This window comes from Oryctolagus cuniculus, chromosome 16 (genome assembly GCF_051225735.1).
Source record: "Oryctolagus cuniculus isolate XC-2025 breed Fujian yellow rabbit chromosome 16, ASM5122573v1, whole genome shotgun sequence".
Classification (NCBI taxonomy): Eukaryota; Metazoa; Chordata; class Mammalia; order Lagomorpha; family Leporidae; genus Oryctolagus; species Oryctolagus cuniculus.
Window position 1 is genome coordinate 12,657,613 of NC_142882.1, and position 72,089 is coordinate 12,729,701.

General features: G+C 39.0%; 2 protein-coding genes across 2 annotated transcripts in view; both read right to left on the reverse strand.

The window, feature by feature from the left end:
• Positions 1 to 22,472: 22,472 nt before the first annotated feature.
• On the reverse strand, positions 22,473 to 33,303 carry LOC100349977 (vomeronasal type-2 receptor 116-like). The gene is made up of 3 exons (XM_089315537.1): positions 33,277 to 33,303; positions 26,000 to 26,123; positions 22,473 to 23,386 (listed from the first exon to the last, which is right to left on the reverse strand). The coding sequence occupies exons 1-3, from the start codon at positions 33,301 to 33,303 to the stop codon at positions 22,473 to 22,475; spliced, it is 1,065 nt and encodes a 354-aa protein (XP_089171663.1).
• A 33,085-nt stretch (positions 33,304 to 66,388) lies between these two features.
• LOC149121492 (vomeronasal type-2 receptor 116-like) overlaps positions 66,389 to 72,089 on the reverse strand; it is a 10,106-nt gene continuing 4,405 nt past the window's right edge. The window contains exons 3-5 of the mRNA XM_089315538.1: positions 70,552 to 70,779; positions 70,122 to 70,245; positions 66,389 to 67,302 (exon numbers count right to left, since the gene is read on the reverse strand). Of these exons, the coding sequence (XP_089171664.1) occupies positions 66,389 to 67,302; positions 70,122 to 70,245; positions 70,552 to 70,779 (1,266 nt within the window). The remainder of the gene's footprint in view (positions 67,303 to 70,121; positions 70,246 to 70,551; positions 70,780 to 72,089) is intronic.

Consider the following 72,089-nt stretch of genomic DNA (forward strand, 5'->3'; position numbering starts at 1 on the left):
TATAAAATATTCTAATCAACTAAGTATGAGTTCATGGTCCATTTTTTCTCAGACATTCTAGTTTTCAGAATCATTGCCACATAGAAACCCACATTAAACATATTTTGGATATAGTGGTTCAATAAGAGATAAATGGCAGGGGATGTTAGTTGGTGATGTGTGAAATAAAAGTGATTAAGTACATTTGTAATATTTGGTACATGTTGACAAAGTACACTGATGACCACAGAAGCTCCAAGTTAGCCACCTAGCTAATGATGACATGGCAGGGGTCGGAGGAGACACAGAGATGACCTTAAACTGAAGGTCACATTTTCTGTTGTGAGGGGTTAAGCATTGAAATTCTATCAATGTGGCCAATAATCAAGATGAATGTTTCTACTTTTTCCTTTCAGACTCCTCAATCTGTTTGTAGCCAGAGCTGTGGCCCAGGATTCAGGAAAGTGCCACAGGAAGGAAGACCTGTCTGCTGCTATACTTGCACTTTTTGCACAGACAGAGACATTTCCAATCAGACAGGTAGAAACCGTATCCATTTCTACTGATATCTCCACTGTCATAATTATACTACTCAGCCAAAAAAGGAATGAAATCCTGCCATTTGCAACAACAGTGATGCAACTGGAAGCCATTATGCTCAGTGAAATAATCCAGTCCCCAAAAGATAAATATCATCATATGTTTTCTCTAATATTTAGTAGTTAATATAGACTACAAAAAAGCATTGCTTAAGAATGAAACTGACATCTTAGGATTTCATTATGTTTTTAGCTCTTTTCTATACCCCTGTGGAACAGTGTGCTGTTTCTACATTTTACTTCTTGAATATTATGGCTAATGGTGCATTAAGTCTGTGGTTATAAAGCAATTGAATTTGTATTATTGTAAAAGTTAAAACAAGGAAGGAAGGAAGGAAGGAAGGAAGGAAGGAAGGAAGGAAGGAAGGAAGGAAGGAAGGAGGAGTATTCTGGGAGGGAAGGGAGGAGGGAAGTATGGCTACCATCTTAGAGTTGTTTCTATAAAATATATGAAATCTGTTCTCTTTACATTGATAAAAATTTAAAATAAGAATAAATAACCCAAAGTGAATTGTGATTGGGAATGTGATGGGAGAGAGAGTGGGAGGTGGGGGATGGGAGGGTTGCAGGTGAGAGGGAGGTTATAGGGGGGAAAAGCCACTGTAATCCAAAAGTTGTACTTTGGAAATTTATATTTATTAATTAAAAGTTAAAAAAAACAAAAACAAAAACAAAAAATGAAAAAAAAACAAGAATTTTTGTAATGAGATTGTAGTGAACCATTGCTATGAATACAAACATTCACTTGTTATCTCATACATCCATTTTATGATCGCTATGTCTACCACATTATGAGTAGACTGGTTTCTGGTGGCGCTCATCCTTTTGGGCTTAATTGTGCTATTGATTTGACAAGACATCTTATTTTACCCTCCAATTCTGAGAGAGGCAGTCCTAATCTGAGCTCTTCCAATGGGCTGTGCTTAAATCTAGGCAATACATGTAAAAAGCATCACCACCAAGCTTAGTTATGCTTCCTTAGATGAGCAAATCCATGTATTTTCATGCATAAATGCAATGTACAGGGACGGTGCAAGTTGATACAGAAATGTTTTATTACTCTTGTACCATATTTAGCATTATGCAGTGTGAAATATGAAGACAATATATAATCATAGAGGATGAAGATTGGCATCATTAAAAAGGGTCTTTGCACAAGATAAACATTTAAGGAATTACCTATGAAAGCCAAATATATCAAATTATGTAAAGTAGACATACACTAATTAGAAAATGCTTCCATTATTCAAAATACAGAGCAGATAATACTTTTTAAAAGATTTATTTTATTTATTTGAAAGACAGAGTTACAGGGTCAAGTAGAGACAGAGAAAGAAGTCTTACATCTGCTGGTTCACTCCCCAGATGGCTGCAATGGCCAGAGCTGCACTGACCAGAAGCCAGGGGCCAGGAGTTTCTACCAGGTCTCCCATGGCAGGTGCAGGGGCCCAAGGACTTGGGTCATCTTCTACTGCTACCCCAGACCATAGCAGAGAGCTGGATCAAGGGGCAGCTGGGACTGGAACCGGCACCTGTATGGGGTGCTGGCCAGGGCATTAACTTGCTGAGCCACATCACTGGCCCAAAAATAGTTTTTATTGCTCAAAAATAATAATTCAATGACCATTAATGCAGCAGTAGAAAGCACTTAATTTTTCACACTTCAGAGAAAGAATACATTTATCAGGTGTAAAGATTATAACAAATAATTTATCAGAGTGATGTGCAACACCCGCTAAGTATATGAAACAAGAAACAAAAAAAAATTACCATCATATGGGAATTCGTAGCTCATCACATAGGTGCTTGTGTGTGTCCAGATTGTCTCTGAGACAAAAGCTAGGAGCACCCACTGATTCTAGGAAGAGAGCATTCTCCCTGGATTGGGAATGCAGAGTTACCCTAGTGCATCTTGGTATATGATAGAGGCAGTCTGTTCTCAAAGTGGCAGTGCAAAAGTGACGCCTTTCCTGGACAGAAAAAGGCAGCAATTAAGTATCAATCCTGAGTCTCTCTTTTTCCTCAGATGCAGAGCAGTGCATCCCATGTGCAGATCACGAGTACCCAAACATGGAGAGAAACCACTGCCTCCCCAAGCTGGTGACCTTCTTAGCCTTTGAGGAATCCCTGGGGATGGCTCTGGCCTGCATGGCTCTGTGCTTCTCTGTCCTCACAGCTGCAGTCCTCTGGGTCTTTGTGAAGCACCGAGACACTCCCATCGTCAAGGCCAATAACAGGACCCTCAGCTACATCCTGCTCATCGCCCTCCTCCTGTGCTTCCTCTGCTCCTTACTCTTCCTTGGCCGTCCAAACACAGCCACCTGCCTCCTCCAGCAAATAGCATTGGCCTTGTGTTCACAGTGGCTGTTTCTACTGTGCTGGCCAAACCATCACTGTGCTTCTGGCCTTCAAGCTTACAAAACCTGGAAGAACTATCAGGCGATTGCTGGTATCAGGAGCTTCTAACTCCCTCATTCCCATCTGCTTCCTGATCCAACTGGCTCTCTGTAGCATCTGGTTGGGAATCTCTCCTCCCTTCATTGAGTTAGATACACACTCTGAGCATGGCCATATCATCCTGGTGTGCAACAAGGGCTCGGCCACTGCCTTCTACTGTGTCCCAGGCTACCTGGGTTCCTTGGCCCTGGTGAGCTTCACCTTGGCTTTCCTAGCCAGGAACCTGCCAGACACATTCAATGAAGCCAAGTTCCTGACCTTCAGCATGCTGGTGTTCTGCAGTGTCTGGGTGACCTTCCTGCCTGTCTACCACAGCACCAAGGGGAAGGTCATGTTGGCCGTGGAGGTCTTCTCTATCTTGGCCTCCAGTGCAGGGCTCCTGGGCTGCATCTTCCTCCCCAAGTGCTACATTATTCTCATAAGGCCTGAAAAGAATTCTTTGAAAGACTTAAAGAAAAGAGCAAGTTCTAAGGGATTCTAAAGATTTCCACTTGTTTAGCTGTCACATATTCAGAGTTTAGGACCGATAATCCAGACTGAAGTGGCATTTAAGCTATATGAAGGAAATGAAATTGATTTTTCCTTTAAATATAACTGGTGGGTTGGGTGTTTAGCCTAGTGATCTGAGAGAATGGCATCAGTTTCTGGCTCTGGTTTTTGCTCCTGACCTGGGCTACTGATTCCTAGGGCCCTGGAGGAAGTGGTGAATCTTCATGTAACTTTGTCCTGGCCATCCATGTAAAATTCTTGGGTCTGACTCCCTGTTGTTGGTTGTAGCCTCGACCCAGGAACAAGCACTGGGGTTGAGGAGGTATGAGGCATTGAATAGGATTTCTCTTTGTCTCTATCACTAAACTTCTTTTTCTCTCCCTCTCAGAGTTAGTAATGGAGTTTAGGGAAAAATTTTAAATTGAGTAAAGTAAATCATGGTGTAAATCAAACCTCGGATGTGCATCAAGGCTATAACAGCAATGTTATTTTATATTAAATTGCTATTCCTAAAATTCTGGAGACTGAATTAATTTCTATTTATCAATGTGCAGACAATGTAAGTGTTCTTATTTGCTAAGACATCTAATTAACATGCTTCACGTTCTGTTTGCTCTGGCTATTGATTGTTTAACATATATTTCTTGGCATTGTGATTTAAGTGAGGTTTCTTTCCCAGAAACAGGAGGAGCATGGTCAAGCAGTGTTCCTTGTGGGGATGCCACGTTGTCCAAAAAATCTTAATAAATACTGATTGTTGAGTGGATTTTTGTGTAAGGTGTAAGTTGGGGGACTTGCTTCATGTTTCTGCACATGGAAATCCAGTTTTCCCAGCACCATTTATTGAATAGACTGTCCTTACTCCAGGGATTGGTTTTGGATCCTTGATCAAATATAAGTTGATTGTAGATGTTTGGATTGATTTCTGGTGCTTCTATTCTGTTCCATTGGTCGGTCTATCCATCTGTTTCTGTACCAGTACCATGCTGTTTTGATTACAACTGCCCTGTAGTATGTCCTTATATCTGGTATTGTGATGCCTCTGGATTTGTTTTTATTGTACAAGATTTCTTTAGCTATTCAAGGTCTCCTGTGTCTCCATGTGAATTTCAGCATCATTATTTCCATATCTGAGAAGAATGTCTTTGGTATTTTTATTGGTATCACATTGAATCTATAAATTGCTTTTGGGAAAATGGACATTTTGATGATATTGATTCTTCCAATCCATGAGCATGAAAGATTTTTCCATATTTTGTTAGCCTCCTCTATTTCTTTCCTTAAGATTTTGTAATTCTCATCGTAGAGATCTTTAACATCCTTGGTTAAGTTTATTCCAAGGTATTTTTGTTTTTTGTGCCTATTTTGAATGGGATTAAAGATCTAAATCTACGACCTAAGATCATCAAATTATTAGAGAACATTAGAGAAACCCTGCAAAATATAGGTACCAGAAAAGACTTCTTGGAAAAGACCCTGGAATCACAGGCAGTCAAAGCCAAAATTAACATTTGGGATTACATCAAATTGAGAAGTTTCTGTACTGCAAAAGAAACAGTCAGGAAAGTGAAGAGGCAACTGACAGAATGGGAAAAGATTATTTTCAAACTATGCAACAGATAAAGGGTTAATAACCAGAATCTACAAAGAGATCAAAACAAACAACCCACTTAAGAGATTGGTCAAGGACCTCAATAGACATTTTTCAAAAGAGGAAATCTAAATGGCCAACAAACACAAGAAAAAATATTCAAGATCACTAGAATCAGGGAAATGCAAATCAAAACCACAATGAAGTTTCACCTCACCCCAGTTAGAATGGCTCACATTCAGAAATCTACCAACAACAGATGCTGGTGAGGATGTGGAGAAAAAAGGACACTAACCCACTGTTGGTGAGAATGCAAACTGGTCAAGTCACTGTGGAAGTCAGTCTGGAGATTCCTCAGAAACCTGAATATAACCCTAACATTCAACCCAGCCATCCCACTCCTTGGAATTTACCCAAAGGAAATTAAATTGGCAAAAACAAGACTGTCTGTGCCTCAATGTTTATTGCAGATCAACTCATAATAGCTAAGACTGGAATCAACCCAAAAGCCCATCAACAGTAGACTGGATAAATATATTATGAGACATGTACTCTATAGAATACTATACAGCAGTAATAAAAATGAAATCCCGTCATTTACAACAAAATGGAGGAATCTGGAAATCATCATGCTGAGTGAATTAAGCAAGACCCAAAGGTACAAATATCATATGTTTTCCTTGATTGGTGACAACTAACCGAGCACCAAAAAGGAAACCTGATGAAGTGAAATGGACACTATGAGAAACAGTGACTTGATCAGCCCTTGTCCTGACTGTTGATGTACAATTTAATACTTTAGCCCTTTTCAAATTTTTTGTTCTACTTAATACTATTGGTTGAACTCTGTAATTAACACACAGTTATTCTTATGTGTTGAAATTTAACTGAAAAGTGATCCCTGTTAAATGTAAGAGTGGGAATAAGAGAGGAAAGAGATGTACAATTTGGGACATGCTCAAGCTGACTTGCCCCAAATGGTGGAGTTAGAAACGTGCCAGGGGATTCGAATACAATCCCATCGATGTGGCTTGTGCCAATGCCATGTCACTAGCCCAAGTGATCAATTCCAGGTCACAATTGATCATAATGATAGGTCTAAGAGTCAAAAGGATCACACAAACAAGACTAGTGCCTGCGAATACTAACTGATAGAATAAAAAAGGGAGAGAATGATCCAACATGGGAAGGGGGATACACAGCAGACTCATAGAATGGCAGATGTCCTAAACAGCACTCTGGCCTCAGAATCAGCCCTTAAGGCATTGGGATCTGGCTGAAGAGCCCAGGAGAGTATTTTAGGCATGGAAAGCCAAGACACTCTGGCAAAAAAAATCCCTAAATGAAAGATCTCTGCGAGTGAGATCCCAGTGGAAAGAACAGGTCATCAAAGAAGGAGGTACCTTTCTCTGAAGGGAGGAGAGAACTTCCACTTTGACTATGACCTTGTTGAAATAAGATCGAAGTCGGTGAACTCAAAAGGCTTCCATAGCCTTGGCAACTCATGATTAGAGCCTAGGGAGATTACTGACGCCTTAAACAAGAGTGTCAATTTGTTAAGTCAACAACAGGAGTCACTGTGCACTTACTCCTCTTGTAGGATCTCTGTCCTTAATGTATTGTGCAATGTGAATTAATGTTGTAACTAGTACTCAAACAGTATTTTACACTTTATGTTCTGTCTGGGTGCAAACTGATGAAGTCTTTACTTAATATATACTAAATTGATCTTCTTTACATAAAGATAATTGAAAATGAATCTTGATGTGAATGGAATGGATAGGGAGTGGGAGATGGAGATGCGAGGGTTGCAGGCGGGAGGGAACTATGGGGGGGGGGGGGAAGCCATTGTAATCCATAAACTGTACTTTGGAAATTTGTATTTACTAAATAAAAGTAAAAAAACAAAAACAAAAAAAAAACTGTGATCCTACATGGGGAGTAAATGCACAGTGACCCCTGCTGTTGATTTAACAATTGACACTCTTATTTATGACATCAGTAATCAGTCAAGGCTCTTGTCATGAGTTGCCAAGGCTATGGAAGCCTCTTGTGTTCACAAACTCCTATCTTATTAGGAGAAGGCCATAGTCAAAGTGAAAGTTCTCTCCTCCCTTCAGAGAAAGTTACCTCCTTCTGTAATGGTCCATTCTTTCTGATGGGATCTCGCACACAGACATCTTACATTTAGGTTATTTATTTGGCACTGTGTCTTGGCTTTCCATACCTAAGAAAGTCTCAAGGGCTTTTTCGCCAGAGCCAAATGTCTTAAGGGTTGATTATGAGGACAGAGTGCTGTTTAGAACAGCTGCCATTCTATAAGTCTGCTGTGTATCCTGCTACCCATGTCAGACCATTATCTCCTTTTTAATTCTTCAGTTATTATTAGCATACACTAGTATTGTTTATGCTTTGCTTTTGAGACTTAATACTATCATTATGATCAATTATAACATTAAACTGAACACTTTGACTAATGAGATGGCATTGGTACATGCCACCTTGATGGATTGAATTGGAATCCCTGCACATTTCTAGATCTACCATTAGGGCAAGTCCGAATGAGCAGGTGCCAAAGTGTATATCTCCTCCCACTCTTAGATTTAACAGAGATCACTTTTTCATATATTTAAATGCCTAAGAAAAATTGTGTGTTAATTAAAGTGTTCAACCAATGATATTAAGTAGAACAACAACAACAACAACAACAACAAAAAACACTAAAAGGAATAAAATAGTAAGTTGTTCCTCAACAGTTAGGACAAGGGCTGATCAGGTCATTGTTTTTCATAGTGCCCATTTCGCTTCAACAGGTTTCCTTTTAAGTGCTCATTTAGTTGTCACTGATCAGGGAGAACATATGATATTTGTCCCTTTCAGACTGGCTTATTTCACTCAGCATGTTTTCCAGATCCTTCAATTTGTTGCAAATGACCATATTTCATCTTTTTTACTGCTGCATAATATTCTATAGAGTGCATATCCCAGAATTTCTTTATCTAGTGTTTTGTTGCTGGGCATTTAGGTTGATTCCATGTCTTAGATATTGTGAATTGAGCTGCAATAAACATTGAGGTGCAGACAGCTCTTTTATTTGACAATTTCATTTCCTTTGGGTAAATTCCAAGGAGTGGGATGGGTGGGTATGTGGTAAGGCTATGTTCAGGTTTCTGAGGAATCTCCAAACTGTCTTCCATAGTGGCTTTACCAGTATTCATTCACACCAGCAATGGATTAGTGTGCCTTTTTCCCCACATCTTTGCCAGCATCTGTTGTTATTTGACTTCTGTATGTAAGCCATTCTATCTGGGGTGAGGTGAAAACTCATTGTGGTTTTGATTTGCATTTCCCTGATGGCTAGAGATCTGTTGGCTATTTGGATTATTATTATTATTATGTTATAATAATTATTATAATACCATTATAATTATATTAATTATAATAGTATTATTATAATGTAATTAAAATAATATTTCTTATTATTATCTGTTGGCTATATGGATTTTCTTTTTTTTATTATTATTATTTGACAGATAGTGAGAGAGAGAGAAGGAGAGAAGGATCTTCCTTTCATTGGTTCACCTGTCAAATGCCTATTATGACTGGAACTATGCTGATCCAAAGCTAGTAGCCAGGTGCTTCTTCCTGTCCTCCCATGCAGGTGCAAGGGCCCAACCACTTGGGTCATCCTCCACTGACTTCCCGTACTACAGCAGAGAGATTGGCTGGAAGAGGAGCAACAGGGACTAGAGCCTGATTCCCTTATATAATTCCAGCACCACATGCAGAGGATTAAATAAGTGATCCATGGCACTGGCCCGTGGATTTCCACTTTTGAAAAATATCTATTTAGGTCCTTGGCCCATCTCTTAAGTGGGTTGTTTGGTTTGTAGTTGTGGAGTTTCTTGATCTCTTTGTAGATTCTGGTTTTTAATCCTTTATCAGTTCTATAATTTGCAAATACTTTTTCCCATTCTTTCAGTTGCACTTCACTTTCCTGTTTCTTTTGCAGTACAGAAACTTCTCAATTTGATGTAATCCCAACTGTTAATTCATTCTTTGACTGCCTGTGACTCTGAGGTCTTTTCCAAGAAGTCTTTGCCTGTGCCTATATCTTGCAGGGTTTCTCCAATGTTCTCTAATAATTTGATGGTATCTGGTTGTATACTGAGGTCTTTAATCCATGTTGAGTGGATTTTTATGTAAGGTATAAGGTAGGGGTCTTGTTTCATGCTTCTGCATGTGGAAATGCAGTTTTCCCAGCACCATTTGTTGAATAGGTGTCCTTGCTCCAGGAATTGGTTTTAGATCTTTGTTCAAATATAAGTTGACTGTAGATGTTTGGATTGATTTCTGGTGTTTCTATTCTGTTCCATTGGTCTATCCATCTGTTTCTATACCAGTACCATGCTGTTTTGATTACAACTGCCCTGTAGTATGTCCTGAAATCTGGTATTGTGATACCTCTGGATTTGTTTTTATTGTACAAGATTTCTTTAGCTATTTGAGGTCTCCTGTGTCTCCATATGAATTTCAGCATCATTTTTTCCAGATCTGTGAAGAATGTCTTTGGTATTTTTATTGGTATCACATTGAATCTATAAATTACTTTTGGGAGAATGGACATTTTGGTTATATTGATTCTTTCAATCCATGAGCATGAAAGATTTTTCCATATTTTGGTATCCTCTTCTATTTATTTCTTTACGATTTTGTAATTTTCATCGTAGAGATCTTTAACGTCCTTGGTTAAGTTTATTCGAAGGTATTTGATTGTGTTTGTAGCTATTGTGAATGGGATTGATCTTAGCAGTTCTTTCTCAGTCATGGCATTGCTTGTGTATACAAAGGCTGTTGATTTTTGTGCATTGATTTTATATCCTGCTACTTTGCCAAACTCTTCTATGAGTTCCAATAGTCTCTTAGTAGAGTTCTTTGGATCCCATAAGTAAAGAATCATATTGTCTGCAAAGAGGGATAGTTTGACTTCTTCCTTCCCAATTTGTATCCCTTTAATTTCTTTGTCTTGCCTGATGGCTCTGACTAAAACTTCCAGTACTATGTTGAATAGCAGTGGTGAGAGTGGGCCTTCCCATCTGATGCCAGATCTCAGTGGAAATGCTTCCAACTCTTCCCCATTCAATAGGATGCAGAGTGAAATAAGCCAGTCTGAAAGGGACAAATATAATATGTTCTCCCTGATCAGTGACAACTAACTGATCACTTAAATGGAAACCTGTTGAAGCAAAATGGACACTAAAAGGAACAATGACTTGTTCAGCCCTTGTCCTGGCTGTCAAGGAACAACTTACTATTTTATTCCTTTTAGTGTTTTTTATTTTGTTCTACTTAATACCATTGGTTGAACTCTTTAGTTAACACACAATTATTTTTAGGCATTTAGATTTATGAAAAATGATCCCTGTTAAATGTAAGAGTGGGAATAAGAGAGGGAGGATATGTACAATTTGGCACCTGCTCATTCGGACTTACCCTTAATGGTAGAGCTAGAAACGTCCCAGGGGATTTCAATTCAATCCCATCAAGGTAGAATGTACCAATGCCATCTTACTTGTTAAAGTGATTAATTTAAGTTCATAAACTATCAAAAGTTGGAGTTACATAGAGAGAAAAGGAGAGGCAAAGAGAATCTTCCATCTGCTGGTTCACTCCCCAGATGGCTGCAATGGCTGGAACTATGCTGATCTGAAGCCAGGATCCAGGATCCAGAAGCTTCTTCCGAGTCTCCCATATGGGTGCAGGGGCCCAAGGACTTGGGCCATCTTTTACTGCTTTTCCAGGCCATGTCAGAAGCTGGATCAGAAGTGGAGCAGCTGGGTTTTGAATCGGTGCCAATATGGGATGCCAGCACTGAAGGCTAGGATATTAACCCATTTTGCTGCAGCGCTGGCCCTGATTATCTGTTTAGAGCTACTTTCCACTGACATGGGGTGATGAGGTACACTCTGCCTGCATGGAGTGATGTCTCAAGCCACCTCACTTCTCCTCAGTGGAGAGCCCAGTATATCCTTGTAGCAGCATTTGTTTGACCACCTGGTTGCTGAAGGCCTGGTTAATTCCATTATCACCTCCTGTAAACACTTAAACAGACATGGTAATATAAAAGACAGGGTGAGAAAAGCAACTAATGATCCTAAGAGTGGCATTAAACAAGTAATGAGAGGATCTCATATAAAAGAGGAAATGAGAGTGGTCTCTAGACCCTTGTGAGGACTGTTTGACAGATGTGGTTTAAAGCTGATCCCAGCCAAGTCCAGGAGAAAAGCCACTCATCATTTTTTTTTTTCGGATAGAGGGGTTTGTCTGTAGAGAAATTCTGAACAATTATGCAACATTAATTGGGCTAGAGCACCATAAATACACACAGGTTGGGAGTAGAGGCATTGATGTTAGAGTAGAGGCTATAATTGCAAAGGAACAAGGCCCCAGATGAGCTAGATAGGGTCTAGAACAAAAGACATAGTCATTATTGGAGAACCTAAGAAAGGTGCTTTCAAAGCCACAAATAAGTCCCCCAATTGGGAGGAAAATATAAACTGACAGAAGGGGCCAGATAATAATCTGTTGGGCTTTAATGCCTTGTCAGTTATGTGGCCCAGGCCTATCTATCTCTGCCCAATGGGCACATCCCAAGGGAGGCGTGAACCTCCTTGGGGAAAACACCATGTTGATTTCTATTACCTACCTGGCATGCGAGGAGAGCTGGCCAGGCAAAGGCAGTTGGCAACTCTAACAGGAAATTTACATTTCTGTCTGCACTATTACCGGCAGTACTTGGCCAACCCCTCAGCAGCAGTGGTTACTTTGGAAGCTGGGCTGAGTGAAGGGATTTTCAGCTTAGAGCTAGAAAGATATGTGGCTCTGACCTGGGTGTCTTTCAACTCCAGGACAGTTCCATTTCCGATGATCCACCTCTTTGCTGGCAGAGCTGCCAAGGCTCTTCATAAGCTGACTTTCTGCTGAAGCCCTAGCTTTCCACATTGAAAGCCACTGCAATGGACTGGCCTGTTGGGTCTCTTTGAGGGCAGATCACTGAAGAGAGCCGCTGTTAATAGGCCTGCCACCTATCTTTACATTGTGTCTGATACCTAGCTTTCTTCTGATCCTTGCTTTTTTTTTTTTTTAAACAGACCAGAGGATGCAAGTCAAGGGAGTGCTCAAGTCCCATCCCTAGTCTCCAGTGGCCTAAACTGGAAGTCTATAGTCACTAGCATGTTCTAGTAGTGTTTTTCTGAGGTAGAGAATGCCCATGAGGAAAGCTATGTCATCACTTTAAAACTTTCACTCCCTTTATTTGGTCTGAAGGGGAGGTTTTTCTGTTTACTGTGCCCACGGCAAAGTAAATCTAGCTATGAAATCATAATTTAAGCTGTCCCTTTGCTATACTATTATTACAGAAAATGTTAGCCATCCCTTTTACAAGAACCAAATAAAAAATTTTGAATCTTAGAGAATCTTTTAGCATAGAGTCAGTTTCCACCTTGAAGAGAATAGAAAAATGAGGGAAAAAGCCAGGCTTAGAATAGAGAAATGTGGAAGGAAGTCTTAGATTGCTTTCTGACAGTACCCATATCAAAGGAAAACTTGGCAAGCAATTTCAACCATTAGGAAACATTTGCCAGAAGGTTCACTGCCTTCTATAAATTTTAAAAATGCATGTATTTGGAAACATCTCTTAAATATCTAACATGGGACACATAGCACAAATTTATTTTTAGGTGTTGAAATTTAACTGAAAAGTGATCCCTGTTAAATATAAGAGTGGGAATAAGAGAGGAAAGAGATGTACAATTTGGGACATGCTCAAGCTGACTTGCCCCAAATGGTGGAGTTAGAAACGTGCCGGGGATTCCAATACAATCCCATCAAGGTTGCATATACCAATGCCATCTCACTAGTCCAAGTGATCAATTCCAGGTCACAATTGATCATAATGATAGGTCTAAGAGTCAAAAGGATCACACAAACAAGACTAGTGTCTGTGAATACTAACTGATAGAATAAAAAAGGGAGAGAATGATCCAACATGGGGAGGGGGATACACAGCAGACTCATAGAATGGCAGATGTCCTAAACAGCACTCTGGCCTCAGAATCAGCCCTTAAGGCATTGGGATCTGGCTGAAGAGCCCAGGAGAGTATTTTAGGCATGGAAAGCCAAGACACTCTGGCAAAAAAAAAATCCTTAAATGAAAGATCTCTGTGAGTGAGATCCCAGTGGAAAGGACGGGCCATCAAAGAAGGAGGTACCTTTCTCTGAAGGGAGGAGAGAACTTCCACTTTGACTATGACCCTGTTGGAATAAGATCAAAGTCAGAGAACTCAAGAGGCTTCCATAGCCTTGGAAACTCATGACTAGAGCCTAGGAAAATTTCTGACACCATAAACAAGTGTGTCAAATTGTTAAGTCAACAAGAATCACCGTGTACTTACTCCTCATGTGGGATTTCTGTCCTTAATGTATTGTGCAATGTGAATTAATGCTATAACTAGTACTGAAACAGTATTTTACACTTTATGTTCTGTGTGGGTGCAAACTGATGAAATCTTTACTTAATATATACTAAATTGATCTTCTGTACATAAAGATAATGCGAAATGAATCTTGATGTGAATGGAATTGGAGAGGGAGCGGGAGATGCGAGGGTTGCAGGTGGGAGGGAAGCTATGGGGGGGAAAAGCCATTGTAATCCATAAACTGTACTTTGGAAAATTATATTTACTAAATAAATGTTTAAAAAAAGAATTAGAACAGTGAGAATGTTTGAACATGGGAAGCAGTTCACACAGCAGTCTTATAGAATGACAAATCTCCTAAGCAGTAAACAGTGTCTATAAGTTCAGGCATAGCCCTATCATAAAATGACATTACTATTTACAACTTGATTTAAAACTTGGTCTCCTGTGTTTCAGTTTTAAATATTACTCTTATTTCATATTAAAATACTTCTAGTATGCATTGTATTTTTTTGAGAGGCAGAGAGAGAAAAACAGAGAGAAAGAGAGAGATGGTTGGAGAACAACATTTCACTGATTCACCTCTCAGTGCCTGCAGTGGCTGAGCCTGGATGGAGGCCAGAGCCAAGAGCCAGAAAAAATGTAAACTGACAGGGGCCCAATAGCTCTGAGTTGTCACCACTGACTCAAAGGGTTTATTTTCCTGGGAATCTGGAGTGGGGTGAGGGGTCATAGCCCAGTTACAGACACAACTACTGTCATGTGGGACATGGTCATCTTAATAGCTGGGCTAACTTCCTAACCAACAATGGTTTATAGTTTTGCTTATTTGATACGGTTGAAATGCTGCTGCCCTTTGTTTTTTGATTAAAGTAGGAAAATGTGAAGAAACTCATGAAAAAACTTTCAGGATCCGCTAGAACTGTGTTGGTTCTTTAAACATTTCAAAGTATTTTTATCAGGTTTTATGAGAATAATATAACACTTGGGGGCAAAGATGCAGCTCAGGAGCCCTGTACTGCAGGCCAAGATGGAGACCTCCATGGCCACCATGGCTTTCCCCTTTGTAGACAGACAGGTAGGTCACCCAGACACTGCAGAACACCAGCATGAAAAAAATAAGGCCAGCACTGTGGCTCAATAGGCTAATCCTCCACCTGTGGTGCCAGCACCCTGGGTTCTCGTCCTGGTCAGGGCGCCAGATTCTGTCCCGGTTGCTCCTCTTCCAGTCCAGTTCTCTGCTGTGGCCCAGGAAGCAGTGGAGGATGGCCCAAGTCCTTGGGCTCTGCACCCGCATGGGAGACCAGGAGAAGCACCTGGCTCCTGGCTTTGGATGAGCGTGGTGCACTGGCCGCAGCGTGCCAGCCACAGATGCCATTGGAGGGGGGGAACCAAAGGAAAAAGGAAGACCTTTCTCTCTGTCTCTCTCTCACTGTCCACTCTGCTTGTCAGAAAAAAAGAACACCAGCATGCTGAACTTGGCTTCATTGAATGTGTCAGCCAGATTCCTGGCTAGGAAAGCCATAGTTAAGCTGGCCAGGGCAAAGGAGACCAAATAGCCCAGGACACAATAGAAGGCAGGGAAGGAAAATTTCCTGCATGCCAGGATAATAAGACCATGCTAAGAGAGTGCATCTAACTTAATAAAGGGAGGAGAGATTCCCAACCAGATGCCACAAAGAGCCAGTTGGAACAAGGAGTAGATGGGTATGATGAAGTTAGAAGTGCTTGATACCAGAAATTGATGGTTCTTCCAGGTTTCAGTGCTTTGAAGGTCAGAATCACAGTGATGGTCTTGGCTTGCATGGTGGAAACAGCCACTGTGAACCTAAGGCCAAATGTAATTTGCTATAGAATGCAGGTGGCTGTGTTGGGATGGCCAATGAAGAGTAAGGAACAGAGGAAGCACAGGAGGAGAGTGATGAGCAGGATGTAGCTGAGGGTCCTATTATTGGCCTTGACGATGGGAGTGTCTTGGTGTTTCACAAAGATCCAGAGGACCACAGCTGTAAGGATAGAAAAGCACAGAGCCATGCAGGCCAGAGCCATCCCCAGGGATTCTTCAAAGGCTAAGAATGTCACCAGTTTAGGGAGGCAGCGACTTCTTTCCTGGTTTGGGTACTCGTGATCTGCACATGGGATGCACTGCTCTGCATCTGTGTGGAAAAGGAAGACTCTGTGTTTCCATTTCACAATTTGCTCTTTCTTCCTTGTTAAGGAAACATTCCTTTGCAATGTTGTGGTGAGTCCTGCCTGCTCTGATGTATACCAAGAAACAATAGAGGAGGTTTCAGCAGTCCTGTTCCAGGTATGATGTTTATCTCCATTTGGCAGAAACTCATTCAAACAACCTCCTTAGCATATAGGGCTATGTGGACTCATCTTGTCACCCAGAGATATTTCTTTCAGTGCTTTAATTTCTATAAAATGATGAATTTCCTGTATTTCATATGGGCATGGAGTCTTCCAAACCCTCTTCTCTACTGTCCCCAGGGTCTTTCTCAGGAGAAGCCTTGTAATCACATGGGTTAGAATATTTATCTGGGGTCATCAGGTTTAAGGTTTTTCTTACTTATACTCAAATGGAGAAGACCTATTTAAAAGATTAAGAACAGGCTAGCTGGTGAATTTGTCTCTCTTTCAATCATATGTCAATGTAAAAAAACAAAAATATCTTCAGTATTGTGGCATGGCAGGTAAAGCCACCACCTGCAATACCAGCAACACATTTGGACATTGTTTTGTGTTCTAGTAGATCCATATCAATCCAGCTCCCTGCTAATGAAATGAAAAAAGCAGCAGAAGATGGCCCAAGTGCTTGGGTCCCCTGAACCCAAGTGAACCTGGCTGCTGGCATCTGCCATGCTGAACCTGGGCAATTGTGTCTGTCTGGAGCATGAATAAGTAGATGGACTCTCTCTCTCTCTCTCTCTCTCTCTCTCTCTCTCTTTCTGTAACTCTTTCAAATAAAATAAATACTTTTTTAAAAAAGAAAGGAAATGATATTACTTGGGCCATACTTGCAGTAAGGGTGCTACTCAGGTTTTAAGTTAGTAATCATGCACAACAGTTAAACAAATCACCCATATAATTGTCTGGGGTATTTCAACACAGCTATGAGGTACAATTCAGAAGAAAAACTGAACTGGTTGGAAAGCACAATGAAAATATAGAGAATGGGAATTTTTTCTACAAATAGGTGATGGATAAGTCCACTCATAATTTACTTGTGTGCATACAGCATCAAAACATGACTCTCACCAAGTAATTAAAATATCACTATGCTTATAAATATATATATATACACATAATACATGAAAACTGAACTGATTCACAGCACAATGACAAAGGAAAATGGGAATAGTTTCTACAAATAGTCAACTCATAATTTACTTGTGTTCATACTGCATCAAAACATAATAATGACTCTCACCAAGTGATTAAAATATCACTATGCTTATAAATATATATATAATACATGAAATTTTTTCAAGTTATATAAATAAAAAAGTTGAAATAAAATTTTAGAATCTGTGTATACATGCATTTAGTAATTTATTTCTGTATATTGATCTCTGTCTCCATTCCTTAACCTTGCTCATTCTAGTCACTCAACCTCGGGATGCATAAATATGCCAAAAGTAAAAAAACAACAATATCTAATACACATATGCACTTCTAATACACACTGGTTCTTATATGTGTAAGGAATACCATAACTTTGGAAGCCAAGATGTGAAATGAGAGTTGAATGCTTATTTAAATTCTCACACATAATCTCCTCTCAGATTCTATTCAGAACCTCCATATGTATCCAATATTCCCATGGATCCACACCTCCTTAAATGCAACAGGCCATTCTATCATGTCTTCATTGAGGACCAACTCTTGGCCGTGTGCACTCTCAGAGGAAAACTCCCCAATTTTAATCAGCAAACGAAATCCAGCAGGAAAATTCACAATGTTGTGGATATCACAGTGTGACATACGATGTCTTGTTTCATGGAAGGAAACATCCTCCCCAGCACTGTTGGTAAATTGGATTTTCCTCAGAAGTGGATGAAGCTGGAGGGGAGGCACGATTGGAAAGAGGGAGAACATTCAGATGAGAGGTGGGAGGTGCACATGAGAAATCCTGCCTTTCCCTCCTCTCTATCCTCAGAGAGTCTATTTGGTAAAGGCTGAGTTTTGTCTGAATGGTCACCATATTGTGGGTTCAAGTGTAGGGAATTCTGCCTCTCCCCAATTAAAATGATGGGGAGATCTTTTCATGTGTCTCTTGGCCATTTATTTTTCATCCATTTAAAAATGCTTGTTCATATCCTTAGTTCATTTCTTTTTTTAAGATTTATTTATTTATTTGAAAGTCAGAGTTACACAGAGAAAGGAGATGCAGAGAGAGAGAGAGAGAGGGAGAGAGAGAGAGAGGTCTTTGATCTGATGGTTCACTCCCCAGTTGGCCACAATGGCTGAGCTGTGCAGTTCTGAAGCAAGGATACAGGAGCCAGGAGCTTCTTCCAAGTTTCCCACATGGGTGCTGGGGTCCAAGAACTTGGGTCATCTTCTATTGCTTTCCCAGGCCATAACAGAGATCTGGATCTGAAGTGGAGCAGCTGGGTCTGAAACCGGTGCCCATATGGGATGCTGGTACTTCAGGCCGGGGCATTAATCTGCTGCACCACAGCACTGTCCCCAGTTCATTTCTTAATTGGAATGCTGATTATGTGGTTGTTAAGTTTCTTGAATTCCTTATACGATCTTGGTATTAATAGTTTATTGAATGCATATTTTACAAATATTTTCTCCCATTCTGTTAGCTGTATCTTCACTTTGATGAATATATCTTTTGCTGAGCAAAAGTTACCTAGCTTGATTTAATCCCATGTGTCTATTGTTGCCATTATTGCCTGTACTTTTGGGGTCTTTTTTTTTTTTTTTGACAGGCAGAGTTAGACAGTGAGAGAGAGAGACGGAGAGAAAGGTCTTCCTTCATTTGGTTCACCCCCCAAAATGGCCACTATGGGGATCCAAAGCCAGGAGCCAGGTGCTTCCTCCTGGTCTCCCATGCGGGTTCAGGGCCCAGCACTTGGGCCATCCTCTAGTGCCCTCCTGGGCCACAGCAGAGAGCTGGTTGGAAGATGAGCAACTGGGACAGAACCAGCACCCCAACCGGGACTAGAACCTGGAGTACCAGTGCCACAAGCGAAGGTTTAGCCTAGTGAGCCATGGTGCCGGCCAGTTTTGGGGTCTTATCCAAGAAATCATTGCCTAGGCACATGTCCTGCAGTGTTTCCCCAGTGTTGGCCTCTTGTAATTTGATGGTTTCAGGTTTTTGGCTAAGATCCTTGATAAATGATGAGTTGATATTTGTATAGGTTGTAAGGTAGCAGTCCAATTTCAAATCTCTGCATGTGGAAATCCAAATGTGTGCATTTATTGAAGAGACTCCTTCTCTAGGGAGTGAGTTTAGCTCCATGTAACATTTTCAATTCAGACTATATAATGACAGATCATAGAAGAATAATGTTTCTCACTGTAGGATGAAATGCTATAAAATATCTTAATACAGCAGCTCATTACTAGGACTAGGAAGAAGGTAATGATCAAAACCACACTTTACTTTGAAAGTATTGCAAAGCCAGGAAATATGGACTATGGTGTATCCCACAGGAGCTATCTCCTCTATAATGCTATACACTGTAGCCCATGCTCTCTGTGAGACCCAGATGGGGAAAATAGAAGTGGGGTCAATGTTATATCATAAAATGACTCTGACACAGGAAGTGATGTCATATAGAAAGCCTGCCACAAAGAGTAAGGAAGGGTTGTGAGCCTATTATTATTTACAAGATCACTAAGCATGCACATAAGCACAGGGTACACCCATTGGATTATATATGGATTTTTCTTGATTTTAACTCTAGCTTACATAAATCTAATACCCATTGTAGAACACAATTAGGAATTTCTCCATTTATGTACAGGAAAATATACTGATCAAATTATTTGAGTAAATCAAATAAATTTAATGTCTCACAGAAGAAATATATATAATCTGTATATACATATATGTAAATGGACATCAGCATGTTTACTTGATTATGTAATTTCTGTGTTTAAGTACAATAATAGTTGATGCACCAGTTGTGATTTGGTAGCCTCATAACTAGAAAAGTAAGTATATAGGCCAAGAATGTTTCCAAAGATTATTGTTATTTATGAAGTCCTTGGTTCAAATTAGTGAAGACAAGATGATAGTTGTTTAAAGAATTGGCCATCCCACAAAGGTGTCAGGAGACTCAGAAAGTCAGGGCTAATACATACTGTCCAGATCCTAACTACCATCAGGACATTCATAATTATCTTTTTTGGTTATAAAATATTTCCCCTATCATCTCAAAAGGTACCGGTATTATCAAGAAAAAAGAGTCAAAGTGCAGAGAGACAAATAAAACTCACGCATATTACTGTTAAACTCTACTGAGATGAAAATTCTATACAAATAGACCTGCACATACACAGCATAAATGATTTTATGAGTTTAGAACTACCAGGTACAGCCAGGGATGTACAAGCAGATTTTGTAAAATGTTTATTAAGAAAAATTATGCTTAAATTTCTGATTCATAACACCAAAATCAACTGATAGTTCATTCAATTTTGTTAAACTTTTAAAAATTATGAAAATCAGAGTTACTGTGAGAGAGGGAGATACAGAGAGGGAAAGAAGAGACAGATCTTGCATCTGCTGATTCACTCCACAATGGCTGCAAGGACTTGGACTAGGCCAAGCCAACCCAGGATGCAGCAGCTTCAACTGTGTCTCCCATGTGACTACAGGGTCCCAAGCACTTGGATGCTAATCATCAGGGAAGTGCCAATAAAAACTACTGTGAGATTTCACTCCATCCCACTTAGAATGTGAAAAATGTGGATAATTACAAAGTCTGGTGAGGATCTGGAAAAGAAGTCCCTAAATATATTGTTGATGGGAAAGATTGTAAGCTTATACAACCATAATGGAAGATAGCAGAATGAGTCTTCAGAAATGCAATACTAGTTGTATCATATGGTCTAGCTGTCCACACCTGGGAATGCATTCAAAGGAAATGAAATCAGCACATGAAGGAATAACCTATACTCCCATGTTTATAGCAGCTCAATGCACATTAGCTAGGATGTGGAATCATCTAGATGTCCATCAACTGATGACTGTATGAAGGAAATGTGACATATATATACACACACACACATATATACACATATACATACATAAAAATATATATGTACATGTATATATATATATAATGGAATATTACTCAGCCATGAGAAAGAATGTATACATGGCATTTAAAACTGGAGGTCATTACAGTAAATTATATAAGCCAGACCTAAAATAATATCGAGTTTTCTCTTACTTCTGTTAGTTAATATACAGAGTATAAAATTGTGTGGTTGTCAGATCACTGGCTATTTAATAGTAACATAGTTTCACTGAATCATATCATGTTAATGACAATATGCTCCTCTTTCACATGTTAAAAAAATTGAGTTGGGATACAGAGCTCCTTTGGGATACTAGCAATGCTATGTGCTGAATTTGGGTGTTGATTATGAGTGTGATGCAATGATGAAAACTCATTTATCTGTAGACTTTCATGCATTTCTTAGTATGTATGCAGTTTTTAAATATTTTCAACATGTTCCATAGCAGAAATTTTTTTTAAATGCTCAATAGCAGATCATAAATCCTCCACACACAGATAACAACTACAGATATATCTATGCCCAGTGAGGTATGAAAGAGAGCCCACTTTCCATCATGCCTGATCACTTGGAACTGCAATAAAAATACCTGAGGATGCCAACAGGTGTTCAATGCGTGTTCTGTTCTGGGAGATGTTTACCTACCATGGGAGAATCCTAGGTTGAGCTGCATCTCTTAGAGATCCCTTTTCTATTTGCTCTATTTACTTCAGTGGATCTTGTGGGGTGTGTGAATTTCAAAAATAGCATCATTGTCTCCTGGCATAAAAACTCTAAGCAAAGCTAGCAGTCAAATGATAGATCAGACAATTATAGCATCACTCCTATGTAATCCTGAAAACTACCTACATAAGTGATAAATATACCATTTCCAATTAGCCAGACAGTAATTATTTACTAAGAGATTTATGAACAATACAGCATCCAAAGAAAAGAATGTTCAAGGATTAGTTGACTTTTATATTTAGGAAATTAATTCCACTTAAATTATAAGCACAAAATGACAAATTCCCCATGACCTTCAGAGAAGCAACATAAAGAATGTATAACTGAAATGTGTTGTCAAATATGAACATATATAGCATCTAAATTGATAAACAAAAAGGAAGTTAGTTAGTGTGCACATTTTTAGGGATAGCCCTATCATATAAAATGTGATTGATGTTTATAAGTTGATGGCCAGTTCTGTTTCAGTACTAAAACAGTGATTCCTTTTATGTTATATGAAAATATTTCTATCCTGAATTGTGTTTTTTGAGTGGCAGAAAGAGAAACAGAGAGAAGGAGAGAGATTGTTGAGAGAACAACCTTTCACTGCTTCACCTCTCAATGCCCACAGTGGCTGAGCCTGGATTGAGGCCAGAGCCAGAAGCCAAGAAAAAAATTGCCTGACAGGAACTGAATAACTCTGAGTTGTCACCACTCACTCAAAAGGTTTATTTTCCTGGGAATCTCAGCTACTGTCATGTGAGACAAAGCCATCTTAATTGCTAGGACAAATGTCTAACCAATGATGGTTTTTAGTTTTGCTTATTTTCCAGTGTTGGAATGCCACTATCCTTTGGTTTCTGTTTACAAAATTTGAAAATGTGAAGAAACTCAAGAAAAAATGCTTTAGGATCCTGCATAACTGTGTTGGTTCTTTAAAGCTTTCAAAGAATTTTTATCAGATTTTATGAGTATAATGTAGCACTTGGGGGCAAAGATGCAGCCCAGGAGGCCTGCACTGGAGGCCAACATGGAGAAGACCTCCACAGCCACCATGACCTTCCCCTTGGTACTGTGGTAGACAGGCAGGAAGGTCACCCAGACACTGCAGAACACCAGCATGCTGAACGTCAGGAACTTGGCTTCATTGAACGTGTCAGGCAGATTCCTGGCTAGAAAAGCCACAGTGAAGCTCACCAGGGCCAAGGAGCCCAGGTAGCCCAGGACACAGTAGAAGGCAGTGACTGAGCCCTTGTTGCAAACCAGGATGATGTGGCCATGCTCAGAGTGTGCATCTAACTCAATAAAGGGAGGATAGGTTCCCAACCAGATGCCACAGAGAGCCAGTTGGATCAGGAAGCAGATGGGAATGAGGGAGTTAGAAGCTCCTGATACCAGCAGTCGCCTCGTTGTTCTTCCAGGTTTCAGTGCTTTGAAGGCCAGAATCACAGTGATGGTCTTGGCCAGCACAGTAGAAACAGCCACTGTGAACAAAAGACCAAATGCTATTTGCTGGAGGAGGCAGGTGGCTGTGTTTGGACGGCCAAGGAAGAGTAAGGAGCAGAGGAAGCACAGGAGGAGGGTGATGAGCAGGATGTAGCTGAGGGTCCTATTATTGGCCTTGACGATGGGAGTGTCTCGGTGCTTCACAAAGACCCAGAGGACTGCAGCTGTGAGGACAGAGAAGCACAGAGCCACACAGGCCAGAGCCATCCCCAGGGATTCCTCAAAGGCTAAGAATGTCACCAGCTTGGGGAGGCAGTGGTTTCTCTCCATGTTTGGGTACTCATCATCTGCACACGGGATACACTGTTCTGCATCTGTGGGAAAAAGGAAGACTCTGTTTCCATTTCATAATTTTCTCCTCTATCCCTGTTAAGAAATATGGTCACCTTTGCAATGTCACATTGAGTCCAGCCTGTAGTGATGGATACCAAGAAACACTAGAGAAAATTCCTGCATTCCTAATCCAGTGAGAATGCCCATTTCCATTTGGCAGAAATTCATTCAAACAAGCACCTAGGCACATGGGGCTCTGTGAACTCATCTTATCGCTCAGAGATTTTATTTTAGTGTTTTAATTTCTATAAAATGATGAATTTCCTGTATTTCATATGGGCATGGATTCTTCCAAGCCCTCTTCACTACAGCCCCCAGTTACTTTCTCAGGAGAATCCTTTTATTCACATGGATTGTAGTATTTATCTGGGGTCATCAGTGTTAAGGTTTTTCTCACTTATTCTCAAATGGAGATGACTTATATAAATCATGTGTCATTCCTGAGACCTCCGTACATTTTTCTCTACTCTAATTCCTACATGGACTCATCTTGTCAGTATTTCCATATATCTGTTGTGATACTGTGCTTGAATAAAAGAGAACTGTAGCTGTTTATCTTTCTGAGGTTATAAGAAAGTAAGTAGTATTTTCATCATGTTACCGAAACACAACTAGGTTCTCTTGTTAACCTGAAAGCATGACTTTTTCACCATTTTATCTCACGTGAACACCAAATTGTACACCACATTGTCTCACTTGAAATAATGCACTTCTGCTGCTACAACATGAGAAAAGTCATTAAGAATAGGCCAGTTGGTGAATATGTCTCTCTTTCAAATGTCAAACAAACAAAAATAGGGTCATTGTTGTGGCATAGTAGGTAAAGCCACCACCTACAATGCCAGCATCCCATATGGATATTGTTTTGTGTCCCAGTTGATCAGTTTCCAATCCAGGTCCCTTCTAATTGCCTAGGAAGAATAGCAGAAGATGGCCCAAGTACTTGGGACCCCCACACCCATGTGGGAGACCCAAAGGAAGCTCTTGGCTCCTGGCTTCTGCCTGGCCCAGACTGAGCCAATGTTTCCATCTGGGGCCTGACAATTAGATTGAAATTCTCTCTCTCTCTCTCTCTCTCTCTCTCTCTCTCTTTCTCATTCTCTGAATCTCTGATTTTCAAATAAAATAGATAAATCTTTTTTAAAAAAATAAAAAAATGTTATTAGTAGGGCTACACTTGCAGTAAGAGTCCTACTTTGCTTTTATCCTTGGTGCTCATGCAAAAATACAAGCTTCTGGGACAAGACTTGTGATGTAGTGGTTAAAGTCACTGTTTGCGATGATGGCATCTCATACAGGCACCTGTTCATGTCCTGGCTGCTTCACTTCCAAACCATCTCCATGCCAATGTGCCTAGGAAACCAGCAGAGGAAGGCTCAAATGTTTGGGCCTCTGCAAGACCTGGAAGAAGCTCCTGGTTTCTTTCTTTGGCCTGGCCCATAACCAGCTATTGCAGCTATCTGGAAAGTGAATCTACCTGATGGAAGATTTTCTCTGTATCTTCTCTCCCTCTCTATTACACTCTCCCTCTATCTGTAACTCTAATATTGAAACAAATAAATAAATATATTTTGTAAAAAGAGGGAATATGAACATTTGCAAAAATTTAGAGGAATTCTCTCTTTCAATTCTTTTCAATGTATACTGTTTACTTTTAATAGAATGTAGGTGCTTCTTGCACCTGTCTCAGAGATACCCCAGGAATACATAGGCAAGGGTATATTGTACAATGGGTTAATGCATGATACTTTAGTTTTCTTTCTTTCACTAACTTTCTGCATGTTGAGTGTTTTCACAGAAACTTGAAGTCATTTTTCTGTTATCTTCTTTCTACATGAAACTATATATAGCTTGTTTTAAGATACTGAAATCAAAATATTTCTTGAGCAAAGATTATGTGAATTAAAACATCCTTTGGAAGAATTCAAATTATTAATACCATATTTATTCTACATTGAACAGTGGAACTATTTACCAATGAGACTTTTACATTTCTCAAAACATTTGGCTTTGATATTTTATTTGATGTTTAACATTCCTTAAATGTTTTTTGAGTTAGCAAGTTGCATCATTTTTAGGATGCTGTGTCTCTATATTGAATCTTGTTTTTCCTCTTCTACTGGTTTGTACATAAAGGAAAAGTGGTTGCATTCATTATGTGTACTGCACACCATGCACTATGTCAAAGAGGCAGCACAGAAAGTAATACAGTATTCCCATCACAATTCATGTGAAGTAGCTACCTGCTTATCAGCTGTTTATTAAAAAGTTTTGATTTCAAGCCTTCTAGATATCCTTAAAAACACAAATATTGTATTTCTTGTTTAGACCTTAGATCTCAATTTGAGAGTCTTGTCCATCATTGGATGGGAAAGAAGGATGACAGATAGAATTATTGTCAGCATTGAGCTTGAGAGGATAAGCACCACTAGACAACAGCTTACACTTAATGAGATGGCAATAGTGAGCATACAACAAAGGAATGGAAATAATGAGTGAAGACTATTATCTCATCGCAAATATTCTTGGTTTACTTTTTATCAAGAAACAGTTCAGAACCTGGGGTTCTCACAGGTAAGTTATATGTTTTCTACCTGTATGATTGGAAATGTCTCTTTCTGGACAAACAACGCAAGTATAGCAGCAGACATGTTTTCCTTCCTGTGGTATTTTCCTGAATCCTGGACCACACCTCTGGCTACACAAAGACTGAGGAGTCTGATGGGGAAAGAGAAGTGATGGTTATTGCTTTACATGACATTAAGCACTGTGATAGGATGTCTCTAACTGCCTTTTCATCCCAAGGTCATCATTATGTCCTCCCCAGTCTGTATTTGTTGATTTTATTCATACATCCCATTGGAGTTTCTAAGATGCTCATTCCAGGTTTGTCAATTGACTGCCAAATATTATGAGGGCACCTGATGGGTTTAATTTTGCTCATCACTGGATCTATGCTTCTGGGCATTTGTCTCTTTATTGAATTGCTTCCTCTGAAATCTTTTCAGTTCAGTTTTTATGTGGTAATCATTCTCAGAATGTGTATGTCTGAGACTATTTTACATGTCTCTTTCCTTTATTGAGTAGATTTTACATGCAAGAAAAAATATCCAAAAAATATGATGACTAAGTACACTTCTATTAGTAGCTACTCAGAAAAAAGACAAGCCTACAAGTAAAAGATGAGCAAATGTTAAAAACCATGGATTGCGCATTGATCTACTTCTAAATGTCTAGACACAGGGAGAGCATCAATTCCTGATTCTACCAATGCATTTGTGGTATAACATACAATAGTCATACAAATCAGCCACAAAATTGCCTGGGGTGTATCAACAGCACAATGATGATAAATTTTTTATCACAGCTGTGTGGTGATATTCAGAAGAAAAACTGAACTGATTCACAAGCACAATGACAAAGGAAAATGGGAATAGTTTCTACAAATAGTCAACTCATAATTTACTTGTGTTCATACTGCATCAAAACATAATAATGACTCTCACCAAGTGATTAAAATATCACTATGCTTATAAATATATATATAATACATGAAATTTTTTCAAGTTATATTAATAAAAAAGTTGAAATAAAATTTTAGAATCTGTGTATGCATGCATTTAGTAATTTATTTCTGTATATTGATCTCCATCTCCATTCCTTAACCTTGCTCATTCTAGTCACTCAACCTCGGGATGCATAAATATGCCAAAAGTAAAAAACAACAATATCTAATACACATGTGCACTTCTAATACACACTGGTTCTTATATGTGTAAGGAACACCATAACTTTGGAAGCCAAGATGTGAAATGAGAGTTGAATGCTTATTTAAATTCTCACACATAATCTCCTCTCAGATTCTATTCAGAACCTCCATATGTATCCAATATTCCCATGGATCCACACCTCCTTAAATGCAACAGGCCATTCTATCATGTCTTCATTGAGGACCAACTCTTGGCCGTGTGCACTCTCAGAGGAAAACTCCCCAATTTTAATCAGCAAACGAAATCCAGCAGGAAAATTCACAATGTTGTGGATATCACAGTGTGACATACGATGTCTTGTTTCATGGAAGGAAACATCCTCCCCAGCACTGTTGGTAAATTGGATTTTCCTCAGAAGTGGATGAAGCTGGAGGGGAGGCACAATTGGAAAGAGGGAGAACATTCAGATGAGAGGTGGGAGGTGCACATGAGAAATCCTGCTTTTCCCTCCTCTCTATCCTCAGAGAGTCTATTTGGTAAAGGCTGAGTTTTGTCTGAATGGTCACCATATTGTGGGTTCAAGTGTAGGGAATTCTGCCTCTCCCCAATTAAAATGATGGGGAGCATTTGAATCCAAACAGAGAAATCACAGAATGTGTCCCACAAGGTGGCTGACCATGAAGGATTAGTCAGAGATTTAGGAAAGCTCATCTTAGTTCTTCCACATGAGAACAACACGGCTTTGTATGTGAGATATCTTGATCATTGTGATGGTTCCACAGGGGAGTGCAACGGTGTGCACTTTTAAAAGTTTAATCCTACCCCCCCAAAATTATGAAATTCTCTCTTTTTTAAAAAAAATAGATTCAGCTGGATACCATTATGCATAACAAAATATAGCCATTCCATAAAGAAAATATCAAATAATTTTTTTGGTGACAGGTACCATTTATAGAATGGAAGAAAAACCCACAATATATAAAAATGAAACTGTCTTCTCTGGATTTGGTTTGTGTTTATCACCCTTGTGTAAATTCCTGTGGAGTAGTAGTCTTTCTACTTTTCACTTGTGGAACTTATGATTAGTAGTGTATTAACCCTGCAACTTAAAGTAAATGGAAATGATGTTATTGCAAAAATTAAAAGGAAAATAGGAAAGGAAGTAGTGGGGATTGAGAAAGGAAAAAAGGATGGTTATCTTCTTAGAATTGTATCAATGAAATACATAAAATCTGTTCTTTTATATTAGAAAAAATTTCTTCATTTAACAAATTTGTGCTGTCTTGTGGTGCAGCAGGTGAAGCCACTTTCCACTGTGCCCAGAACCCCTGTGAGAGCCAGTTTAAATCCCAGCTTTTCTACTACTGATTCAGCTTCCTGCTAATGTGCAGTTGAATTTAATTAAATGAATTAAAAATTGAAGCATAATTTTTCTTAATAAACATTTTCCCAAATCAGCTTGTACATCCCTGGCTGCCCTTGGTAATTCTAAACTTATAAAATTATGTATGATGTATATGTGTAATTTATTGTAAAATATTTTCACCTTAGTAAAGTTTAATAATAATGTGCCATGACTTTTTTTTGACAGGCAGAGTTAGACAGTGAGAGAGAGAGACAGAGAAAGGTCTACCTTTTTACATTGGTTCACCCCCCAAATGGCTGCTATGGCTGGTGTGCTGCGCTGATCTGAAGCCAGGAGCCAGGTGCTTCCTCCTGGTCTCCTATGTGGGTGCTGGGCCAAAGCAATTGGGTCATCCTCCATTGCCATCCCAGGCCACAGCAGAGAGCTGGACTGGAAGATGAGCAACTGGGACAGAACTGGTGCCCCAACCGGGACTAGAACCTGGAGTACCTGTGCTGCAGGCAGAGGATTAGCCTAGTGAGCCGTGGTGTCATGACTTTTATTTCTCTCTCTGCACTTTGACTCATTTTTATTGCATATAATGCTACCTTTTGAGATGATAGGGGATATTTTAAAATCAGAAAGATTTTTAGCTGCTGTGGGATACAACATAGTCCATATTTCCTAGCTTTGCAATCATTCCAAAGAAAAGAGTAGTTTTTGATCATTATCTTCTTTCCAGTCTTTGTAATGAGCTGTATTAAGATACTTTATAGGCCGGCGCCGCAGCTCACTAGGCTAATCCTCCACCTTGCGGCGCCGACACTCCGTGTTCTAGTCCTGGTCGGGGCGCCAGATTCTGTCCCGGTTGCCCTTCTTCCAGGCCAGCTCTCTGCTGTGGCCAGGGAGTGCAGTGGAGGATGGCCCGAGTACTTGGGCCCTGCACCCCATGGGAGACCAGGATAAGTACCTGGCTCCTGCCATCGGATCAGCACGGTGCTGCAGCCTGCTGGCCGTGGCGCGCCGGCCGCGGCGGCCATTGGAGGGTGAACTAATGGCAAAGGAAGACGTTTCTCTCTGTCTCTCTCTCTCACTGTCCACTCTGCCTGTCAAAAAAAAAAGATACTTTATAGCATTTCATCCTACAGTGAGAAACATTGTTCTTCTATGATCTGTCATTATAGAGTCTGAGTTGAAAATGTTGCATGGAACTAAACTCACTCCCTAGAAAAAGACAGTCTCTTCAACAAGTAGTGTTGGGAAATTTGGATTTCTATTTGCAGAGATTTGAATTCAGACTGTTACCTTACACCCTATAAAAATATCAACTCATATTTTATCAAGGATCTAAGCCTAAATCCAAAACCATCAAATTATAAGAGGCAAATACTGGGGAAACACTGCAGGACGTTTACCTAGGAAACAATTTCTTGGATAAGATACAAGAAATAAAGGCAATAAAGGCAACAAAATACATTAAGCTAAGTAACTCAGCAAAAGATACACTCATCCAAGTGAAGACACTACTTACAGAATGGGGGAAAATATTTGCAAAACATGGATCCAATAAAGTATTAATCTCCAGATTGTATAAGGAGTTCAAGAAACTTAACAACAACATAACCAAAAATCAAGTTAAGAAATGACCTAAGGATAATAACAGGCATTTTTCAAAGGATGAAATACAAATGGCCAAGAGAAATATGAAAAGATGATCAGGACTGCTAACCATTAGGGAAGTGCCAATAACAACTACAGTGAGATTTCACTCCACTCCGCCAAGAGTGAGTATTATCCAAAATTTGAAAAATAACAAATTCTGATGAGGATCTGGAAAAAAATACGCCAATACATTTGATGGGAATGATTGTAAGCTGGCACAACCATAATGGAAGATAGTAGAGAAATTCCTCTAAAAACCAATACTAGTTCTACCACATGGCCCAGTTCTCTCACTCTAGTGAATGCATCCAAAGGAAACAAAATAAGCACATGAAAGAGTCACTTGCACTCCCAATTCTATAGCAGCTCAATGCACAATACCTAAGATGTGGAATCATCTAAATGTTCATCAGCTGATGACTGGGTGATGGAATTCTGATATCTATATATCTATATATCTATCTATATATATATATATATATTTGTGATATATATATATATATTTGAATATTACTTATCCATGAGAAAAATGAAATCTTGACATTTAAAACAGGAGGACATTACAGTAAATTACATAAGCCAGGCCTACAAAAACATCTTGTTTTCTCTTATTTGTGCTAGTTAATATATAGAGTATAAAATGGTGTGGTTGTCTGATCACTGTCTATGTAATCTTAATATTGTTTCCCTGCAGCATACCATGTTATTGACAATATGCTCCTCTATCACATGTAAAAAAAGAAATTGAGTAGGGGATATAGAGCTCTATTTAGGTATTAGTAATGCTATGTTCTATTTTTCGGCATTGGTTATCAGTGTGATCAGATGTCCAAAACTATTTATCTGTAGACTTATGTGCATTTCATAGTATTTATAGTGTTTTTAAATATTTTCAACATGTTCCATAGCAGAAATTGTTTTTTAAAATGTTCAATAGCAGATAACAAATCCTCCAAACACAGATAACTATTACAGATGTATCTAAACACAGTGAGGTATGAAAGAGTCCACTTTCCATCATACCTGATCATGCCATTCTCAACATGAAAACACGGTCATATGGTAATGCAATAAAAATACCTGAGAATGCCATCAGGTGTTCAGTGCATGTCCTGTTCTGGGAGATGTTTACCTGCCATGGAAGAATCCTAGGTTGAGCTGCATCTCCTGGAGATCCCTTTTCTATTTGCTCTGAAAGCATCTTATGGAGGGCATGGGCCACTGCATACACAGCATTGTAGATGAAATAGCTGGAGTCAGATATGGTCAGCATGTCAATGTGTCCTGGGAAAAACTCAAAGGAAGCATTTGGTGGGCAGACTCCAATTGTTCCACAAAGTGACCCAGGAGGTAAGCAGTGAAAAGCATGAAGCCATAGTTGACTGAGGAAGAAATCTTCTGGGTAGTGGGAAGGGTCCACTGTCTTGACAAAGTGGTTGAGGCCAGGAATTACTCCCTTGTGGTGTGAAAATGAGAAGCCTCCATGAAAAGAGTGCAGCATGTGGTCTGTCTCATGCACAACAATCTCCCACTTTGCAGCCATGATCCACACCTTCCCCAGGGTTAAATAGTATTTGCTTAGAAATTCCATGGTATAGAGGCTCCTCACATCACCATATAGAATATGCACATTTGCTGATGAAATTCGGATCCCCTCTAGGAAAGAGATTTCACTTTCTTCATACCTTGACTTAGCGTCAGGGAGCTTTACTGAATAGGCCAAGCAGACACCTTTCTTTACCATCTCAGCTTCAATATCCTGTAGGAACTGCTCTCCTTTCATGTCATTAGATACAAAGATCGCCACCCAAATCCAGCCAAAATGTAGCAGCAAGGAGAGCATTCCACAGGCCAGAGAGCTGTCACTAGTGGCCATCTGATAGAGCGATGGAAACTTGTCTCTCTCACTTAGCATGGGATCAAAAGGACCGTATGTGATCTGAATGGAAAGGAAACCATGATGATCTGAGGTTTGTGGGTAGAGAAGACCACGTTCTATCATCTGGGTTCAGAGAAATCCATGCTTCAATGCTTATTGCTTTCAGGATTAGAATGGATATCCTCATTCACAGCATGCAAAAATGTGTAAGATACCTGTAAATCTTCATATTCATTTGAGGGTAGAAGAGTGCATGGATTTTGGACCAGGACATTGGTTTTTCCCACTTTTCACCCCATGTTACATCTGGAGATAGCCCCCATTGAAACTGGTGTTAATGTTTCCTCTGAGCCAAACAACCTTTTACTGTGTTGATTTCTTGATAGCTTGAATTTCATTAATTTTTCTGTCATAACCTAAATTGCCTTGAAGAAAACACTCACCTACCATCTCTGAGTTTTCTTAAACTTGCTTTTCAGACCAGAATCCTCCTATGCTACTCTACTGTGAGTTTGCTGGTAATGTGTGTAGATTGCCACCTGTTTGAAGTGGGTTTCCTTTAAGAATCCTAAGAATGTGAATGCAGACCCTTGGAGGTCGCTTGAATGGATTATGTAATTGGGTTCCTGACACCTAATTGGGAGATTTGAATTGAGTTCCAGGCCCCTCAGTTTTTCAAGGACAGTCAGCAGCAGAACCATAGTGGGTATTTGTTGACTAAATGAGTGAATGGGTGTACACTGTGTGTCTCATTGTTTCTCAGTTCATGAAACACACAGTAAGATTTAAATCTCTTTGTTGCACATGGAAAGTGAACTGGGAATGCTGTGAAGGAATCTGCTGAATGTGAAGAAGTCAGGATTGGAAGGGTGTGAAATCTCATGCAACTGTAACTCAGCCCCAAACACTCTTTAATGATCATTGGGGCTGTTATGTTCCATGGAATCCAAAGGAAAGTACTGTCCCAGGTCTTCATATATCCATGTATAACATGGAGTCATCCTAGGACATCTCTGTGCTGTGGGTATTTCCTGTGAACAGTCAACAATCTATATTCCCAAGAGGTGGGGATGGATACATTGGCCCCAGAAGAGTATCTTGGTGGAGGCTCTCAGCTTCCACTGTTCCTTCCCTTTCTCAGTCTAAGGAATTCCCCAAAATCTTTTTCAACTAATAGTGGAATATGTCACTTGGCTTCCACAGGACCTTGCCCCAGATGTAACAGATCTGGTGGGAGATGGAAGTATTTCTCACCAGATTTCACAACCCATTTACCTGTGGGGTTTTGTAGAGCTCCAACATCGTTCCAATTTCAGCCAAAAATGCTGATGTGGTTCCAGCAATGATGGCAACTGTCTTGCCTTGTGTCTGGCAGGTGTAGTTAGGGATGAGATGATGCTTTCCAGTCAGCCAGTGCAGAGTGCTCCTCAGGGTGAAGTGACCACTGGTTACAGAATTGTAGAGTTGGAAACCCAGGGTCAGGTTGGGGAGGAGCTGGGGGTCCTTATTGATCTCCTGGATGGCAAAGAAGAAGGCCAGCACATATTGGTAGTTCTTCCACAGCCACCTAAAGAGAGGGGCAGCATCAAAAAGAAGGGAGAGAGCATGGAATTAAGAGCAACACCACAGCCATGCCCTGAAGCAGCAATGGTCAGACTCAGGCTTCCATTCAGTGATGAGCTGAGGCTCTGGCACATGGAGGAGGTGTGAGTGAGGTTCCAAGGGCTCTAGAAGATCATGGAATGGCCATTGGACTCCTCTGAAGCAAACTGTGCCCATGATCACACTCACCTTCCCAAGCCCTTCAGGAAAGCCTTGATGTGTCCCAACATGGGATTTCACTTCTACTTAAGGATGGAACCCAAGAGGCAAGCATCACTGTTTTCAGTACCTTTCGAAATAATTGAACACCATCTGACTTGTCAGTCATTTTAGCATTTGGAAGCATCTCTAATTTATTCACCAAAGCCATTTTTATGAGCCCTTTCTGTAATTTTCCACTTAATATACCAACATTCACAGAAGCAATTTTGTTCAAACATAGTTGCTTTAAAAAAGAGCATTTCATTCAGAACGTCAAATTGTCAGAATATTTACAATGTTCACTTTATTTTCCTAAAGCTCTGAATTCCATTTCACCATTTCACTCTTTATTCTTTAATATTTTCTGCATGTTTCTATAAAGCTTAACCAAAACTATGAGTTCTTGGGATTTAGTAATGGCTTTCAAATTTTACCTGTCCAAGAGTGTGAATGTTTTGTTTTCACACAATGGATACCTTTGCACCTCTTCTTACAAAATTTTTTTCTTATTTCTATATTTTATCCATAATTTGAATGTCAAGCAAATACATACTTGTCAATAGATTACGTGGGATTAAATCAATTTATCGAGTCATCTGTTGTTTGGGTGCATTGATCCCTTTTTAAATGTTGAGGTTAATAGATTGTTATTTCAATATGTGTTAAATTTATGAAATATGCCTATACATTTTCTAAAATTCAGTGTTTGATTTTAGGATAAGTGCATTTTTCTCAAGTTTCACACAATTCTGTATTATTCTAACACAGAGAATTTGAATTTTTTACCTAAAATAGTCAAATTTTGTTACTTTTTATAAACAGGTGATTCAAAAGTTTTTTTTATTTCAGAAACAGGGTTTATTTGTTATACACTATGTAGACCAATCAAAAAATATGCTACTGATGGGGCTGGCACTGTGTCGTAGTAGGTTAATCCTCTGCCTGTGGTGCCGCATCCCATATGGGCACCAGTTTTAGTCCAAGCTGCTCCTATTCCCATCCAGCTGTCTGCTATTGCCAGGGAAAGCAGTAGAAGATGGCCCAAGTCCTTGGTCCCTTGCACCCGTGTGGGAGACCCAGAAGAATCTCCTGGCTCCTGGCTTTGGATTGACAAAGCTCTGGCCATTGCGGCTATTTGGAGAGTGAACCAGCAGACAGAAGACTTTTCTCTCTGTCTCTCCCTCTCACTGTCTGTAACTCTACCTATCAAGTAAATAAATTTAAAAATATGCTACTGAAGACTGTTCCATACGTAGTTTTACTTATTTGAATGAAACTTAAGAGCATTGAACTGAAATGTTTCTTGCTTTTAATCATTTTTGCTTAATTGCAATTAATTCCCTGGTACAGGGATTTTTATTCACTGCTGGGTTACTTACAGCACTTGTTGTCAGCTGCAAGCTGACAGGTTTACTTCTTTTCTCCATTACACAAGGCTGCCAGGTCTTAAGTTCAGACCTTGCATATTCATTTCAAGATTCTTGGAGGCTGATCAGGAGGTGAGATCAATAGAGTGGGTGAAAATGTCCATCTCTCACTCTCTGAAGGAGTGGAGAGCAAACAGAAAATGTAAAGGGACGGTTGTGAAAGGCAAAAGAAGGGAAGCAAGTGCAGCCTTCATTGACATGCATTCCTTCAACTTCTCTATATGTTCTTTTTTAATAATTCCCAAGTGCAATTAACCACACACAGGTACAAGCACACACTCTCTCACAGTCTGAACCACAGTTGACACATAACTCAGTGTTGGACTTACCGGTCTCTCTCCATTTTATCCATTGGCCTGGATAAAAAAGATAACCGGATCATGTCTGATTCTGGTTCCAGGAAGTAAAGGGGGAAAAACCCACCCAGTACCAAGTCTCCATCTCTATAGACACTTGGCCTCATGGAATTATAACATTTCCAGGGAGATATGTCCTGTGAACTGTATGAAAAATTCAGGAGTGGGTTGAGAAAAATCACAGAAAACAACATGTCAAGTGAACCAAACATAAAGTTAAAGGCTGAAGTCTCTGCTGATATTGGGAGAGAATGGTCTGTATTATCTCTGATGTCTCAGCCCCCTGCAGTGAGACTAGATATCTGTGTAGTACATAACTGGTCCCAGGATTCCTGTATGCCCTCAAGCTGTAGATAGTGTGTGCTAAATACTGGCTCACACAGGGACACAGCTAGAACCACAAGGAAGACATTTCAAATGGAGTCACAGTGTTTAACCTTGCCTTAATGTCCCTGAGATCAGAAGAGCTCTGGCTTTTATATATTTTATTGCTTCATTTCTGTCCCATCCAGGAATTCATGGCATCACCCTGCCCTGAGGCTATGCACCTGCCACTCTCCATTATGGGGAAAAACAGCTTTGGAAAACATGCTTTGAACTCTCATTCCTCCCTGGGGCACTGCTGGGACAGAGCTCTGTAAACCTGTGTGCACAGGGGCCAAGAGTTGTGAGGTCAGTCTATTGTTTTGATGGATTTGTCAATTGTAGAAAGAATTACTGTTGGAATTAAAAAAAGACACACTCAGTTTTACCTGTTCACACCATCCTTCATCAAGAAGGTGAAAGGTCACATTCACCACTGATGACCCAATATGTACCCAGAAAGTCTCTTCATGGCTGTGCCTAATATCTCTCCCAGGCCTGTAGTAGTCTAATGGAGAAACTGGCTTCATGAATTTTAAATAACTAAGTATATCCAGAGAAGGGCAGTAGTGAATCCCTGCACTTACCCTTAAACATCTTTTTGTGTAATCTAATTGTGTTCAGAGTGCATCAAAATACAGTAAATTTTCTCACCATATGTAATTATGCCTTTCAGAATGTATTCAGGAATATATGTAGCATCCGAGCATGTGTGTGTTCTTTCTTTTTAATTTGCTTCTTTCCCTATTTATTAGCTTTGTTACTACAATTCTCTCAGCTGATGATACAAACTTGCACATTCGATAGACACTGGCTGAGGACATGTGTGAGGAACATCATAGTTTGTGCATATAAGTGAAATGAGAATTGAATGCATATTTTAAAATTTCACACCTCATATCCTCTCACCTCCATCTGTTTCTAATTCTCATGGAATGACACCTCCTTGAATACAGTAGGCCATTCTATCATCTCTGCATTGATGACCAAGTCTTGGTCATGTGCACTCTTGCATGGAAACTCCCCAATTTTAGCCAGCAACCCAAGACCCAAAGAAAAATCCACATACTCTGTTTATCATAGTGTGCCATACTGTGCCTTGATCATGGAAGGATACATTATCCCGAGCCCTGTTTGCAAATTGGATTTTCCTTGGAAGTTGCTGAAACTGTACAATAGGCATAATTGGAAAGAGAGAGAACACTCAAATGAGAAGTGGGAGGTGCATGTTTTCTTAGCAGTCATTATTTTTTCTCAAACTCCCTATCCTCAATGTTTCTTTTTGGTAGAAATTAGGTTTTTTTTTTTTTTTTTTTTTTTTTTTTTTTTTTGGTGGCCACAACCTAATGGGTTCAAATGATTAGAAATGTTTGTCCATGAACCCTTCTAACAAATTGGGAATTGACTTAATACAATCAACATAGGTGTATGATACAGTTCAAGGTTGGCTTGGCTATGGGCTCTTTGCAACTCATCCTAAAGATTTGGTTGCATCTTTATGGAAGCTAACCCTAGTTCTCCAATAACATTAGCAAAACATGGATGGACAGGCCACTATGATTTTTGTGTAGGTTACTCTTCTAGTGGTAGGTTTATTTTAAAATTTTATTTAAATTCAATAAATGAAATTCAAGCTCAGTTTTGGCTCAACACATACAAATCAATCCATAGATTTTTCAGAATTCACAATTTCTGTTTAAAGACACTTTGTTTATCTGGTAGGCCCAAACTTATAAAAATGTGTACATTCTATAAATTTAAACCTATGTATAATACTACTTATGTCATGTTCCATCTCTACCCTTGGACTACTTTATGAAAATGTGATCTTTTCATAATATAAGGATCAGTGTATGACCAAATACAAAACTTCCAAATCTTCACATTATATTACAGCTATTCATAGTGTGAACTAATTCTTGCCTTCTTGGATTATGATGCCTAATATAGGGTATATTAGGAATATATCTTTGGAACCCTTGACAAATTCACTGTAAATTATGCCAAATTACCGACTGTAAATAGGAGCACAGACTATTTCAAGTACTCTTACTATAAGTAAAAAAAGAAATTAGGTGGTGAAATAAACTCTCTGAGGTTAACTTTTACATATGATTATTTGTCTTTTTCCTAGAATTTAATTTCTTCAGCTAATTTAATCTATTTGTACCATGTGCATGCCTATCTGAATTACTAAATATATTTTACATATAAGTAATGAATTCAGATAATGCAGTGGTAAAACCTAAATAAATCTAGGAAGAATTCAAATTCAAAGAAACAAATTCAGGAAGAAAAGCATCCTCAGTATCTAGTGATATTGCTTTCAAGAGGAGCATAAGAGTTTCCTCTGCAAATGTGCACATGCTACACAGTGATGTAGAGTCTTGTAGGTGTATACATTGCAGAAAAATGCTTCTTCATGTGGCTAAGGTGTGGACCATGGCAGCAACGTGGGGCATGGTTGTGGATGAGGCTGTCCCCATGCCGCACTCTGTCATTCTGAGCATAGAGAAGATGACATTTCACATGACCATTGCTTTAAGGAGAGTGACTCTTCACTCACAGCATGGAAGAAAACAGGCAAGATCCCCACATGCTGTGCATGCTTTGCAGTTCCAACTGAGGAATACATGGACTTTGGATGTAGATCATCAGCATAGCGGTCTTTCCCTCATTTTCTCCCCATGTCTCTGGGGAAAACAACCCCCTCTCTCAGCAGTCACTGTTATATGCTCATTAGGAGACTAATTTAAATCTTTACTGCATTGATCTCTTACAACTTTGGTGTTCATGTGTTTCCATAGCATAATCTGAGTTACCTTGGAAATAAAATCAACTTCCAGCACAGAATCCTCCAAAGCTACTGTGTTCTGTGTTTGGCATGATATGTTTAAAAGAATCTGGGAAAGCCCTTAAATAGCTTGAGCATTTTATCATCATTTTGTATTATTAAAGAACCTAATTTTCTGGTTTCAGAAAATATTTCTCTTTTTAAAAATAATATAAAGTAAATCAATGAATTATGAAATAGATACTTAAGAAAATAGTTATTAAAAAGCAAGATACTAAGAAATGTCATGAAAAAGTCATATCTCATAAAATACTACTATACTGGCTATACCTTTATAAGTTATGTTTGCCTAGAATTTTAACACTCAACATATTTATATTTAAGTATTTTGTATATTTGGATACTAGAGATACTATTTTGTATGTTTGGATACTATATATATTTGTATATTTGTATACTAGGTTAACCCTAACCATAACCCTAACCTTTATTATTCTTATTATCTTTATTATTCTTAAAAAATTTGATTTACATGTCACTTTTTTTGTTTTTTTTTTAATTTCCTTTACATTATAGAAACTAGCCTAAAACATGAATAAATAAAAACTAAAAAGTTTTACTAAAATAAACATATATATTCACTGTGTTTTCCTCATAACAATTTGAAATATCCTGTGCATTCAGAAGAGTTGAAGGTGCATACCCAAACATATATTTTTACAAGAATGCTCAGAAAATTCTGCTCATGACACTGAAAGGATGAGACCCCCAAATTGTCACCTGTGAATAATTGAACAAGTTGAATATGGGAAATCCATAACTTTGAATGTTAAACAGGCATAAAAATAATGAAGGATACCTGCTATAAATTAATGAATTGAAAGTGTAATGCCATGTGAAAGAAGGTAGATCTCAGAAGTCGCATATTATCTCATCCCATTGCTAAGAACTATCCAGAAGAGGTAAGCCCATAGAAACTAAAGGAGATGAATGGTTGCATGAACTATGTTCATGGAGGTTTACAAGCAGCTGCTTAGTGGAGAAAGGCTTTGATTATAGGGTGATGCAAAAAGCTGCAATATACACAGACATCATAATTGCATAAACTTGTGAATGTACTTTACAAAAATCAATGCAGAATTTTCATGTGAATGTACTGTAATATCAAATCATTGTACAATACTTCAGTGGTTCTTATTGGGTATGTGAATTTCACCTCAATAATAGCATCATTGTTGCAAGGAATAAGAATTCTAAGCAAAGACCAAAACAGAAAGCTGTCAAATGATAGAGGGCACAATTATAGAATCATTACTATGTAATCGTGAATACTACCTACAAATGTGATAAATATAGTTTTTAAAATAGCCAGGCCGTAATTATTTACTAAGAGTTTTGTGAACAATACAGTGTCCAAAGAGATGAATGCTCAAGGATTATTTGACTTTTGTATTTGGGAAAGAAATTCCATTACATTATTAACACAAAATAAAAAAAAAATGTTCAATGACCTTCATGGAAGCAACATAAAGCATGTATAACTGAGACATATTTTCAAATATGAGTATTTATAACATCTAAAGTGATAAAAAATCAAATTAATTAGTGTGCATATTTTCAGGGAGAGCCCTATCATATAAAATGTGATTACAGTTTATAATTTGATGGCCAGCTCTGTTTCAATTTTAAGCAGTGATTCCTTTCATCTTATATTACTATATTTCTGCCAGCTTTGAGTTTTTGAGAGTAAGAGAGAAACAGAGAGATAATTGAGAGACCAACCTTTCACTGCTTCACATCTCAGTGCCTGAAGCTACTGACAATGGATTGAAGCCAGAGCCAGGAGTCAGGAAAAAAATCAACCTACAAGGACCCAGTAACTCTGAGTCATCACCATTCACTCAAAGGGTTTAATTTCCTGGAAATAAGGTGTGAGGGGTCAGAGCCAAATTACAAACTCAGCTACTGTCATGTGGGACAAGGTCATCTTAATTGCTAGGCTAAATGCCTAACGAACAATGTAGGAATGCTATTTTCCTTTTGTTTTTGTTTATAAGGTTTGAAAATGTGAAGAAACTCATGAGAAAAATACTTTAGGATCCCCTCAAACTTCTCTGGTTCTTAAAAGGTTTCAAAGAATTTTAGTGAGTTTTTATAACACTAAAATAGCCATTGGGGGAAAAGATGCAGCCCAGGAGCACTACACTGGAGGCCAAGATGGAGAAGACCTCCACAGCCACCATGATCTTCATGTTGGTGCTGTGATAGACAGGCAGGAAGGTCACCCAGACACTGCAGAACACCAGCATGCTGAACGTCAGGAACTTGGCTTCATTGAACGTGTCAGGCAGATTTCTGGCTAGGAAAGCCACAGTTAAGCTGGCCAGGGCCAAGGACCAGGTAGCCAAGGACACAGTAAAAGGCAGTGACCCAGCCCTTGTTGTATGCAAGGATGATGTGGTCAGGCTCAGGGTGTCTCTAACTCAATAAAGGAAAGACAAGTTCCCAACCAGATGCCACAGAGAGCCAGTTAGATCAAGGAGCAGATGGGAATGATGAAGTTGGAAACTCCTGATACCAGCAATAGCCTCATTGTTCTTCCAGGTCACATCACAGTGATGGTCTTGGCCAGCATGGTGGAAACAGCCACTGTGAACACAAGGCTTTTTTATTTGTTATTTGTTATTTGCCGGAGGAGGCAGGTGGCTGTGTTGGGATGGCCAATGAAGAGTAAGGAGCAGAGGAAGCACAGGAGGAGGGTGATAAGTAGGATGTAGCTGAGGGTCCTGTTATTGGCCTTGGTGATGGGAGTGTCTTGGTGCTTCACCAAGACCCAGAGGACCGCAGCTGTGAGGACAGAGAAGCACAGAGCCATGCAGACCAGCGCCATCCCCAAGGATTCCTTAAAGTCTAAGGAGGTCACCAGCTTGGGGAGGCAGTGGTTTCTCTCCATGTTTGGGTACTCGTGATCTGCACATGGGATTCAGAGCTCTGCATATGTAGGGGGGAAAAGACTCCATGTTTCCTTATCTCAAATTCTTCATTTTTCTCTGTTGTGAAAATTTCTGCATTCCTAACCCAGGGAGAACACTCATCTACAGGTGCCAAGTAGTCCATCCAACAAAACCTTTAGCAGATGGCAGGGCTTAAATTGCCTTTTCCTTAGGTTCACTGATGGACATGGATGCTTCTCAAATCTTTCTTCTGCTGTCCGCATTGTCTTTCTCATCAGCCTTGTATTTACTTGACTTAGAATAGTTGTTTAGGGGCCTGTGCTATGGCATAGCAGGCAAAGCTGCCGTCTGCAGTGCTGGCATCCCATATGGGCGCTGATTCAGGTTCTGGCTGCTCCACTTCCAATCCAGCTCTCTGCTATGGCCTGGGAAAGCAGTGGAGGATGGCCCAAGTCCTTGGGCCCCTGAACCCATGTGGGAGACCCAGAAGCTCCTGACTCCTGGCTTTGGATAGGTCCAGCTCTGGCAATTGTAGCTATTTTTGGAGTGAATCAGGGGATAGAAGACCTCTCCCTGTCTCTCTCTCTTTCTCTGTCTCTCTCTCTTTCTGTCTCCCTCCCTCTTTCTCTCTCGCTGCCTCCCTATATCTCTGCCTTTAAAATTAATAAATAAATCTTTGAAAAAATTATACTTGTATAGTGTCATCAAGTTTAAAACTTTCCTTGCTCATAATCAGATGGAGAAATAAACTACTTAGTGCTCCTAGGACATCCTCACTTTAAACAATACTTATTTTCTACGATTTTGTTCTTTATATATCTTGGTATCTGTTAGAAGAAGTCTTTCCTTATTTTATATTTTCCTTTCTCTGGAATTCCTGAGGTCAGCTTTATGTATAAATATTGTGATGTATTGAACAGAAGACACTGCATTGGAATGGAATTTTATTTACTTTGGGTAAAATTGTTATTTTCATTAAAATATTGAAGAAAAGCCTGTATTTAAGAAAATTCAACTCATCTCATTTTCAGTTGAAATTATGGTTTGTTATATGCTTGTGTCATCTGCCTGTCAAGAAGACCTTGAACTCTGCAAATAATATTGTGTATTTTAAGATAGCTCACCACTGTTAATATAGCAGGATAGAGGTTACAGAGCACATGTCAATTAATGGACATGTCCTTATTTTAATTAAATTTTAATCACATACAGATATCAGTATTAGTTTGTCTGTTCATTCCAGAAGAATATTACTCAGTTTTTAATAGGACAGGTTTGGGTGTAGCTGAGCATACTTATTGATCTCCTGGATGGCAAAGTGGAAGGCCTACACATATTGGTAGTTCTTCCACAGTCACCTAAAGAGAGGGGAAGCATCAGAGAGAAAGGTGAGACCATGGAATTCAGAAGAAGTCCTAAGTCAGACTATGGTTGCTACTTAGTGATGTGCCAGCCCTGAGGGCCATGGAAGATCTTGAGATGCCTCTTTGACTCCTATGAAGCAAAGTGTTTCCAAATCACTGTGAGGGATGTTCAGGTTTTGTAACTGGGGTGAGGTAGCATACTCCTGTTTCCTGGACAGATATTTGAAGGTCCTACAAATAGTAGGGGTGTGTCTCCATGTGTGGACCAGACAGCAAGATGTTGGCCTCTAGTGGTGTGCAAAAGTAGTGCACACACTCAGCCTCATGAACTTTTCTGGAAAGGACTTGGTGTATCCAGTTTGCAATCCAATTTCTGCTCAGTAGCAGAAACAAACTTACAGGCATTTCTATTTCCCATAAGGTTTTGAATATTTTAAATAACCACCCAACCTTCCAGTTTTTCCAGCTTTGGAAAGCATTCTCCTCTTTATCCATATTCACCTGAGGAACATTTTTGGGCCCTTTGTATAATTTTCTACTCTAATATGTCAACGATTATGAAAGCAGCTTTGTTCAACTATATTCTCTTAGAAAGATGAGCATTTACTTCAGGACTTATGACTTATTGTGTAGAATCCAAGCCTGTTACTCAAGTGTCTTTATTTTCAGTCCTGGTAATGAATTTTCCTCTCTTCATTTCACATCTTGCACCTGAATATGTTCTGCTTATTTTTAGTGGTTTAGCCAACTACATTTATTCTTGGAATTTAAAAATAACTCCCACATATCATTTTTCTATGATATTTAATTGTGTTTTCTCATTGTGAATTATTTTTCTCTTCTTCTATTTGAATTATTCTCATCTTTTCTGAATTCTCAAGTTACCTACATAATTTGAATATAAAAACTCTTCCTTGTTAATAAATTATGAAAGACTAACAATGTTTGTCCATTAAATCATTGTTTTTTCCATGATTCTTTTGTTCTAACTAATAAATTACATGGAATTTTATTTTGTGTTAAATCTTTAAATAAGATATTTATTTATATCTTTTGATATTCTTAATGAGATACCAAGACAGAACTAATAGCTGGTGCCCATGTTATATTACCAAGGTCTAGGCATCAAAAATTCTAGGATGTGACAAGCACTTGATGGCTGGGCCACTTCTGCACAGGACGAGGGTGGAGAGATACTTCCCTAGCTTCAGGACAGAAGGCAGAGTGCACCTCCAGCTTTGGTACCTGAGCTAAAGGCTCTCACTCTGATGTTAGGGATTCCTTCATCTTCAGATCACATTCCACCTCCTCATTTGTAACACAATGCAAACAGACAGTAGCTGTCACCTAACCAAGGAATTCACACACATGAAAGACCTCCCACAAAAATGTTTCCATTCAGATTTTGGGTAGAAATGGAAATACTAAAAGAGATTGGGACACCAAGTGGAAACAGTAATAAGGGATAGGTTATGTAAAGGCACAGGTCAGGGAAACCACAAGGCTGCAATTCTGTCCCCAAAACAAGGAGCTCCCTCCTATGCAAGGTAACCTGCAGAGGGGACAGGTGTAAATTCCAAAAGAAACTCACAAGGGCAGACTAACTCCAATTAAACAACTTAAATGTTCCTCACCCTGTTTTGAACACATGAGCGTGTGGATCTCTTGAATGAGAAGCACTCTCCACTGTTGTGACCAACAAGGTGTTAAACCCCCTTGTTAATCAGCAAACTAGCAGCCCAGCCCAGAATTAATGCCGTTTCTGTAATGCTCCTAAAAAAGTACCATCAGTATCCTAGAGCAAAAAACATTGACTCCTTAGGAAACATATTTCTTTTTCCTTTTCTTTTCATGATCAGGAACACCAATGCTTCCTCTGGTAGAACTGAGTTATTGATTGATGGGGGGTCTGTTTAGAGTGGTAGATCTCAGGCTTTCATAGCTTCTAGTTCAGGCACATCTCAGCAATGCCCTTTTAGGCCATGATACAAGGGAGAGCCCCTTGGGATCTAAGCATGACCTTATGCCAGGTTATCAGTGTCTCAGGACAACTGTGAGCTATCTCCATGGACACTGATTAGACTCATTTGTGGATCCCAACAGTCTCGCCCATTCCAATACCCCAAATAATAGATTGGGGGATGTGGCAAGATTAGTGGGCTTAAAAATGTTGACACCTCTCTTCTGTTCTGAGGGACTAGGGAGCAAACAGAAAAGGGAAATGACAGCTGTGGAAGGGAAAATTAATTAAAAGGACTCAACTTTCAAAGGACTGGATTTCTGTCACTTCTCTGTATACTTCTCAAAATTGCTCATTCCCCTGGACCTACCCCTCCACACAATAAATTTATTTCCGCAAAAATCTTCTCAATTCTCTATTCTGCAACAGCAAGGCTTCTTTAAACATCCCATGGCAAGTGGAAAATCACAGGAACTGTGATAAGTGACATATCCTGTGAAAAGTGACAGAAAATGTATTCGTTATCAAACATTGATTTCCTGGTCATATCTATGGTCTCTCACATTTCATAGAAAAAATCTCAAAAGAATTTTCTTAAATACTTTTATATGATTATTTAAAATGTAACAAGTTATGGTTCCATGAGAATGATTTGCAACTGCATACACTGAGTATTGGCTCTATCCAACTATGTGTCTTGTTCATTACCCACGTCCTTTTCATTTTTCTGTGTGACCACACTTAAAGGATGGTGTCCAAGTACTTTGCAACAGATAATATGTTTTTAGTATATTTTCTATCGTATGTAAAATATATGTAAACCTATAGAAACAAGGAAAGAGGCTGGACCTGTGTTGTACATGGTAAAGCCAACACCTGCAGTGCCGGCATCTCATATGGGGGCTGATTGGATTCCCATCGGCTCCAGTTCCAATCCAGCTCTCTGCTATGGCCTAAAAAAGCAGTAGAAGACGGACCAAGTCCTTGGGCCCCTGCACCCATGTGGGAGACCTGGAAGAAGTCCTGGCTCCTAGCTTCGGATTGGCCCAGTTCCAGCCATGGTGGCCATTTGGGGAGTGAACCGACAGATGGAAGACCTCTCTCTCTCTCTGCCTCTGTGTCAGTCTGACTTTCAAATAAATAAATAAAATTCTTAAAAATTTTAAAAAAGAACCTGAAGGAGATGGAGGGTTCTATGTCCTGTGGTCTGAGAACTTGCTGGTGGCTGCTTAATGGAGAAGAGATTGACTATGGGATGGTGAAGTGGTTTTGGATCTACATAGAGATGTTGTTTGCACAAATCTGTAAACATGTTGTATACAATGCGAATGTACCATGTAAGTATGAATATGCTTCAGTTCCACTGAGGTTTTCAGTTTAAAATGATACACTTTTTAGCTATGTGAATTATATATCAATAGAAACAGCATTCTCTGCATTTGGAATAATGGAAAAAACTCTAAGCAAAGTAAAAAATGAACAGCAGTCAATAGATAGATTTAGTCCTATGTATTTAATTACAGACTTATTTCTATGGATTCATGAAAAATACATATATGTGTGATAAAGATACCACCTTATTTTTATTTTTTGAGTATGAATAAGAAAAGTTCATTAGTTAAATAATGATTCTACAATGATTTCCCCTGAAGATTATGTTAGCAGCTTTGTGGTTTCATAAAAGCATAGGAATGTGATGTTCAGGAAGAAAACATTGTAAATCATGATTAAAACAGATTCTTGGCATAAGCATATTCTCTGTTAGAGTATGTAGGATTTGGGGGATGGGGGTGGGTGTTGGGGTAGAACATAGTAACCCACAGTCAGCTACTCTGATGTTAATAAGAACAAGGATCAAGACATCTTTGAGAATACCAGCGTGTGTAGATGGGCAATGATTATTCATTAAAAGCTGTGTGGACAGTACAGTATCCATTTCAGGATAATAGCATGATCAATAGACTTTGCTACTGGGAAGGAAACCCCACTTAAATTATGGTTCCAACAGTGAAATGACAAACTCAAATGAGCCGGAGTAAACTGAACAAAAAGCATATGTAGTATAGATATCATATCAAATATGAGTGATTGTAGTGTAAGTAAATTGATTAAGGAAATAGATATTAATTCAATATTCCCAAATTCAGGAATAGCTGCTCATAAATATGACATTATTATTTATATCTTTGCTAGTCAGCTGAGGTTAGATTCACACAATTACTCTTTTTCTTTTATTTCAAAAATTCCCCAGCCATGTTTATGTTTTAATAAGTCTAAGAGGAAAGAGAAAAATCACCCACTCAGCTGGGGCTGGTTTGGGACAGAACCAGATTCCCAGAAATAAATGCACATAGGTGACAGGGAACCAATACTTGATCTGTCACCACTGCCTCACAGAGTCTGAATTACTGAGAAGTTGGGGTCAGGAGCTGGAGCCAAGGTTTGAACTCAGACACTCCACTGAGGACATGGTCATCATAATCACTAGGCTAAAATTTTTGCTATCCATTTTGTTAAAAAACAGAGAGAAATCAGCTGGTTGCTAGGTTTTCACAGCATTTGTTTGTCATAGACCCAGAGTTCTGAGATGAGTAGCTGTTAGAGACCACAGTACAGCAGAAACTGCTGAGTGGGAGATCACTAAAGATGGAAGCACAGTGACAGTGAGCATGGCTATGGAAAATACAAGTGAAACCATTGCCCTTGCCTACAGATTTGGGAAGTGTATGTACCTTGATATAATCTATTCTTACTCTTCATCATGAAGTCATAAAATACTGATTTTAAAATGATGTCAGCCATTGGCATTGACAAAGATTTCTGGAAAAGACCCTAGAGGTACAGGCAATAAAAGCCAAAATTGACAAATGGGATTTCACCTAATTGAGAAGTTTCTGCACTGCAAAAGAATCAATCAGCAAAGTGAAGAGACTCTGACAGAATGGGAGAAATTATTTGCAAACTATGCAATTGATAAAAGATTAATAACCAGAATACATAAAGAGCTCAAGAAACTTAACAACAACAAAAGAACCCAGTGATGAAATGCGCAAAGCACTTAAACAGACATTTTTCAAAAGAGAAAATCCAAATGGCCAACAGACACATGAAAAAAATTCTCAGGATCACTAGCCATCAGGGAAATGTAAACCAAAACCACAATGAAGTTTCACCTCACCCCAGTTAGGATGGCTTTCATATGGAAATCAACAAACAACAAATACTGGTGAGGATGTGTGCAAAAAGGAACGCTAATCTACTGTTGGAGGGAATGTAACCTGGTAAAGCGGCTATATAAAACAGTATGGAGAACCAGTTTATACCAGTTACAATGTGGAAAAAAATGAATGTCCTGCTGTAGACAAGTAGATAAAATGAATATGGTAGACAGAAAGACAAATACCACAGGTTCTCCCTAAAATGTGGGAGCTAACTTTAAAATAATCACAAGATGAAAATTTAAAAAAAAAAAAAAAACAACACTTGGAGATGCGATGACTTTGAACAGCCCTTTTCTCAATTTTTGAGGAATGGTTTATTTTTTCATACTAGTTGTTGAACTTTTATTTAGCATAGAATTAAGCTTATGTGTATAAAGTTATTTGAAAATACATCTTGAAAAGATAGTTTAATAAAAGTGGAGTTACTGTAGTCTCAGGAAAAGGCTCGGAAAAAAATTGCAGAGGAAACACTTCCGGATCTAGTGGATATGACACCGAGGACCTACAGGGAGAGCAAGGATGCCCACGGCACAGAAGCCGAGGTGTGGAGTCTGCATGCCAGCGCTAGAAGGGGAGGTGAGACAAAAACCTCAGTAACCAAGTCATTGGCGGGGAAAGGCAGAAAGAGCCTAGGGGGAAGGAAGCTTGAAGCCCCACTGTGGAAAGTTCACCAGGCTGACTGGAATGAAGAAAAATAAATAAATAAGGGGAACTGACATGGACACTAGCCTTTCTCTCCACTCAGCTTACAAAGCCAAGCAAGACAAAGAGCAGGCACCATTTTGGACATACAAAGTGGTGCCCACCATCAGCCAAGCAGAAAAACCTGACTCTGGTGGGGAGAAATAACTGGAGGTTAGAACATAGTGAAAGTGTGGGGCTAATGAAATGAGACTGTGAAAATCTAAGAGTGGGCGAGAGAACTCACTGAGTACACAAACTCGGTAACCTTGGCAATCTGGTGAGAGACTGCGGAGAAATTTGAGACCACACTGAGGGCTGCATAGACCCTTTGTGTGATCCTTGAGGTAGAGCAGACTAATACCCACAGGGGCCAGATTTCATACACAAACTGCCTTAAATTCCACTCAGCTGTGCAAATTACTTCCCTTCTGAGTCGAGAGAGAGAGAGAGAGAGAGAGAGAGAGAGAGAGAGAGAACGAGCAAGGGAGAGAACAACCTGGGTGAGTCACCTTTTGTACAACCTTAACCCTGAAGAAACAAAAAGAGCTCTCTGGCCACACCCATCACAGCCTCTAAGGATCCATCAAAAGCAGACAGTCCACTTACTCTAGTCATAATACAACAAGAAAAAACACCACAGTGAAGAAACCAAAGAATATCTACAATGCCAAACAACAAATGCAGAGACTGAGGTAATAAGAACAAGGAAGACACTATGATGCCCCCAAATGAAAAAAAAAAAAAAACAATTCAAGATTATGAAGATGATGAGATAGAAGAAATGTAAGAAGTGGATCTCAAAATATTAATAAGAATATTAAGAAATTCTCAAAAACAAATTCTTGAACTACAGAATTCTTTACTGGACAGGATAGAAAAAAAATGAAAAAATGAAATATTAAGGAGGAATCAAAATGAAATAAAGCAACTAGTAGAACATGAAACTGTGATAGTGAGGGGAAATCATGATGGAATGAAGAATACAATAGATAAAATGACAAACAAATTAGAGAGCCTTAAAAACAGAATGAGTGAAGCAGAAGAGAGAATATTGGACTTAGAAGATAGAGCACAGGAAAACATACAGTCAACCCAAAGAAAAGAAGAGGAAATTAGAAATTAAAAAATATTGTCAGGAATCTACAGGATACTATTAAAAAAAAACAACATTCGAGTTCTAGGAGTTCCTGAAGGCATGGAGAGAGAGAAAGGATTAGAAGGCCTTTTTAGTGAGATACTAGCAGAGAACTTCCCAGGTTTGGAGAAGGACAGAGACATCCTAGTACAGGAAGCTCATAGAACCCCTAATAAACATGACAAAAAGAGATCCTCACCACGACACGTTGTAATTAAACTCACCACAGTGAAACAGAAAGAAAAGATCCTAAAATGTGCAAGAGAGAAATGTCAGAATACTCTCAGAGGATCTCCAATTAGACTCACAGCAGACTTCTCATCAGAAACCTTACAAGCTAGGAGGGAATGGCGAGACATAGCACAGGTGCTAAGAGAGAAAAATTGCCAGCCCGGAATATTATATCCTGCCAAGCTCTCATTTGTGAATGAAGGTGAAATAAAGACCTTTCATAGCAAACAGAAATTGAAAGACTTTGCGGCCACTCATCTGGCCCTGCAAAAGATACTTAAAGATGTGCTACACTCAGAAACACAGAAACACGGCCATCAATATGAAAGAAGGGAAAGAAAGAACACCTACCAGTAAAATATCATAGGATACTCAAAGCATACACGAGAAAATATCTTTGGGAAAATGGCAGGGCAAAGTCACTATCTATCAATAGTCACATGGAACATTAATGGACTCAACTCTCCATTTAAAAGGCACAGACTGGCTGAACGGATTAAGGAACAAAACACATCTATTTGCTGCTTACAAAAAACACATCTTTCAAACAAAGATGCATGCAGACTGAAAGTGAAAGGTTGGAAAAAGATATTCCATGCCAACAGAAATGAAAAAAAGCAGGTGTAGCCATATTAATATCAGACAAAATAAACTTTAACACAAAAACTGTTAGGAGAGACAAAGAGGGGCACTATATAATGATTAAGGGTTCAATTCAACAGGAAGATGTAACTATTATAAATGTATATGCACCTAATTACAGGGCACTGGTTTATTTAAAAGGTATGTTAAGGGACTTAAAGGGAGACTTAGACTCCAATACAATAGTACTGGGGGACTTCAATACTCCACTCTCAGAAATAGACAGATCGGGATGTCACACAGTCACCAGTGGAGAGAGTTGGGATGCCCAGGGCTCCGATTCCACACATTGGCTCTGGAAGGGGAGGTGAGCTCAATAACCCAAGACATTGGCGGGGAAACGGAGGTCAGAATCTAGAGGGGAGCGGGAAAGTGCACCAGACTGACTATAGGAGAGAAGGAAAAAAAGGTGGGGGGTTTCTCTCTCCACCAACCTTGCAAAGGTTGCAAGGTTGCAAGGCTTGGGAGAGTTTGCAAGAGTTTGCAAGAGTTTGCAAGAGACAAAGAGCAGGCCCCCTCTCTGGATTTACATAACAACAGGGGAGAGCTAAGGAACTGAGTCACTACAATTCAGTAGCCTATGCAACCCAGTGGGAGTCCAGAGGAGAAACAGAGCCTGCACAGACTCTTTGGGTAGAAGCCAGAGACTGGAAGCTAAATACCATCAATTCTGCACAGCCGTGCATGCGGTATTACTTACCCCCTGAATAAATAAAATAAATAAATAGATAAATAAATAAAAAGAGAGAGATTTAGCACGCATAACCTGAGGGTGTCACCTTTGCACACCCGTAACAAGGAAAAACCAAGCAGAGCTCTCAGGCCACACCCATCTCAAGCCTCCAAGGCTCCTCCAACAGCATGCAGGCCACTTAACACAGACATAGTATAAAATAAAAAAAAAAATAAAAAGAACGCACAGTTATGAAAGAAGAATTAACTATGCCAAGCAACAAACACAGAAATCGAGGGAACAAGATCAACGATGACACTATGATGCCTCCAAATAAACAAAACACCCCAAACCAAGATTATGAAGATGATGAGATAGAAGAAATGCAAGATACGGATTTCAAAAAATTTATGATAAGAACAATTAGAAGTTTTCAAAAGCAAATCCTTGAACTACAGAAATCCTTATTGACAGGATTGAAAATCCCTCTCGTGAAAATGAAATTTTCAGGAAGAATCAAAATGAAATAAAGCAACTAGTAGAACAGGAAAGTGTGACAGTGAGGAGAAATCAAAACGAAATGAAGAGCTCAATAGATCAAATGACAAACACATTAGAGAGCCTTAAAAACAGAATGGGTGAAGCAGAAGAGAGAATATCAGACTTAGAAGATAGAGCACAGGAAAACATACAGTCAACCCAAAGAAAAGAAGAGGAAATTAGAAATTAAAAAATATTGTCAGGAATCTACAGGATACTATTAAAAAAAAACAACATTCGAGTTCTAGGAGTTCCTGAAGGCATGGAGAGAGAGAAAGGATTAGAAGGCCTTTTTAGTGAGATACTAGCAGAAAACTTCCCAGGTTTGGAGAAGGACAGAGACATCCTAGTACAGGAAGCTCATAGAACCCCTAATAAACATGACAAAAAGAGATCCTCACCACGACACGTTGTAATTAAACTCACCACAGTGAAACAGAAAGAAAAGATCCTAAAATGTGCAAGAGAGAAATGTCAGAATACTCTCAGAGGATCTCCAATTAGACTCACAGCAGACTTCTCATCAGAAACCTTACAAGCTAGGAGGGAATGGCGAGACATAGCACAGGTGCTAAGAGAGAAAAATTGCCAGCCCGGAATATTATATCCTGCCAAGCTCTCATTTGTGAATGAAGGTGAAATAAAGACCTTTCATAGCAAACAGAAATTGAAAGACTTTGCGGCCACTCATCTGGCCCTGCAAAAGATACTTAAAGATGTGCTGCACTCAGAAACACAGAAACATGGCCATCAATATGAAAGAAGGGAAAGGAAGAACACCTACCAGTAAAAGAGCATGGGAAGCTCAAAGCATACACGAGAAAATATCTCCGGGAAAATGGCAGGGCAAAGTCACTATGTATCAATAGTCACATTAAACATTAATGGTCTGAATTCTTCACTTAAAAGACACCGATTGGCTGATTGTCTCAAGGAACACAACCCAACAATTTGTTGCCTACAAGAAACACATCTCTCTAACAAAGATGCATGCAGACTGAAAGTGAAAGGTTAGAAAAAGATATTCCATGCCAACAGAAACCAAAAAAAAAAAAGGTGTAGCCATATTAATATCAGACAAAATAAACTTTAATACAAAAACTGTTAAGAGAGACAAAGAGGAACACTATTTAATGATTAAGGGTTCAATTCAACAGGAAGATGTAAGTATTAGAAATGTATATGCACCAAATTACAGGGCACCGGTTTATTTAAAATATATGTTAAGGGACTTAAAGGGAGACTTAGACTCCAATACAATAGTACTGGGGGACTTCAATACTCTACTCTCAGAAATAGACAGATCATCCGGACAGAAGATCAACAAGGAAATAGCAGATTTAATTGACACTATTGCCCAAATGGATCTAACAGATATCTACAGAACTTTCAACCCTACATCTACAGACTTCACATTCTTCTCAGCAGTGCATGGAACGTTCTCTAGGACTGATCACATACTAGGCCATAAAGCAAGTCTCAGCAAATTCAAAAGCATTAGAATTATACCATGCAGCTTCTCAGACCACAGCGGAATGAAGCTGGAAATTAGCAACTCAGGAAACCCTAGAAAGTAAGCAAACACATGGAGACTGAACAACATGCTCCTGAATGAACACTGGGTCATTCAAGAAATCAAAAATAAATCAAAAATTTTCTGGAAGTAAAAGAGGATAACAACACAACATATCAAAAATTATGGGATACGGCAAAAGCAGTGTTGAGAGGCAAGTTTACAGAAATAGGTGCCTATATCAAGAAATTGGAAAGGCACCAAATAAATGAGCTTTCACTGCATCTCAAGGACCTAGAAAAACTGCAGCAAACCAGACCCAAATCTAGTAGGAGAAGAGAAATAATTTAAATCAGAGAAGAAATTAACAGGATTGAATAAAAAAAAAAACACTACAAAAATCAGCCAAGCAAGAAGCTGGTTTTTTGAAAAAATAAGGAAAACCGAAAACCCATTAGCCCAACTAACTAAAAAAAGAAGAGAAAAGACCCAAATCAATAAAATCAGAGATGAAAAAGGAAACGTAACAACAGACACCACAGAAATAAAAAGAATCATCAGAAATTACTGCAAGGATTTGTATGCCAGCAAACAAGAAAATCTATCAGAAATGGATAGATTCCTGGACACATGCAATCTACCTAAATAGAACCAGGAAGACATAGAAAACCTAAATAGACCCATAACTGAAACAGAAATTGAAACAGTAATAAAGACCCTCCCAACAAAGAAAAGCCCAGGACCAGATGGATTCACTGCTGAATTCTACCAGACATTTAAAGAAAAAGTGATCCCTTAATCCCTAAGCCAGAGAAAGATACAGCACTGAAAGAAAATTATAGACCAATATCCCTGATGAACATAGACGCAAAAATCCTCAATAAAATAGAATACAACAACACATCAGAAAAATCATCCACCCAGACCAAGTGGGATTCATCCCTGGTATGCAGGGATGGTTCAACATTCGCAAATCAATCAATGTGATTCACCACATTAACAGACTGCAAAAGAAAAACCATATGATCATATCAATTGATGCAGAGAAAGCATTCTATAAAATTCAACACCCTTTCATGATGAAAACTCTAAGCAAATTAGATATAGAAGGAACATTCCTCAATATAATCAAAGCAATTCATGAGAAACCCACAGCCAGCATCCTATTGAATGGGGAAAAGTTGGAAGCATTGCCACTGAGATCTGGCACCAGGCAAGGATGCCCACTCTCACCACTGCTATTCAACATAGTTCTGGAAGTTTTAGCCAGGGCCATCAGACAAGAAAAAGAAATTAAAGGAATACAAATTAAGAAGGAAGAAGTCAAACTATCCCTCTTTGCAGACGATATGATTCTTTACTTAGAGGATCCAAAGAACTCTACTAAGAGACTATTGGAACTCATAGAGGAGTTTGGCAAAGTGGCAGCCTTTGTATACACAGGCAATGCCATGGCTGAGAAAGAACTGCTAAGATCAATCCCTTTCACAATAGCTACAAAAACAATCAAATACATTGGAATAAACTTAACCAAGGACGTTAAGGACCTCTACGATGGGAATTACAAACCCTTAAAGAAAGAAATAGAAGAGGATACCACAAAATGGAAAAATCTTCCATGATCATGGATTGGAAGAATCAACATCGTCAAAATGTCCATTCTCGCAAAAGCAATTTATAGATTCAATGCAATTCCAGTCAGGATACCAACGACATTCTTCTCAGATCTAGAAAAAATGATACTGAAATTCAAATGGAGGCACCGAAGACCTCGAATAGATAAAGCAATCTTGTAAAACAAAAAGAAAGCCAGAGGCACCTCAATACCAGATTTCAGGACATACTACAGTGCAGTTATAATCAAAACATCATGGTACTGGTACAGAAACAGATGGATAGACCAATGGAACAGAATTGAAACACCAGAAATCAACCCAAACATCGACAGCCAACTTATGTTTGATCAAGGATCTAAAACCAATTCCTGGAGCAAGGACAGTCTATTCAATAAATGGTGCTGGGAAAACTGGATTTCCACATGCAGAAGCATGAAGCAAGACCCTTACCTTACACCTTACACAAAAATCCACTCAGCATGGATTAAAGACCTAAATCTATGACCTGACACCATCAAGTTATTAGAGAACATTGGAGAAACCCTTCAAGATATTGGCACAGGAAAAGAGTTTCTGGAAAAGACCTGGGAGGCACAGGCAGTCAAAACCAAAATCAAATATTGGGATTGCATCAAATTGAGAAGTTTCTGTACTGCAAAAGAAACAGGAGAGTGAAGAGACAACTGACAGAATGGGAAAAACTATTTGCAAACTATGCAACAGATAAAGGGTTGATAACCAGTATCTACAAAGAGATCAAGAAACTCCACAACAACAAAACAAACAACCCACTTAAGAGATGGGCCGAGGACCTCAATAGACATTTTTCAAAAGAGGAAATCCAAATGGCCAACAGGCACATGAAAAAATGTTCAAGATCACTAGCAATCAGGGAAATGCAAATCAAAACCACAATGAGGTTCCACCTCACCCCGGTTAGAATGGCTCACATTCAGAAATCTACCAACGACAGATGCTGGCGAGGATGTGGGGAAAAAGGGACACTAACCCACTGTTGGTGGGAATGCATACTGGTGAAGCCACTATGGAAGTCAGTCTGGAGATTCCTCAGAAACCTGAATATAACCCTACCATAAAACCCAGCCATCCCACTCCTTGGAATTTACCCAAAGGAATTTAAATTGGCAAACAAAAAGCGGTCTGCACCCTAATGTTTATTGCAGCACAATTCACAATAGCCAAGACCTGGAACCAACCTAAATGCCCATCAACGGTAGACTGGATAAAGAAATTATGGGATAGGTCCTCTTTAGAATACTATACCGCAGTAAGAAACAACAAAATCCAGTCATTTGCAACAAAATGGAGGAATCTGGAACACATCATGCTGAGTGAAATAAGCCAGTCCCAGAGGGACAAATACCATATGTTCTCCCCGATTGGTGACAACTGACTGAACACCAAAAAGGAAACCTCCTGAAGTGAAATGGACACTATGAGAAACGGTGACTTGATCAGCATAGCCCTGACTGTTAATGAACAACTTAATACATTATCCCCCTTAGTAGTTTTTTTGTCTGTTCTACTTAATATGACTGGTTTACTTCTGTAATTAATACACAGTTATTCTTAAGTGTTGAAATTTAACTGAAATGTGATCCCTGTTAAACATAAGAGTGGGAATAAGAGAGGGAAGAGATGTACAATTTGGGGCATGCTCAGGCTGACTTGCCCCAAATGGTAGAGTTAGAAACATACCAGGGGACTCCAATTCAATCCCATCAAGGTGGCATGTACCAATGCCATCTCACTAGTTCAAGTGATCAATTTCAGTTCACAATTGATCATAATGAAAGGACTAAGAGTCAAAGGGAGCACATAAACAAGTCTAGTACCTGCTAATAATAACTGATAGAATAAATAAAGGGGAGAGTGATCCAACATGGGAAGCGAGATACTCAGCAGACTCATAGAATGGCAGATGTCCTAAACAGCACTCTGACCTCAGAATTAGCCCTAAAGGCATTCAGATCTGGCTGAAAAGCCCATGAGAGTATTTCAGGCATGGAAAGCCAAGACACTCTGGAGAAAAAAAAAAAAAAACACAAACCTAAATGAAAGATCTCTGTGAGTGAGATCCCAGTGGAAAAAACAGGTCTTCAAAGAAGGAGGTACCTTTCTCTAAAGGGAGGAGAGAACTTCCACTTTGACTATGACGTTGTCTAAATAAGTAAGAGTCGGAGAACTCAAAAGGCTTCCATAGCCTTGAAATCTCATGAATGGAGCATAGGGAGATTAGTGATGCCATAAACAGGTGTGTCAATTTGTAAAGTCAACAACAGAAGTCACTGTGCTCTTACTCCTCATGTAGGATCTCTGTCCTTAATGTGCTCTACATTGTGATTTAATGCTATAACGAGTACTCAAACAGTATATGTCACTTTGTGTTTCTATGGGGGTGCAAACTGTTGAAATCTTTACTTAATGTATACTAAACTGATCTTCTGTAAAAAAAAAAGAAATTATCAATTCCCAACTTGACTCTCACTGGGATTAAACATAACAATAGGTCTGATCTGATTTCATTATCATTTAAAAAATCATCTATTATTTTTCACTTTATGTTTCTGTGTGGGAGCAAACTGTTGAAATCTTTACTTAATGTATACTAAACTGATCTGTATATTAAGAGAATCGAAAATGAATCTTGATGTGAATGGAAGGGGAGAGGGACTGGGAAAGGGGAGGGTTGAGGGTAGGAGGGACGGTATGGGGGAAGCCATTGTAATCCATAAGCCGTACTTTGGAAATTTATATTCATTAAATAAAAGTTAAAAAAAAAAGAAAGTTACACACTAAGTGAAAATATTTGCAAATCATATACCTAAAAGATATTATATTAATAATATCTAAATATTTCTTTCAACTCAGTATACTGTAAGACAATCTTAAAAAGCATAGAAGAAATCTGTCAAACAGAAATAAAAACATAGGTTCACATAAGAACTGGGGAGATTTTTTTTTCTGGCAGTCAGAGTTGGACAGTGAGAGAGACAGAGAGAAAGGTCTTCCTTCCATTGGTTCACCCCCCAGATGGCTGCTACGGCTGGCACTGCACTGATCCAAAGCCAGGAGCCAGGTGCTTCCTCCCGGTCTCCCATGCGGGTGCAGGGCCCAAGCACTTGGGCCATCTTCCACTGCCTTCCTGGGGCACAGCAGAGAGCTGGACTGGAAGAGGAGCAACCGGGACAGAATTTGGCGCTCCAACCAGGACTAGAACCCAGGGTACCAGCGCCGCAGGAGAAGGATTAGCCTAGTGAGCCATGGCGCCAGCTGGAGATGTGTTTTTGATAATATTATTCATAATAAAAAAATCTGAAAGCAATTTAAGGTCTATTCCAGATAGATGAATAAATCAAATGGGTATATTTGTGCAGTGGAATTCTATTCAGCAATAACAACCTAGATACTTGATACATGCCACAGCATGTGTGAAGCTCAAAATGATTATGCTAAATTAAAGAAGCTAGTCTTTTTTAAACTAGAAACCTTTTATTTAAGGTATAGAAACTTCATGCATTTCATATATACAAATTAAGGATCATAGTGATTCATTCTTCCCACCCCACCCTCCCTCCCACCTTCTTCCTGCTACCCTTCTTCCTCCTCCCTCTTCTATTCCCATTCTTATTTTTCACTAAGATCTATTTTCAATCATCTTTATGCACCTAATTTTTAAAAAAAATTTTATTTGACAGATAGAGTTAGACAGTGAGAGAGAGAGAGACACACACACACACACACACACACACACAGAGAAATTTTCCTTCTGTTGGTTCACTCCCCAAATGGCCACCATGGCTGGTGCTGCACCGATCCGAAGCCAGGCACTTCCTCCTGGTCTCCCATGCGGGTGCAGGGCCCGGGCACTTGAGCCATTTTCCACTGCCCTCCAGGGCGCCACCAGAGAGCTGGACTGGAAGAGGAGCAACCAGGACTAGAATTCGGTGCCCATATAGGATGCCGGCACTGTAGGCAGAGGATTAACCAAATGAGCCACAGCGCCAGCCCTATACACCTATGATTAACCTTACATTAAGTTAAAGAGTTCAACGAATGGTATGAAAAAGAAGTCTGTTCCTCAATTGTTGAGACAAGGGCTGTTCAAAGTCATCACATCTCAAAGTGCCAAATTCAGTTCTATAGATTACCTTTTAGGTACTCTATTATATTAGTTACCACAGATTAGGGAGAACATATGGTATTTGCCTTCTTGGGACTGGCTTATTTCACTAAGTGTAATGGTTTCCAGTTGCATCCATTTTGTTGCAAATGACAGGATTCCATTTTTTTAATTGCTGTGTAGTATTCCATGGTGTAATATACCATAATTTATTCAGTCTTCAACTGATAGACATCTGGATTGATTCTATATCTTAGCTATTGTGAATTGAGCGGCAATAAATATGGGGGTACAGATAAAAAAAAAGAAATAGATCAACAGGACAGATCAACAAGGAAACAGCAGATTTAATTGACACTATTGCCCAAATGGATCTAACAGATATCTACAGAACTTTCAATCCTACATCTAAAGCCTTCACATTCTTCTCAGCAGTGCATGGAACCTTCTCTAGGATTGATCACATACTAGGCCATAAAGCAAGTCTCAGCAAATTCAAAAGCATTAGAATTATACCATGCAGCTTCTCAGACCACAGTGGAATGAAGCTGGAAATTAGCAACTCAGCAATCCATAGAAAGTAAGCAAACACATGGAGACTGAACAACATGCTCCTGAATGAATAGTGGGTCATAGAAGAAATCAAAAGAGAAATCAAAAGCTTTCTGGAAGTAAATGAGGATAACAACACAACATATCAAAAATTATGGGATATGGCAAAAGCAGTGTTGAGAGGCAAGTTTATAGAAATAGGTGCCTATATCAAGAAATTGGAAAGGCACCAAATAAATGAGCTTTCACTGCATCTCAAGGACCTAGAAAATCTGCAACAAACCAGACCCAAATCTAGTAGGAGAAGAGAAATAATTTAAATCAGAGAAGAAATTAACAGGATTGAATCAAAAAAAAAAAAAAACTACAAAAAATCAACCAAGAGAAGAACTGGTTTTTGAAAAAATAAGGAAAACCGAAAACCCATTAGCCCAACTAACTAAAAAAAGAAGAGAAAAGACCCAAATCAATAAAATCAGAGATGAAAAAGGAAATGTAACAACGGACACCACAGAAATAAAAAGAATCATCAGAAATTACTGCAAGGATTTGTATGCCAGCAAACAAGAAAATGTATCAGAAATGGATAGATTCCTGGACACATGCAATCTACCTAAATTGAACCAGGAAGACATAGAAAACCTAAATAGACCCATTACTGAAACAGTAATAAAGACCCTCCCAACAAAGAAAAGCCCAGGACCAGATGGATTCACTGCTGAATTCTACCAGACATTTACAGAAGAACTAACTCCAATTCTTCTCAAACTATTCAGAACAATTGAAAAGGAGGGAATCCTCCCAAATTCTTTCTATGAAGCCAGCATCACCTTAATCTCTAAGCCAGAGAAAGATGCAGCATTGAAAGAGAATTATAGACCAATATCCCTGATGGACATAGATGCAAAAATCCTCAATAAAATTCTTGCCAATAGAATACAACAACACATCAGAAAGATTATCCATCCAGATCAGGTGGGATTCATCCCTGGTATGCAGGGATGGTTCAACAATTGCAAATCAATCAATGTGACTCACCACATTAACAGACTGCAAAAGAAAAACCATATGATCATCTCAATAGATGCAGAGAAAGCATTCGATAAAATTCAACACCCTTTCATGATGAAAATTCTAAGCAAATTGGGTATAGAAGGAACATTCCTCAATATAATCAAAGCAATTCATGAGAAACCCACGGCCAGCATCCTATTGAATGGGGAAAAGTTGGAAGCATTTCCACTGAAATCTGGCACCAGGCAGGGATGCCCACTCTCACCACTGCTATTCAACATAGTTCTGGAAGTTTTAGCCAGGGCCATCAGACAAGAAAAAGAAATTAAAGGAATACAAATTAAGAAGGAAGAAGTCAAACTATCCCTCTTTGCAGACGATATGATTCTTTACTTAGAGGATCCAAAGAACTGTACTAGAGACTCTTGGAATGCATAGAAGAGTTTGGCAAAGTAGCAGGATATAAAATCAATGCAAAAAAATCAACAGCCTTTGTATATACAGGCAATGCCACGGCTGAGAAAGAACTGCTAAGATCAATCTCATTCACAATAACTACAAAAACTATCAAATACCTTCGAATAAACTTAACTAAGGATGTTAAAGATCTCTACGATGATAATTACAAAATCTTAAAGAAAGAAACAGAAGAGGATACCAAAAAATGGAAAAAATCTTCTATGCTCATGGAATAGAAGATTCAGTATCGTCAAAATGTCCATTCTCCCAAAAGCAATTTATAGATTCAATGCAATTCCAATCAAGATACCAAAGGCATTCTTCTCAGATCTAGAAAAAATGATGCTGAAATTCATATGGAGATGCAGGAGACCTCAAATAACTAAAGCAATTTTGTACAATAAAAACAAAGCTGAAGGCATCACAATACCAGGTTTCAGACATAATACAGGGCAATTGTAATCAAAACAGCATGGTACTGGTACAGAAACAGATGGATAGACCAATGGAACAGAATTGAAACACCAGAAATCAACCCAAACATCTACAGCCAACTTACATTTGATCAAGGATCTAAAGCCAGTCCCTGCAATAAGGACAGTCTATTCAATAAATGGTGCTGGGAAAATTGGATTTCCACGTGCAGAAGCATGAAGCAAGACCCATACCTTACACCTTACACAAAAATCCACTCAGCATAGATTAAAGACCTAAATCTATGACCTGACACCATCAAATTATTGGAGAACACTGGAGAAGCCGTGCAAGATCTTGGCACAGGCAAAGAGTTTCTGGAAAAGTCCCTAGAGGTGCAGACAGTCAAAACCAAAATTAACATCATCAAATTGAGAAGTTTCTGTACTGCAAAAGAAAAAGTCAGGAGAGTGAAGAGGCAACCGACAGAATGGAAAAAATATTTGCAAACTATGCTACAGATAAAGGATTAATAAACAGAATCTACATAGAGATCAAGAAACTCCACAAAAACAAAACAAACAACCCACTTAAGAGATGGGCCAAGGACCTCAATAGACATTTTTCAAAAGAGGAAATCCAAAGGGCCAAGAGACACAGGAAAATGTGTTCAAGATCACTAGCAATCAGGGAAATGCAAATCAAAACCACAATGAGGTTTCACCTCACCCCACTTAGAATGGCTCACATTCAGAAATCTACCAACGACAGATGCTGGCGAGGATGTGGGGAAAAAGAGACACTAATCCACTGTTGGTGGGAATGTAAACAGGTAAATCCACTATGGAAGTCAGTCTGGAGATTCCTCAGTAACCTGAAGATTACCCTACCATTCAACTCAGCCAACCCACTCCTTTGAATTTACCCAAAGGAAATTAACTTGGCTAATAAAAAAGCGGTCTGCACCTTAATGTTTATTGCAGCACAATTCACAATAGCTAAGACCTGGAATCAACCTAAATGCCCATCAACAGTAGACTGGATAAAGAAATTATGGGATATGTACTGTGCAGAATACTATACAGCAGCGAAAAACAATGAAATCTCGTCATTTGCAACAAAATGGAGGAATCTGGAAAACATGCTGAATTAAATAAGCCATTTAAATGGACAAATATCATATGTTCTCCCTGATCAGTGACAACTATCCGAGCACCAAAAAGGAAACCTGTTGAAGTGAAATGGAAACTATGAGAAATGGTGACTTGATCAGTCCTTGCTCTGACTGTTGATAAACAACTTAATACTTTATCCCTCCTAGTATTATTTTTGTTTGTTCTACTTAATACTATTGGTTTAATTCTGTAATTGATACACAGTTAGTCTTAAGTGTTGAAACTTAACTGAAAAGTGATCCCTGTTAAATATAAGAGTGGGAATAAGAGAGGAAAGAGATGTACAATTTGGGACATGCTCAAGCTGACTTGCCCCAAACAGCAGAGTTAGAAACATGCCGAGGGATTCCAATTCAATCACATCAAGGTGGCATGTACCAATGCCATCTTACTAGTCCAAGAGATAAATTTCTGTTCACAATTGATCATAATGATAGGACTAAGAGTCAAAGGGATCACATAAACAAGACTAGTGTCTGAACATACTAACCGATAGAATAAAAAAGTGAGAGAACCATCCAACATGGAAAGGGGGATACACAGCAGACTCATAGAATGGCAGATGTGCTAAACAGCACTCTGGCCGCAGAATCAGCCCTTAAGGCATTTGGTTCTGGCTGAAAAGCCCATGATAGTATTTCAGGCATGGAAAACAAAGACACTCTGGCAAAAAAAAAAAAATTGACCTAAATGAAAGGTCTCCACGAGTGAGATCCCAGTGGAAAGAACAGGTCATCAAAGAAGAAGGTACCTTTCTCTGAAGGGAGGAGAGAACTTCCACTTTGACTATGAACGTGTCTAAATATGATCAGAATCAGTGAACTCAAAGGCTTGCATAGCCTTGGCAACACATGACAAGAGCCTAGGGTGATTACTGATGCCATAAACAAGAGTGTCAATTTGTTAAGTCAACAACAGGAGTCACTGTGCACTTACTCCTCATATAGGATCTCTGTCCTTAATGTGTTGTACATTGTGATTTAATGCTATAACTAGTACTCAAACAGCATTTTCACTTTGTGTTTCTATGTGGATGCAAACTGTTGAAATCTTTACTTAATATATGCTAAACTGACCTTCTGTATATAAAGATAATTGAAAATGAATCTTGATGTGAATGGAATGGGAGAGGGAGCAGGAGAGGGGAGGGTTGCAGGTGGGAGGGAAGTTATGGGGGGAAGCCATTGTAATCCATAAGCTGTACTTTGGAAATTCATATTCATTAAATAAAAGTTAAAAAAAAATGAAAATAGATCTCAGTGTAAAGTAGGAATGGAAATTGGAGAGGAAGGAGGAAGAAGGATGTGGAGATTCACAATGTTCCTAAGGTTGTATTTATGAGATGTTTGAAGTTTAGATACCTTAAATAAAAGTGTTCTGGGGAAATAAAAGAAAAAATTCATTTTGGCTATAAAATAAAAATAAATTAAAGGAAAGTAAAATGTCTATGTGTATCATTTTGGCTGAAAATACAATGTTTTGCCATACTTAGTTTTAAATCTTTGTGGAATAAATTATTAAGAACTACATGGTAGCTTTGGGATCCACAAGGAGAGAAGGCCTATACTTCTGGGAATGGAGAGACCCTACCCGCACTTCTGGGAAAGAAAACTCCTTGTGAAGGTCCACCGGTTGCCTAAAGGTCAACCCACGAGGATCAGACCTGCCTCAACCTTTAACCTCTATGCCCTATATCTATAAAAGGAGCCCTTCCAACCTCTGACGCTCTGTTGGGGCTGGGAAACCTTGCCCAGGAGCGGAATCCCAATAAAAGCTTGTGAATTAATTGATTCATCTGCCTGGGAAGGTTTGTTATGTGCCAGAAAACTTCCACTGCACACTACCATAGCATGAATGTTCAAAAGTTATTTTAAAATTTGCTATATATAAGAGAAGTTGAACATTTTTCATTGGATTATCATTTATATCCCCTGCCTATATTCCTGCAGAACTATGGTCTTCTTTCTTGGTATTTGTTGAGCACTTTATTTAGTGCAGCATTAAGCCTTTGAGTCAAATGCAAACTAAAACTATACTATCTCAAAATAACAAATAAAATATTACTAGGTTGAGCAATAAAATGAATCAATAAAATTGTAAAACAGAATGATAAAAATCTGTAAGATGGAAAGTTATACAGTTTGAAAAAGAAATAAATGATGCCTGCTGCAATGTGGATGGGTTTGAAGCCAGACTCCTATGCTACATATTGATCAGAATTATTCAGAAAAGGTAAGCTCAGAGAAACTAAAGAAGATGATTTCTTGCATGATATGAGTTTGAAACTGACTTCTTATTGCATAAAGAAATTTTTATAGGGTGATGAAAATGTCTTCAATCCACTTAGAGAAGACTATTGACGAATGTGTGAACATACTATGCACAATCTGAATGTTCAATATGAATATGCATGTACTTAAATGCTTTTGACTTATCCAGTTTAAAATTGGTTCATCTTAGCTATGAGAATTTCACATTAATAAAAGCAACATTGTGTCGCATGTGCAAGTGAAAAAATAAAACTTAAAACAAAGACAAAAACAAAAACCAATATATTGATGAAAGAACATACAGTTAATGATTCGGTGCCATGTTTAAATGAATATTCCATATATGTTTGATAAAGACATCATTTCAAAATAGCTCAACAATGAGAATTTATTAAGATATTTTGGGCAACACAATATCTCTACAGAGGAACACTGTATGACCAAGCACCTCCCGTGTCTGGAAAAGGAATCTCACTTAAATGACAATGTCAACAAAGAGATGTCAAGCACTCAATAGCCAGGGCAAACAGAACATAAAGCTTGTATAATTAGATGTCTTAGCAAATATGAACAATTACATTGTCTGTACATTGATAAAAAATATAAATTAATTCAGTCTCCACCATTTCAGGGATAGCCTTTTAATATAAAATAACATTGTCGTTGTAGCCTGGATGAAAATTTACATCATAATTTATTTTTACTCAATATAAAATTTTTCTCTAAAATCCATTACTAACTCTGAGAGGGAGAGAAACACAACCCCATGCCTGTCCTGGACTGAGGCTACAACCAACAACAGGCAGTCAGACCCTAGTTTTTCAAATAGGTGGCCAGGACCAAGTTAACATGAAGATTCAACCCTTCCTTCCAGGGTCCCCAGGAGTCAGACGTCCATGTCAGGAGCCAAAGCCAAAGGTAGAAATTTATGCCATGCACTCAGAATGCTAGGATAATGTCCAATACAATAAGTTTTTAAAGGAAAAATCAATTTTAGTTCCCCCATATTTCTGGAATGCTATTTCAGAGTGGATTCTTGGTACTAAACTCTAAATATATGATAATAAAACAAGTGGAAAAAATTTAGAATCCTTTAGAACTTGCTTTTTTCTTTAAGCCTTTCAAAGTGTTCTTCTCAGGTCTAATAAGAATAACATAGCACTTGGGAAAAAAGATGCAGCCTAGGAGCCCTGCACTGGAGGCCAAGATAGAGAAGACCTCCACGGCCACCATGACCTTCCCCTTGATGCTGTGGTAGACAGGCAGGAAGGTCACCCAGACACTGCAGAACACCAGCATGCTGAATGTCAGGAACTTGGCTTCATTGAAGGTGTCAGGCAGATTCCTGGCTAGGAAAGCTACAGTGAAGCTCACCAGGGCCAAGGAGCCCAGGTATCCCAGGACACAGTAGAAGGCAGTGGCCGAGCCCTTGTTGCACACCAGGATGATGTGGTCAAGCTCAGAGTGTGTATCTAACTCAATAAAAGGAGGGTAGGTTCCCAACCAGATGCCACAGAGAGCCAGTTGGATCAAGGAGCAGATGGGAATAACAGAGTTATATACGCCTGATACCAGCAATCTCCTCATTGTTCTTCCAGGTTTTGTAACCTTGAAGGCCAGAATCACAGTGATGCTCTTGGCCAGCACAGTGGAAAGAGCCACTGTGAACACAAGGCCAAATGCTATTTGTTGCAGGAGGCAGGTGGCTGTGTTGGGACGGCCAAGGAAGAGTAAGGAGCAGAGGAAGCACAGGAGGAGGGTGATAAGCAGGATGTAGCTGAGGGTCCTGTTATTGGCCTTGACAATGGGAGTGTCTCGGTGCTTCACAAAGACCCAGAGGACTGCAGCTGTGAGGACAGAGAAGCACAGAGCCATGCAGGCCAGAGCCATCCCCAGGGATTCTTCAAAGGCTAAGAAGGTCACCAGTTTAGGGAGGCAGCGACTTCTTTCCTGGTTTGGGTACTCATCGTCTGAACACTGCATGCACTGCTTTGCATCTGATGAAGGAGAAATACTGAATTTTTACTTTGCAGAAATTTTGAATTTTTTCCTATTGTCAAAAATGGTCAACTCTGCAATGCCAGTGGGAGCTTGTGATGTATACCAGGGCACACCCAATCAGGTTTCTGCATTGCTGACCAGGGAGCATGCCCATCGGCAGATTGGAATAAACTCATTCAAACAACACCTTCAGGAGATGGGGGCTCAGTTAACTCATCCTGTGACACAGTGCTGTTCCCACGAGCATGGATGCTTTCCAGCCTTTGTCTGTACTATCTCCTAAGTCAGCCTCATGTCACATCCTGTATCTCCATGCTTCAGACACAGAAATAAATAACCCAAACCTCGCAAGATAAACTTACCATCATCAATACTCCAATTGCTAGCATTTCCTGACTGCATACTACTTGATATCTGCAGAAAATGTCTTTTCTCATTTTATATTTTTATTTCCTTGGGAACCTTGTTTCAATTTTAATGTAAACTTGAGGTGCATTTTATCAAGTAAGCAACATTTGGATTTGAACAGAGGTGTTTTTTATAAATAAAGAAATTTGAGTGCAATTGATAATTTATCAAGTTATTGATTGAGAAATTAGATATTTTTCAAGTTAGTACATAGTATAAATTAATTTCAAAATGAATTTATTAATATATTACATTCTCTGGGTCACAACAATTGCATGATAATTACTATAACATAATTCTCACCAATTCTCATGTTAGTATGATATTAATAAAAGCAAAAGAGCTAACATTCCATTCATTGGTACCATTTTAAGATACTTCCTTTTCTCCACCTCACCTCTACCTTCCTCCATCCCTCCCTCCTTTCCTTTCTTTTTTCTCTTTTCCTTTCTTCTTTTCTTCTTTTTCTTAATTCCTTCCTTCATTTCTTCCTTTTTATTTTTTGAAATAGCATATTTTTAATTTACATTATAGTCAAAGGCTTAAAACTCCACTAAATCAAGAATTCAACAAGTAAAAATTAATGACTATAGTTCAGTGGGAATGGAGGCAAAGGCTATAAACAATAACCAAAACAAAGTGTCCATTTCACTTATACATATTAAATTTTAAAATAATCGTAGAAACTCTGAGTAATTTTTTATTTTGTATTTTTTGAACTTTTCAACTCATTTTCATGAAATCATGGCTTGTTACCCCATTGTTCTTGTGGATGGTGGGGAAAAACGTCAGCTCTGAACACCATGTTGTCTCTCTTGAAATAACATTTCAGTGCCAGTACGGCAAGAAATAAGTCATAGAGACAAGTCAATGAATGGACATATCTCTGTTTTAGTTAAATACAGAAGATGGGCTCCGGCGCTGTGGCATAGCAGGTAAAGCTGCCTCCTGCAATGCCAGCATCCCATATGGGCCCCAGTTCAAGTCCTGGCTGCTCCACTTCCAATCCAGCACTTGGTTATGGCCTGGGGAAGCAATAGAGAGTGGCCCAAGTCCTTGGTTGGGCCCCTGCATCCACATGAGAGACCCAGAAGAAGCTCCTGGATCCTGGCTTTGGATCAGTGCCACCCTGGCTATAGGGGCCAAATGGAGAGTGAACCGACAGATGGAAGACTCTCTCTCTCTCTCTCTCTCTCTCTCTCTCTGCCTCTCCTTTTCTCTGTGTCAATTTGATTTTCAAATAAATAAATAAATCATAAAAAATACAGATGATGATATTGGGGTCTGGCTATACTTGTCATAAGGTTTTGATTTAGGTTTTGTAGATGATACTTCTTCAATCATACAAGATCCCAATGTAATTTAGAGTAAATCTTTCTGGATTTCTTATCTTGAAGTACTCATTCCTGCTCTTGGGGTCTCCAGAGGCTCTGTCTTCAATCTCAGATACTTTACACAGTATTTGCACATACAAGCAAGTATTGTTTTACAACATGTTTCCAGAATTAGTTTTTTTTTTAATTCTTTTTTACTTGTTATTGAATTTTTGTTAAAAAAAAAAGCATAGGTTAACTCTGTTCTGTTATCTTCTCCATGTCCAAAACTATATATTTCCTCTAGGAAATGAATAAAGCCAGATGGTTGCTACTGCTAACACAATGGGAATTGAGATGCTCTTTTGGAGGTAATCAAATCATTACTAGGTCTATTTCTAATATATTGAAAAAAAGAAATTATTTCTCAATGAGACCTTGCATAGTTTTTACATTCTCGGTACATTTTGTTTGATAGGTAATTCTTTTTATGTTTGTCTTGTTCAAACATTTTTAATGAGTATGCCAAACTATATATTATAGCAGGATGTGATATTCATACTTCACCTTGAATCTTTCCTTTAATAAATTCTAGAAATCTAAATGTAACTGTGGTACTAATTAGACATCCTTAATACCATGCACAAGATTAATGAAAGTGCAGGAAGGAATATGGTATTTTCACGATGACATACAAGCGCTTGCTCTGTGCTTATCATGTGTTTGTAAAGATGAATTGGTTTCATGATCTACAGGCACCAATAGAAAGTCTTGATTATTATACTTCCTGAATTTCTCAGCTGCAATATAGCAGGTTCCACCCGCAAATCTCAGATGATGACTCATCTAATGTGTTGTGATGTCTTTTGGCATCAGTGCTAAAGTTGACTTTCTAGAATGAGCACCACCAGACAACAGCTTAAACATAAAGAAATAGCTGTAGTGATCATAAGTTGATATATTGAATTAACAAGTACATATGTGCATAGAAAAAATGATGCACTAAAAATTCACTGGGTCCTACTGAAACTCTTTGGTTTCCCTTTTGTGGAGAATTAATTAGGACCATAAATTATGGATTGGAAATTTTCTACCTGTCTGATTGGCAATTTCTCTCTCGGGACACAAAACACAAGTATAGCAGCAGATAGGTCTTCCTTCCTGTGACATTTTCCTGAATCCAGGACCACAGCTCTGGCTACACACAGATCGAGGAGTCTGAAGGAAAAAGAGAAGCATGATCATGGTTTGGTTTATTATCAGCCACCGTGAAGGATGTCAGTAGAGCCCTCCTCACTACATAACACCTTGGTCTTCAATTGAAAGTCACAACTATATCCCCTCCTCCTGTACCTGTGGTCAATACCTAGACATCCATTTCAGTATTTCAACTATTACCACTCCTGTTTCACTGACCCTGATTCCCAAGGATTACAAAGGAACCTGATCATTTCACACTTAATCTCCTCACAAGACTACTCACGGATCTCTCTATGGGTATTCCTTGTCAAAAGAGAATCATACCACTTTGAATGCAACAGGCCATTCTATCATCTCTTCATTGATAAGTAAGCTTTGTTCATGTGGATTCTTGGAGGAAAACTCTCCAATTTTAATAAGCAAACGCAGACCACTAGGAAAATTCACAACGTTCTGGATATAGTAATGCACCATGTGGTTTCTTGTTTCATGGAAGGATACATCTTCTCCAGCGCTGTTTGTAAATTGGATTTTCCTAAGAAATGGATGGAGCTGGAGGACAGATATAATTGAAATACAGAGCACATCCAAATTAGTTGTTGGAAGTCAGATGCTCTAAACAAGCCCTCTTTCTTGTCTTCTGCATTCAGATTTTCCATTTGGTAGAACATTAGTTTTCTTTGGATGGTTAAACATCTCCTGGGTCAGGTACTCCTCTGCTCCCTCAACAAAACATCAAAGAGTGATTGTCCCCAATCAGAAAGCTATAGTTTTTGGTCCAGAGGTTGACTGGAGCATAGGCTCTATTGCAGCCTTGGTCATGAAAGATTGGTTGGGGCTTTGTGGAATCTAACTTTACTGTTACTAGTTTGGAACCACATAGATGGCTACTGAAATAACTTGATAGGTGTTGTGATATATCACAAGTGTGCATCTACATAAGTTCTTCATAAGGTTCAAAATATAGTTGATGATTAGTGTATTTTGGTTGGGGAAAAATTAGAGATTTATGCATGATTGTTTCATAAGATATTTTCCATCAAGAGACTCAAGACAACTGGTAACACCTCAGAGGTCCATATTTATAAATATGTACATTATGTACATTACATATATCAGCAATATGTCTTATACCTTATAAGGTATACCTTAACACAGGTTGAATGTGGTACAACATGGTGTTCTTCCTTTCTTTGGTTTTGGGTCACTTATTGTGATGACTGTGACTATCTTTGACATATCAGGAAGTATGGTATGACTAAAGGCAAAATTTCAAATCTTTGAAAGCTTATTATGTTTTATATAGTATGTGTTAACCTTGGACCTTCTAGATCACAACACACCTGCTATGGGATACAACTAAGTTCTTATTTTTTTTTTAATTTTTTTAATTTTTTTTTTATTTTTGACAGGCAGAGTGGACAGTGAGAGAGAGAGACAGAGAGAAAGGTCTTCCTTTGCCGTTGGTTCACCCTCCAGTGGCCGCCACTGCAGCCGGCGCACCGCGCTGATCCGATGGCAGGAGCCAGGATCCAGGTGCTTTTCCTGGTCTCCCATGGGGTGCAGGGCCCAAGCACCTGGGCCATCCTCCACTGCACTCCCTGGCCATAGCAGAGAGCTGGCCTGGAAGAGGGGCAACCGGGACAGAATCCGGCGCCCCAACCGGGACTAGAACCCGGTGTGCCGGCGCCACAAGGTGGAGGATTAGCCTATTGAGCCACGGCGCCGGCTTAAGTTCTTATTTTTTAAACAGTTTTCACTTAATTTTTAAGTAATGTAGAGGACAAAATTCACAAATAATTCAAAATTATATCTATGGAAGCCTTCTTGAAAAATTCATTTTCTTTACCAAGGTTTGACTC

Excerpts from the sequence above, each read along its gene's own strand:
- LOC100349977 (XM_089315537.1), bottom strand. The coding sequence starts at position 33,303 with ATGTTGGAGCTCTACAAAACCCCACAG. Across the intron at positions 26,124-33,276 it reads AGCTCTACAAAACCCCACAG|ACTCCTCAGTCTTTGTGTAG; the intron begins GTAAATGGGTTG and ends TTTCCCCATCAG. Across the intron at positions 23,387-25,999 it reads AGACATTTCCAATCATACAG|ATGCAGAACAGTGTATCCCG; the intron begins GTAGAAAACATA and ends TTTTTCCCACAG.